Genomic DNA, 72,089 nt, shown 5'->3' on the forward strand with positions numbered 1-72,089 from the left:
TCCAGCGTTAGACTGGGAAGTCCCAGGGAAGACAGCCACGCTAGCCCCAGTCAAACACTAAGGGGACGTTACAAGTGATGGATGGAGTCTTTGACTTCCAGTAGAAGTGGCATGATGGCCTGGCATCTCTCTGAAGTGCTCCGCTCGCATTGTGACCAAATCCTGTTATGTCCCCGTTTCATTGTGCTGACAGCATGAGGAATGCTTGGTTTTGTTCTCCCCACTGTTGCTATCCATCATCTGTGGAGAAAGAGAAAGAGCGCGCTGTGGCACTTTGCTTTCCACCCCCCCTCCACACACACACACACACACACACCTCACACCTTTCCGTGCACACTCCTCTCTCTTATACCCTCTGTTGAGACATCCTTTCTTTCTTTCTTTTTTTTGCACACGTGTGTTGTTAAATTATCCCTCCTGTTTTTCACATACTCCGCAGTCCATTCCAACGCAGCTCTCTTTATGGGGCTTGTGAAAGGACAGGAGAAGAGGTATGTGCCGCAGCTCTATTCAGAAACACTTAGCTCGTAAAGACAGCCTCCCCTCTCCCCCAATCAATCCGCTACTTAAAGGCGGATGTAATTTGAGCTCGGTCAATGTGCTTGGTGTTGAAAGCATCCTGCCTGGTTTTCCTAACCTGGGAGAAAAAAGAAAAACACTGATGTCCAAGCATCTAATTAAAGCTTGAGTCTCACTTGATCACATTCTTTGAGCTGTCAATGGTCGGTGGTGGGGGGGGGGGTGGGGGTGTAATAGTTTAATTATTGCCCTCCTTCCTGATGTGGTTAAAGCTAATATTTAATTAGGAAATAAACAGAAAACGAAGGCCTTTGGTATCCAATCATGATCAATGAAGCAGAGTGAGGACCTATATTGTAATAAGGGGGGAAACTCCCAGCTTATATTGCCACATAAAAGAATCATAATTAGTCAAACGTAATTAGCAGAACATTACAGAATCACCGGGCTGCACAGCAATGCCTTTCATGCTTGTGTGAAGAGAAAGCAAGGAGACGGCTAATCAATGGGCCTATCATTCTTCTGACAGGGATAGTGTTTGTATACGGCCAACGTACCACTTCTTTGACTGTAAAACAATTCGCTGCTCACAATTTACAACGGCACCGTTATATTCCATTTATTTCTTTAAGCAAAAGTTGGCATCGTCTGAGTTACCGCTGTCAATAAGGATAAAAAATGATAAGCTGTATTTATTGATTAACATCCCACCTCAGGCAAAGTACACAGACATGCTGTAATTCTGGAGCCTAATAAGCATCCAGGACCCTGGCACCGCACGCGAGCGTGTGTCACAGAGTGTGTGACGCAAGCTCAAGTGTTGAGATCTTATCTCATAAAGAGGCTTATAAATGTACAACTATCTCATGTCACATAAAGGAGCCGCACTGATTTATTCCTATTGATCAACTGCCGGGGGCTGCGACAGCCCTGTAACGGAAATCAACACTCCCTCGCAGCCAAGGCAGTCTGGCTGCACTGGGACATATGCACACAAGTCGTCTGCCGGACTATACGGATTAAAATGGAAATTATGCATGATTTATCACGCTTCACTTGAAAGTAACTCCGTGAGAAGAAATACATGGCGCGCTGCAGAGAGACTGGCAGACAGGTGGACACGCAGAAACACATGAATATTGCAGGAGGAAGCTGCACGAGCTGCTATGTCACCAACTTTGGCAAGCTTTTTAAAAAACAGGCGCGTGGAGTAAACTGACACCCAAGTTTATGTGACATCACAGCTGACCATTGCTGGACAATGACCCTCAACCTGTCTCTGTATGGTGCCCCAGAGGTGTCATAAAACCTGGGCAGGGAGCTTTGCTGGGGATGACAGAGTGCCAGGCGCTCTCCCACCAGGACCTAATTTCCCCCAGTGAAAATGGATAGCACGTCCATAGCGTAGCTTAGTTTAAAATGCAAAATGTGGACATTATCTGGCATGGAGATTCAGCAGCATCCATCACACTATGCTAATGCAGCCCAGTGGTTAAGATATTCTAATGTAAGCCACCCTGGAGATGTAGAGGAATTAACACAAACAGAGCAGGGCGGCGGGAACACAGAGGGGTCAGGAGATAGGACAGGGGAGCTACTCCTGAGACAGGCGCTGCAGCCACACTCACACACACACATACACACATGCACACACAGACACAGATGCAAAAGGCAAACTAAAATCAAGCACATGCAGTCACCTGCACTCACACGCTCCATGTGCATTTGCAGACTTTTAACCACATGATCAACAATTCAATTTAAGCTACGTATCAAACTTTGCTGTCACATGACAAGGTGACATCATCTTGGCTAGACGTCAACTGTGAAACTGGCAGTAGAAATATTAAAATATGACGTGACGATCTGCGGTAGGGCATCACGGTGATGCAGTGATTAGCATTAGAAGGATTAATGTTTGAATCCCTTGCATGTTCCTGTGTCAGCATGGATTTCTCCAGGTTCTTTATATTTATCCAAATACATGCAGTTTCGGAGAGTCTGAGCAGTTTGTACTTGTGAATGGTTCTTTGACTATGTCGGCTCTGACCTGTCGCCCAATGTCAGCTGGGACTGGCTCCCCAAAAGCATAAGCACTATAGCTAATGGATGGATCATCTGTGAATCCGTTTTTTAACCCACCACAGACACTAATTGTCTGATGGCATCACCTCATGTTCCAAAATCTTACCTTTGTCCATCAAGACACATTGTCCGTCCATGGCTGGACTAATGTTTCCATTGACAGCTGCAGGGGCAGTAGCTTGTTTTCTAATCTGCAGGCTGTTTGGTGGACCTGTGTGGAGTCCCAGCAGAGTCCCTCTCCTCAGCTTAGTCCCAGTCCCCTGCTCTGCCTGCCAGAGCTGTACGGGAAAGCATTATTATCATTATATTAATGTGACATTAATTGCTTTTACTTTTTCACTCCATTAAGTGTGCTCTATCTCTTTGGGAGCCCGGCCAGATGGTTTATCACTTCCCATGCTGTTGGTAGCACCATTAATGGGCTAAGACACTGGGCTATAAAATAATTGCGCCACAGTGTTGGAAATGTTCATCGTACTAATTGAAAAGTAATTGCAGAGGTATAGTGCAACTGTCACACCATAAAAGCCTGTCATAGGAGAGGAGGAAGGCTTTATAGCAAAGGGCTATTGTTTGCAGTCGTACAGTAGAGCAAGTGGTCAAAGCAAAGGGGCGACAGCCTTAATACTAAATGTTAGCATTGAAAACACAACTCTTTTATTCTCTGCAACCATACGTATTAATGTAATAAATATATAACAGCAATTCTTCCTTTATACTGTAGTGAGTTACACGATCGCAGTGTTTTGTTATGTCTATAAACCATGTCAACATATTGTTAAATTAACCCTATGAGCAGGAGTAAATGAGTCAATTACAGGAGTGAAACGACAATGCAGCTCTTGTTGTAATGTTGGAGTTGATGTTTAGTACATTTACTTGGTAAAAGTGCCAGTAAGTGGAGCGATGTGATTAAACTACAAACCTGTAAACAACTGGTGAAAATCAGACAGAGTGTTGAGAAGTGGACTGTTTGAGTTTGATGTACAGCGATGCCTGCATAAACTGAGCAAGCACCGAGACTGAATCAATGACTTCTGAGACCAAAACATATATATCCCACTTTGCTTTGCCCTGTGCTTTCTCATGTGTAATCTAACATTTACCAGTTGTCTTTCCACATATCTTTGCCGAGATATAAATCTGTATTATAATTTCAAGAACCACAGGACCATCCGTAATGAGACAAGATTTACTTTTAATGAACTTTGGACATTACAATGCAGAACAAAGAGCATTAAATCATTAAAGTGTTAATGTAACATTATAAAATGCCATTAAGCCGGCAATTAATCAGCTTGCAAAATAAAAGGGAGGATTTTACTGCTCAAAAACCTATAGATTTATAATTTTTTGTCACGAAAATGAATAAAGCATAAATATTCCCAGCAGATTTAAAGCAATTAATTGAAGCACAGATTCTATGAAGTTGTTTACGCTACAATAAATGTTTCATAGCATCAAATACACACCTGAAATAAACACTTTTCAAGATGTAGATTTCCTCCAGTTGAGCCCCGTGGGTTTTGCATGTAGGGTGATTGTCGTCAATCTGCGTCTGTCCCTTTACTGTCCCCTTATTGATGGAGGCTTGTTGTTTGAGGTGACGCCGCGGGTTAACGGAAGGGCCGATGGGCGTTTGTTTAAGCCGTCATTACTGAAACAAAGCAGCCCCTCGCTGCTTATCAGCCCCTCATCGACTCCCCTTCTAGCCCTTGTCGCCCGGCCAATCCAGCGTATCGACACCCCATTGACTGGGACTTGAGGAAGAACAGGATGGTGAACTTGTCCAGCACAGATCAGGGTCAGGCCAGAGGACAGGGGCGGAGGGGATGTTTGTGTGCGAGACCACCACATTCTCCCACGTGGATCCGATAGTGCTGCGTGCGCTCTGAATCAATGACATGGGGGGAAAATGAGGCCTGAAATTGGAGTGATTGATTCAGGCAGTTATGATGCTGCGCTCATTGACGCCTTTTGATTTTAACCACTCTCCTCCTCCTTACCTCCGGAGCAGCCGCGCACAGAGTACAGCATGTAAACTTCATACGTGGGCCGCTTTGAGGAAGGAATAAATTGTCTGTAGGTCACGCAAACCGGCGTGAACTGTGAGCCACCTCCACCCTTCACCCAACTTCCTCTCCCTCCATCGTTCTCTCCTCCTTCCCAAGGTCAATATCCTCAACAATTAGTCAGAGGAGGAGGAGGATTTGAAGCATGGTCGCACCCTCTCCAAATGCCCTCTCAAGGGCTTCGGGGGGCAGCAACGGTATGTCAGGCTAAAGTGAAAAGTGTACCCATTCCCTCTTTATGTCTCCATTTGCCACCCTCATTAGGGCCGTTCATGAGCACTTAGAGGCCCCCTGCAAATCGACACATCACCCCGGTCAGTTCTGCCCTCTCCTCCACGCACCAAATCAAATAACTATCATGAAAAGTCCATGTGTGTGTGTTTGTATGAGTCACAGAGCGACAGACAGAAAGCTAGAGCGCCAGTCACCAAGTATCTATATGGTACGATCATACTAATGTAATATTGATTGGTCCCAGTCACCATGGCACCAGGACAATAGCCCAGTCCTGCTGGCCACTGGTCAGTCTCCGAGTCGCTCACCTCCCCCACATGGCGGGCTGGATGATCCATACTGCAGCTGATTAAAAGACATGGCCCTCTGCGTCTTCAGGACAGCAGCGTCAGAGGACAAAATCTAAACATATTCATGAACTTCATCCTCAAAGTGGAGGATCCATTCACTCGTAAATCTCGAGTGCTTCCTCTTCGGCTCCCTTTTTTCCCCCCTCTGCCAACGCCCGCCGGCCTGTCGAGCCTCAGAGGAAGAGAAAACAAGAGCGGGGCCGTCGTCAGCGAGGAAGGGGAGTGTGAAAATATAGTGAGGTGAAGCAAGTACAAATGTTGAGCACGGAGAAACCAGTCCCCTGTGAGTCCACGCACAGTGTTGAGACAGGATCATTACATACAGCTCAGGATTTCCTGTTTGTGCTCGCAGTAGGCCGACTGAGAAACTCCTGAATATGTGGAACAAAACGCAGCGGTGCGTTGACGTCATTTAGAATTCCAAAAACCTGAGGTTTCTGTTGTTTTGGCCGGACAGCTTTTCCTCCCCCTCCGCCGGACCACACACCCTCTCTCAAAAACGTGGGGATTTGCTGTAGCAAAAAAGCAGCAGAAGAGAAACAGAGGTGACGACCATGAAGTCATCAAGCAGGCGGCTGGTTTTCTTGACGCCTCAGCTGCCTGAAAACAAAGAGCACAGGACTCCCTTTTTGATTCAAGTGAGTGATTTGCATAAAAAAGTTCATAAGCACGGGACATAAGGATATGGTCATAAAAGAGGGCAATAAAAAATTTAACTATGACAGAATATTAAAAGTGGCAGTAAATTGAAGGCAGGCTGCAGAATGACCCTTGCAGAGTGACTTCCTCGGTTGGGACTGCTAATCTCAGCGTGTGAGAGGGGCACTCACTGTACACAGAGAATAAAACATCTCCTGCCGACCCCTGACAGATATGGTTGTCTCTCACACTTTCATCCTGCTGGATAGTTAAGATTTAAGATAATGACACAACGACTTTCACGTTGATGCCGACATTGAATCTTTTTAAGAGGCCTCCTGCTGCCGAGCCGGGACGGCCTGTCAGCCACTGGCAGTGAAAGAGTTGAATGTCTTGCGCATACTCGTTTCCCGATGTCAGGAAGAAATTGTTCGTAACATCGGCCTCTCACACTTGTCTCAACTCATTTATTTCAGCCAAGGTCTGCGGATATAAATAAAAGGAAATGTTACTGGAGCATTTAAACTCAGCGGCAGCCTTGAGACCAGTAATGTAACCACATATCATCAAAAGTGCTGAATCTCCCTTTGTCACCACACATGACATGCAATTCCTCCAAACATATTCACGTTTGTTGCCATTCATACAAATAAATAATCACAGAACGCCCGGACAGCGTCTTTAAAGATGACCTCTACAGAGTCACTGAGTGTCCGTCAGATTTATCCTGCGGCCGCTAAAAATAGAGCCCTGAGGTTATTTACCACCCACGAGCATTTTCTTTTTTTAAACACTCTGGAGCTTCTTCCTTTCTGCTGGATTTGAGGGATTTCTTCATGAATGCAGTTCAACAGGTGGTCCATAGATGGAGCTCTTCTCATTAGAATATACATGACATTACATTACAGAGCTGTCCTCGGATAACTGCGAGCTGTCCTTCATTCTCCAGCCGCAGCCGAGGAGCTGAGCTGCAGCATGGGCTCCACCTTTACCTGCCCTCTGTGTGAGCGGAGAGAACAAAAAGGCTGCCGAGAAAACAAACACGCTGCCGCCTCATTAAGGGAGAAGTGTTCAAATGTCCAAGTTTTTCTTCCACAGAAAAATGCACCATTCTAATAGTTGTGTTCCTCTGCTTTACTTAACACACTGGACCCCCTGTGAGTGAGTGTCAATCCACAAACCACCAGGTCCCTGGAGCAGTATGACTTAATTGAGCTATCCTGGGAAATCTAATTACAATAATGCACAGAGGATTGTGTAATATTCCCTCTGCTTCTGCTCCAACAAATTTCCCTCACACCCACCCACCCACACACACACACATGCACTTTAATGCACATGCTCACACACACACTGATGGAATGGAAAGGCGGGTGAGAGGCGACATGGATGTGCTCGGTGTTTGTGGGTAGGCACAAACCGAAACAACCGTAAAACATTTCACGGGAGATGTTTTAATCACGATTCATGGGCAAGTAAACCCTTTAAACCGCAGTCAGTCAGATCCGCTGGGCGCTGAGGACAAAACAATGACAATGTAATATGATGAAGCACTGAGGCACTTACACACGGATGAAATATAATGTCTTTGTTTTATATCAAATCATTGGTATTATTTTTTTATATAAGCGGCAAGTTCAGGAGGAGGATGATATGAAAGGGGGAAAACTGTTTAGTTGAAGGTGGGCAGGTGACACTACCGGAACGATATTACAACAAAAGCACACTTCATTTGCTCGTTTGATTTGCATGGTGCAGCTGGGCAATGATCATAGCAATATCACTGCAGAGAGTTATTAAGCAAATCACAGCAATTCATGTGGGGCCATATGTAGTGTATGTCAGTGCTGCTGGGGCCAAGAAAAACACACACAAACACACACACACAAACACACGTGTTTGTACAGCTATCTTAGTGAGGACACTGATTGGAATAATGCATTCCCTAGCCCCTTACCCTCCCAAACGAAATGCCTAACCCTAACTTAGCCTATACCTAAGTTTAACCCTAATACAGTCCATTAAAGGTAAGTTACAAAGTGAGGACCGGTCAAAAGGTCCTCACTTTCCCAAAGTGGTCCTCACAAAGAAGCTGTACAAGAGCACACACACACACACGCTTTCTCATTGAAAGTGTTAATTCCATTGAAAAGTGTCGCTTATATGTTTTGTTCACTGCAGACAAGACAAAAGGAAGAGTCCTGCAGCTGTTCACTGAGAGTATTGATGCCTGTCAGACATCGACAGAGGAAAGAAATGAAAAAAAGAGTGAATGACCTCTGATTTAGAAATATTTTTGGGTTTTCATGCGCGTGATATTAAAAGAAACACACACATGCAAGAGCCGGAAAACAGACATGATTTGTGCATCGTTTGTTTTAATAAAGTCAATATGCGTGTGTCTGTGTGTGTACGAGGTCTGTTTGTGATTGAGTGCAAGGTCAAAGGGACACAGGGGAGAGACGCAAGGGAGCGGCGGTGCACTAAGAAGGGGGTTGCTACGGTGCCCAAGGCCATACCCACACAGACGGACACCATATTGAAATTAGCAAATGGACTGCATAGTGTCGCTTGCTGCCCCATTTGTGGCCCCCTCTCCTCTGGGTGATATACAGATGCACCCAGCGAAGGGGGACGTCACCGTCCCATAGGGGCAGCAGGGTGGAGTATATAGGTGGGGAGGGGGGCGGCTAACCTCCCCCTCTCTCCTAAAATGAAATGGGTTTACTCTTATTTATTTACAGCATGTTTTGTACTCATCCCATAACACTGTAAACTACCTGCGCGCCGCCTGGTCAAGGCTCCTCTCCCAGGCAAGGAGGGCAAGGAGGGCAGGGAAGAATAGGATATAAAACATGTGATCTATATGATATTTAATTCAGGAATGACATATGATCTGTCAATTTCCATATATCAAGCTTTATGAGTCATATTTTAAATACAAAATCACGTTTATGAATATAAACGTGTGAATTATGAGCGGCCATATGTGTTATATGATGTACAAAATGTCTAGAGGCCTCAGACTTGCCAATATTTATGAGATTTCTATAGTATATCTCATAAGAGGATAAGGGATGGGTGACTTCCTTCCTGGGGTCTTAGGTGGTTGATCATGGATCCGTGTCTCTCCGTCTCTCACATGGGGAGCAGTTCCATCATCTCCGTCTGAAAGACATGAAAAAGGAAACAAGGATTGGCGAACATGATGTAGCTCATTTTAGAAACTTAAATGTTTCATTCAATTAACATGTTGAGTTTGGCTAGTTTCGATACAAGAAAGCTTGACACTTAAACTTAATTAGCCGACTGCTATAGAGACAGTAGACTCTCTCTCTATCTCTGTGTATGTGTGTGTGTGTGCGTGTGTGTGCGGACAGAATTCCATCATGGGGAACTCTCTGGGGACCAGACCTGGTCTCTAGCTGGAAAAAAAGGACAGGGGCTTTCTCCATTATGGCAAACAAGTGCATTTGCTTTAAGGCCAGTGGAGATTTCTAACCTTTGCTTGACATGCCGAAAAGGTCAGGCCCATCTGTGGCTTCCCACTGGAGTTGAGCCTGACCATTCCCTCCCTGCTCCTGTGCACCCAAGGAAATCCTGGGATCCACAGTATCAACAAGCACATGCTAGCGACAGTCAGGAAACGACATATGACAAAATTTGTTTTTCCATCTTAAATCTTTGGTGAACAATTGTGAGGGCTTGGTTGCAATATTTAACAAATGCTTAGTTAATAAGGTAGGTAAAACCAAAATTTATTTAGCAGAAGAAAATAAGGGAAATTAATAAAAGCCTCAAATAAATTACATATGTAAAATATATTTCGTTTTTAAAAAGCGAAATCTTTTTTTCTATGCCCAGAAAATATATATAAAAAAATCACACCTATATGTATTCAGATAATAAAGTGTCCACAGGTCCGATCCACAGTAATTCACGGGTAATTGTGCTAAACGCCTGTGAAGTAAGCACACAAACCATTCAGTGCGAGTTTTTCTCCGTTTGATGGACGTCTCCATGCTTATCAATTTTCCTTATCTCCCTTCATTATTTCCAAACCAGTGGTTAAATTGGAAAAGCCCATAAGAACATGTGAATACATGGCAGAGGCAATAAAACAGTAGGGAGGAGAGACACCCCCCAACCACACACACACACACACACACACACACACACACACACACACACACACACACACACACACATCCCACAACAGTGTTTTCTTGGCTGGAGGGAGATACATTTGGCAGATAGTTGGAAATATTTCTGCTCCCCCACAGCTTCATATCAGTGAGCACCACAGATAAAGATACAGTTGGGGAAATAAATCTCAAATGAAGGAACAAAACCCTTCACATGCAGTTATCACATGCAACGTGTGTGTGTGTGTGTTTATTACCTACCCGCTCCCTCACAGTGCTTGTGTTCCTACAATGTCCAAGTGTTACAGAACACAACACGGATTTTAAGCTAAAAGCAGTATTTTCTCTGAGGAGCTGGAGAGTCAGTGTGGTTTCTTCCTCACATGGCGTCCTGTGTGGTACAGGCTACTTGTTCTCAAAGGATTTCACATGACTGCTTAATTTCTTATGTGTTTATCAGCTGAAATATTGAAGCTGGTTGATGCAGCCAAGTTTGGCCCAAAAACTAAGATACTAGTGATAATACTTGATACAATATTTTAGGCCGACAACTACGTCTGATTGATATCAGATCAAATTGGGTATTTAAGTGTAAGCAAAAAGTCTCGCCTTTCACTGTATGAAGGCATCATGGTCTGTCTGGAAAAAAAAACACATAACCACAGTAATTTGACTAACTGGGACAAAGGTCCGCTGATGGCCATTAGGTTTTTTAGGACAGCAGCTCAGCCATGCATTAAGTGATGAAGAGAGCGGGCGTGTAACCTGATAAATGCACTTAAAACAGTGAAGATGGACAATGAGGGGGCGAAATCTCAGATGGCCCAGTTGCTGTGCCTGCGAGGCACTTTGACAGCCTATTGATCAGCCACAGAGAGTCTTGGGCAGGGTCAGAGGTGTGGGGATGCTTGGCTCGGATGCTGCCAGTGCGACAGGTACCGGACAGTATGCGGAAACTGGGACCCATCAGGACATATACCTACTCTTGAGTCAATCACATCGTCTCTTTGTCGATTTGTGAAGATGTATTGTGGGGGGATTTACTTCTGCTTTACACAACAACCATACAGCAATCAGTCCGTTTCTGTCTGGGACTACGACATGGCGTGGTCGTGAAAATGCCTAGCCCTCGTTATTGAATAGTAATAGGCTTGCCGGCCGGTGCCTCCAATTTCACAAATGGAGCAATAAATACACTTAACAGAATCAGTGGAACAATAAGACTGGCCATAAAGGATGGTTGTACCTCAAAAACAAGGAGGCGAGTGTGGGGAGGGTAACTGGCGAGAGGGAGGGGGGGTCAAAAGAAAATCTGACAAAGGAAAGCGATGAAAAGTGTGAGTGTGTGTGTGTGAGGGATAAAGAGAGAGTGAGAGAGTGAGATGGTGGCCCACTCTTCATTTCTGTGCCACAAGCTCTCCTGGGCATTTGCGTGCTCCGTTTTCAACCTAAGTGTAATTTGAGCCCTGGGTTGATACAAAGTGTATTCAGCAGCTCTGTTCAAACCCAATCACTCACCCTGACGTGTAATCCTTTCCCTCCCCATCATGAACGCTGCTCTGGGAATAATGAAACACACTTAAGCAATACACAGCAGTCGTACAGCTGCAAGTGGGGCCGCATCTTGATGAGATGCCTCATAACTCTAATGAAAGGTGTTTTGACCTGTCAATGGAGGTAAATGATTGCCCTGCTACTGTATCTGTGGGAAACTTATCGATGGCAATATCTGGTCCAACTCGGTGATTTGCATGAGAAATGAGGAGCACATTGCTTTTAAAAATACAGCACCTGGCAAGAGCGCTGTACATTTTATTCGTGCGGGCCACCACGTCTACTTCTTCTTCTTCTTCTTCTCATCCTCCAGTCATCCCTCCTCTTTTGCCTTGTGATGCCATTGTTTCCACGCAGAGGATTATTACAATTAATTGGTTGCCAAGACATTATTTCAAAAAGGGAAATTGGCTCTTATAATTATATAGAGAGGGGAATACTCTAACTCCCAAGAATATCAGCTTCCTGAAATAATGGAACCACAGCCCCTCACTTCCCCCCCATCCTCCATCAGCCTTAGCGTGTCTGCGTGCCTGTTTCCTGTGACGGATCCATTTTCAACGGCTTCTGGCCCTGCGGTGACGGCGGCTGACGGCTGGAGGGTCTGGGGTGGCCTGCGAGCATCTCTGGCTCGCCTCAGTCACTGCCTTCATCTCTGGTCTGTTGGGAGCTCTGACCTGCTCTTTGTTCTGTCCCATCGCTGAACTCCCAGTCTGCGTATATGTGACTGGTCACAGTGGAGTGGGTAAATACAGAGAGCAGTGGGAAGGGTTAGGGTAAGAGTCACTCTACTGGGTGAATGAATAGGTAGACACATGATGGTAAACACAGTGACGAACAAGTGTCTTCGGTATAGTCATTACATTTAGCTGAGGGCTACTCACTTGTACAGTTATAAGGCTTTGCTATTAGCAATGTTATCGACGTGGCTCTGTGGATGGCACCGGTTTGTTAGTCCACCACTTCAGTCCAATCCAGAGCATTAGACCCCTGGTGGCTGACTGCAGTATAAATCATTAACCCGTGTCATCCGTGTTAGCAAATGGGACATGGACAAGTAAACAAAGAGAAATTTAAATAAATAAATGCAAATCTTTAGTGTAAAATAGTATAGCTGCGCCTTGAAAAACTATGTAAAATAGAACCTGCATTATTTATAGTAAGCAGTGTCAATCATTAATTCTGCCTCAGCATCATGCTTCTGGGCCGGTTTAGGCCACAGGACTTCATCTACATCACAGGCAATCCGCCCCCCTGCTAAGAAACTGGAGAATCCTTGCGTTTAGGAAGGGAGAGTGTGATGGAAGGCAAACATTGAGAAAACGATGGTTATTGATAAACCATCCACGTATTCTGTGACCACAGTGAAAGATCGCATTGTCACAATGGACAACTTAATCAGGAAGCTCTGCCTGTTCATGACCTCTCTGCTCAGTTCTGAGCAAAGCATCCGGTGTGCCATCCAGAAGTATTGATAACGGTATTGTCCTAAAATAACCTCAGTGGTTGTGTGTTAACGATGACAACAGTTAGATGTGTTTAGTTCATGAGAATGTGTTTAGAGTTTTGTAAAACGGGTGAATCAGATTTGCAAAGTGTGTCTAACCAGATGAACAGTGTTAAAAGTTTTGCCAACTGTGTGATTGTTTCAATAAAGTTATATCAGTTGACAGTTTTATATAGAAAATGGCGTTCAGTGCTTTCGCAACTCAGGAAAACTTACTGGTGTGTACTGGCTGTAAAGAAAAATGTTCATCAAGTCTTACTACACATTTGAGTCATTACACAGACAAGTCAGAGTTCAGGGAGTATTTAATTTGTTGATCCTTTACCTTTTTGAAAATCAAAACATAAAAGTTACACAGATATTGGTGATTCAACCATCAGAGATATCAATGTACACCATTGCCAAATGATATATTTCACACCATAAATACTCAGAGCAGAGAAGCAGGTAATCAGTCACCTGCCCCTGTCTGCAATTTATCATCAAGGGACCAATTCTGACACACTGATGCTCATAAAAACACATACCCGCTTAGTAACCAAAATGGGGGTCACACCCACCAATGGCCAAGTCACGTGGTCGACGTGAAGCATGCTTTACCTTTACAAACAGGTCTATGAAGGACAAACAGGAAGATCAGAAACTACGATTACAAACATTTTGGCAGGAGCACTGAGGAGGGGGGGGAGGGGTTGTCTGATAAAAACATGGATGGCTCAGGTACTGAATGTCACAGACATGTGAAGTTGATAACGAGCAGAAAGTGTTGAATCAGAGAAATATTGACAATATGATAATGAGGTAGTAGTCAGCAGGGTGCTGCATACTTTATTTTCAATGGTATTTCGGCAACCTACTGTATTGACGCTGATACATTTATACACTTCGACACAGATTGTAATGTAAGACATGTTATCTTTTACTTAACACAGTGCCACCTTGCTATGTAAAAAGAAACAGGAGGATGAGATGATGCCCGTTATTATGATTCTTATGGATGATCATTTGGGACACTATAAAATACTAGTTGTAAAGATTTTCTGCAAAAGTTTTAATTTATACTGCACTTTTATTGAAACAAGCACAAAAGAGTTTTTGTCAGCTAAGCAAATCAAATATAGTTCCTCTTCTGTTATACGGGATATATGTTTGAAATCAGAGGGCTTTAGAATGCTGTGTTAGTAAGTAGCGTACAAATTCTCCCAAATCTAAGTAAAAGCATGCTTTCCAGCATGGTTTCAGTCAGAATTGGTCCCTGTTGTATTGCACAACAGTAAAATAACTCAAGTTATATTGTCACCGTCTACAGCGGAGCTTGTCAGCTGGACAGCCGTTCAAGTAAAGATGATTGGGTGCTGGAGTGGGTAAACATCCTCCATTGCTTGGCCAGTCAGGCTGCTGTAAAAAAAAAGCATGCCGTCGCTGGATCAGTGCTAGCCACTGATATCTGGAGAATGGCGGCAATCCTACCCTACTGCAATGTTAGGGATTCTTTTGATCACAGTATCATATTGTTGCAACAGTGCCACAATTTATCACATCACATAAAATCTTTCAGTAGTATAAGTATTTACCTCCGACACATCCTCCCTCACATGGAGATGAGCGGCAGCTCTGCTGGACTGGATTAACGTATTACTCACACCCAGCGTCATGGACACGCAGCTAAACACAGGGAGAAGGGAGCGCAGCATCTTGTTCTCCCACCAGAGATCACACCTTGTACTGACACGCTGTCGGGTTGCTGTTACCCTACGAAGCATGCATGCTGACACTTTGTTTCTTGCATAGCTATTCACATGTGCATTCTTGGGCATTCCGAGCTCTCCTCACAAATGCCTGCCCGCCTCCAGACCGGAGGGAAAGGTGTTACTCTGCTCCGGCCACTGTGTCAACATGAGGTCAAGAAGAAGTGTTCCACGTGTCTACTGTACTCCTGGGAAGCTGCGCAGTGAACCACCTCTTGCCGGGTTAAAAATAAACCCAGTGTGAAGTGCCACCACTCCGGCCCTGCACCTGCTATTTACCTCCGTTTGGTTGAAGCTCTATAAATGCAGGCACGGCTATTAAAAGATGGGAGGTGTCTAAAATGGTGAGAGCAGATGCTGGGCACCTTGCTCCCTGTGTGCAGGATGACTCTGCCACAGGCTTAAAAGAGCCCAAAATAGAGCGGCTGACATATGGACCTCTGATTGTTTGAACATGGAATCTCCTGGACTCCTGCCACTCGGCATAAATCCTTTGATACTGCCACACCAAACCCGCTGATCATCTTTCACCTAACCCAAATCAGGTCATCTGTTCGCATGCCAAGATGCAATGACCAAATTTGGGGTTCAATGGGTTGCATAAACAGCACTGACACAAACCACTACAGGAGGGGAGAGGGGAGGAGAAACACTGGTGTGCATCAGTGGTACAGTGGTGTGTCCCACTGGTGGGACTGAGATATACAGGCATGGTCTTTTAGCAACAGCAGCATTGAAAAGCACATGAGAGATAGGAGGTCAAGCTCAGCTTCCCCAGACAGCCCTGTTATTGCTGAGTTACTACAGAATAATTCGACTGAATATTGTACCTGCCTATACTAGTTCAGCTAAACATGGGACCAGCAAGTCTTCCAGACTGAGAAGGATCCACAAAGACCACCCTGCTCACTGCTCTGGAGAGGTATATCCAAGGACATTTAAACTGATAAGAGTTCACATTTAAGTAACAATTTTAGTTCATCTTTTTTTTTTTTTATCCAGTAGGAGAACAAGAGAAAATGGCCACCAAGTTCCCCGGACTTTGACCTGTACACTCAGTCTTCCATTAATAAATATATACATGGTCCTGGCTGGGTCCAGGCGAAAACACAACTAGGAGACAACTGAGTCTGTTTATGGTTGTTGACAACTTTGCTGCCTGAACAAATTTTAACAACTTTTGTTTTCTGAAAACAAAAAGAAAACTTGTCTCTATCAAGAACTGGCAACTACTTATTCTGAAGACGCTGAGGGGCAGAGGGGTCCTTCTTCATATACAGCATGACCACTAACGATTAACAAAAACCCCAAAAATTATTACTGTACATAGTATTTCTTATATATTTTAAATTAATCTGCATCCTTTTTATATTTATACTAATAACCACGTTTTGCATTTCTTCTTTTTTATTTAGGGCCCCGGGGTTCCAGGAGGGGGAGCGAGAGAGGACAGTCTTAGTCAGTGGGGGTCCCCCTCTCCTGAGGACCCTCCGCCTCGGTTCAGGTCCCTCTCTGTCTCGCCAAACGCAGCCCTCCTCTGTTGCCATGGCCAATCAGCCACCCTCCGATCAGACCTTGGCCTCCAGCATCTCCAGGAAGAGTTTGTGCATTGGAACCTTGCCTTGCACTTTGATGCTGTAAAAGTGCTGCACAGCCTTGGTGGCCGTCTGCCGCAGCAGGGGCAGGGTCATGAGCAGCTTGCCGGCCCTCCGCGGGTCCTCCTGGTGCTGGCTGCTCTCGTAGTCCTGCAGGGCCTCGTGGAGGGCGTCCTGGAGCTTCTGGACCGCCTCCATGTCCTCTATGTGCATAGAGTCTGGACGAGAGAGCAGAAGAAAAGGATTGTGAGGATTGATGGGTTTTCAAATTTGAAAAAAAAAGGGCGGAAAAAGTAACTTGTGAGAAATATAGTTTGCACTTTGAGACACTGGTAATATAACAGGAGTGATGGGAAATGGATTTTTCTAAAACAAAATTAAATCTCATGATTGATCTTTACTGCTCCGTCAGTAGCAGCAAGGTATGGGAGACATTATAAACATAACTCACAGCCTGACAAGATAAAGAATAGATCATAAAAAGAGAACATCTGCTTTACTTTATTTATTTATATATTTGTTCTTTGGTGGACTGGGCAGGATATTCATATGGCCCTTGACCAGCGAGACTGAAAATCAATGTTATCCTCCAGTAACAATGGCATGAATAGCACCCAATCTCTGCTGAGTAAGTGCACATTAAACACCTCTCCGTTCCAAAGGACACATTGCTTTAGAACAAAAAAACAAAGAGGAGAAAAAAAGAGGGGGCTCCATTAGAGAATTGGATGCTGTAAAGATGAATTCAACACTTCCTTTCAATTAAATCCTTTGCTTCACCCTCAAAAGAATTTCTGACCATCACAGACAAGGAGACGAGAAATTTAAATTTATTCAACAACAAATCCAGGAAATGTAAATAAAGGGATGAGAAGAGGCAAATTAAAATGTTCCTGCTGCATGACCCAAAGAGGAAACCAATACATTTTGGTGTGGATCCAGATCGAGGGACTAATCACAATTTATTTCTTTACTTACTTTAACATTGGCGCTATTCACATCGGCTCTAAAAAACTTAAAAAACGTGATTAGTGAGTGATTTCAGACACAGCCTATGACTCTCTCAGCTCTAGTCTACCTAGATCTATTCCACCTCTCCGTTTTTGGAGCGGTCTTTAGTTTCAGTCTGGCTTCTATATCATTTCTCTACAGGGCCATTGTTTTGTTCCGTTCCTTCTGTACATCATGTTACAGCCTCCACTCTCATTCTCGCTTTTCTCTGCCTCTGTTTTCTCTGCTGCTTTGCTCCTGCTCTCTCTCTCTCCCTCTCTCTGTCTCTCTCTCTCTCTCTCTCGCTCGGTCCAGGGGTGTTGCGCTTTCTCACACTGGTTAACCGGTGTCTGGCACTCCAGAGGCAGCATGTCATTGGCTGCCTGACTCGTCTCACCTTGGCGGTGCATATTTTACCACGCGGGACAATAAAAAGGCAAAACAGATTTCAGACTTCGCCCCAAATTCATTGACTGGAACAACTGTATTCCCAAGACCTTGAGACATTTCTCACCCTGACGGTTTTCAAATCCACAGTGGTAAAATGAAGTAGGTCGTTTTGTAAAGTGAACGCGGGAGGGAGGGAGGGATGGAGGGGAGAGGGGGAGGATGGAAAGAACAAAAGGCAAAAAAATAGAGACAAAAAACTCAGTTGAGGATGTGGTGTGACATAATTATCTCTTGTTCTTTTCATGGAGGCTGAATTCACAACCGAGCAAGCGGGCATTCTTTTTCTTTTTTTTTTACAAATCAAACTAATATTTTATTGTGTTTATCACTTTCGCAAACACGCACACAGTTTAGCAATAAACCGTGATTGGAACTGTGCTGTGATGAAATGTTTTGCAGTGACAGGGGAGGGGGGGGAGAAAGAGGAGAAAATAAAAAGGAAGATAAAGACATCTCAACAGATGGGAGGGAAAGGAGGGCAGGAGCCAGCGAGCGCTCCGCTGGTAGCCCTTGGAGGAGGGGTAGACTTAAAAAAAACAACTCTGAAGAAACAATTTCCTCGCAATCCATCAGTGAGCCCACGTCGATCCGATTGATAAACTGCTAATTACAAAATCAATCGCTATGAATTTTCACAGCTGTCAGACAGAGGGGCTCCCAGGAGAGCGATCTCCCAGAGACCTTGTTCTAACGTTCCGGACACCCTCCTCCTCCTGCTCCACCTCCTCCTCCTGCTCCACCTCCTCCTCCCTCGACCCCCATCTCTCCCCTCTCCTGCAGCCCCACCTCCCCGACCAGAGCTCTGTTTTCTGACAGCAAAGCCCCACCATCAGCGTTTTCATTTTTCAGCCCCGGACAAAACAAGGGAGAGAGCGGCCCGGTGACCCAGGCGTGCATTGATCAGGGCGGGACAGGTTGTGCCTCCTCAAAAGCAGCCTGTCAATAGCGGCGTGGCGTCTCCGCATCGGAACAAACGAGGCCTATCACTCCCTGATGCTCTTTCCATTCGACTTAACACATTTTATTGACAGCCCCTGTGCTCCTAATGAAATGCTAAATTTATCTCCCGTGGCTGCTGTGCCCTCCAGCTACTGTTATGGAGATAGAGAAAGAGAGGGGGAGAGGGAGCGCCGGAGAAATACCCAAACACGGAAGGTGTTCAATTAAAAAAAGCTCAATCCTCCATCCCTCTGTCTCCGGCACTGCCCTTATCTCCGCTCCATCTCTCCATCTCGAGCGCCACACTAAAGGTTACACCGAGAACCTCCTGAAAAACGGAGAAATGTCATTTCTGAAAACTCTGTTAGACAGAACCCTGCTGCGTCTGGATATAACACTGTGCAGCGTGCATTAGTCAGAGGGCCAGTCAGGACATAGTGAAATATTCTGAGTTACTAATAAACCTGAAGAACATCTCAGTAAAACTGATGTCCATGCAATGTATAATAGAAAATTCTTATTATGCTACAAAATGCTTAATTCTTTTTTTCTTTACTTTCTTTTTACTGGTAGATTTTTGGCCAAAAGTGCATTTTATTTTGGGGTTGAATTAATCCTGAAAATTTAAAAAAAAGATATGACAACTTATGCAATAAAAAATGATATGTATATGTTATACTAAGCTAAAACAATATGTAGTTTGTTACTATTAGCTCTGGTAATATATTATGTAATAAAATACAGTGGAATTATTAAGTTTTTTTGAAAAATCTTTAACAAAGTAACTCAAATTAGCTTCAAGATAATACAGCAACAACAAATATTATGTCTAATATTCCAAACAAATAAGAGGTTTGTGCCTCTAATAGTGACTAAGTTTAGAGTCAAATATATCTTTAATAAATGTCTTATGAGGGCTTTTGCTAAATCTTACTAAAGATATATTATAATTTTTTGGGACAAATCATGCAATGCTTAAATAATAAAATATAACAGTGTTTAATTTCTCTTAATAAATTTAAATATTTATCCAAACCTTCAAACCTAAAATCATTTGGGTTTTTCTGTTTCTTTTGTAAAATTATGTCTTTGTCAAAATGCACACGATATTTACTTCAATCCAATATCACGGCACTTGACATTTCTGATGCGTCAGTGAGCGCAAGAAATCCCACCTGAGTTGGCGAGAGCGATGGCCTTGAGGGTGACAAACTCCTCCTTCTCCACCTTGAGCTTCTTGTATTTGCGGACCAGCTGCAGGATGGACACGTAGAGGTCGAGCAGGCCCGTCAGCCGCGAGTGCTCCTCGTCCATGATGTAGTCCTCGGCGTACACCAGCTCGTCCTCGTAGGGCAGCGAGCGGAACACGATGCTGAGGATGAGGATCTCCATCCAGGCGCTCTGCAGTAGGCTCATCTGGTCTCCCAGCGACAGAGCAGAGAAGCCTGGAGGGACAGAGGAGGAAAGTGTGAGAAGACGGGACGCAAACCTTTGAATTCTCGAAGAAGAGAAAAAAGTGTAATAGTGAGGCTTCAATGGTCCAGTCACAAGTCTTCCTTTGTTGTAAAGTTTTAAAAAATGTTGATATGTGAACCCCCGGAAAAGGTCCTGCGGCGCGGCAGCCGGGAGTACACGGTGAGGCCCATGTCAGCGAGAGGTGTTTAATTTGAAATGCACAGTGGAAGGTCCTCTTTGAAGCCAGTGTCAGAGCACTTGAGTGGGCTTTACTGTAAGTGAGGACAGTAAATCGGTGCAAAGGTCCGGGATACACAAAGCCATGTGGTTACCCCCTTGTATCCTGTCACACTTCTATTGGTGTGAGGGGGATTAGCACCGAGACACATTCTCATTGGAGGGGTTGAGGACATGACATGCACTGTGTAGCGGGAGGAGGTGACAAGGGGACGCACACACACACACACACGAAGACGCACACATTCATGGACGTGCTCGGATACACAAACGTGTCGACCAGGAAAACAAACAAGACGCACATGTGGATCGTGACACATATATGTATGCACATAAATCCATACACATAAAAGTACACACAAGCACCCGCTCGCTCACACACACATAAGAGTTGCTGGGTTCATGTGGTTCAAGCCCAGCCCGAAGACCTGCTTAAACCCTGGGTCTCATTCTCCAACAACAGCAGCTGGATGAGCTGAAATTGGCTCGGTGGCATCGAACCGCTGTCATTTCCCCTTCAACACCTCTACATGTGCTCAGAATAGAACATCAAATAGAACAAGCCGCTAGATCCCCCAAAGATGAGCTGAGAAACTCAAACAAATTAGAGCCGGTAAAGGCAGAGTGTGAGGCGCAGATAGCCAGATAGCCAAGTCTCATACCAGTTTTTCCCCTCGTGCTATCCTTCAGCTGTCAAGAAATTGCATGACCCCCCCCCACACACACATATACATGGACATACTCAGCTTCCACTTTTCCCCCCTTCATATCCCACATCCCCCCCCCGCGCTGCACTGGGTGCCTGCAGGCGGCCCATTCTCTGACAGCGTATTAGGCTCTTCTGTTACGCCACTGATTAATATGATTGGTTTCACAAGTTTTGGTGTTGCCACGCAACCTGCCATTGCGTGATTAAGAGGCGATAGATTACAGTATTGACCAGGGCTGTTCACCACACAAACAAACACACACACACACACACACTCACAAGCACGCACATGCCCCACGTTTCCGCTTAAATATAAATGATCTCACTGGGCTGCAGCCACCAGCCTGATGTTTATCTTCTCCTTGAGAACACACACACACACACACACACACACACACACACACACACACACACACACACACACACACACACACACGCACACGCACACGTACACGTACACGTACTTTCAGGGTGAGGAGAATAAAAGACATGATGAGGAAGCGTGAGAGAAAGTTAAAAAAGAAGCAGGACAGAGAGAGAGAGAGAGAGAGAGAGAGAGAGAGAGAGAGAGAGAGAGAGAGAGAAAAGAAGAGCCAGCGAGAGTGGTACCAGAGTGTTCAATTACCCTTATCGTGGTGATGACCACTGCAGGGGAAGAGCTGGAGGATACATTAATTAACAGATTGTGATCAGAATGTGAGGGCCTTCACGTTTTGAAGGGGAATCAATAGTCAGTAGAATAGAGTGAGAACAGAGAGGTGCCGGTGCCCGACTGGACCGGTCAGAGGTCTGAAGAGCCCAAATTAGACCGCGCGCAGCAAACTGCCGAAAGCACTCACAACACTTAACTATTATCAGCGGAGGCAATAAGCCATATTTTGCGGCGGCCCGCACCATTACCCGTGTCCGGGTGGCGCTTTAAAATTCTGTTGTGTTATTTCCTTGTCTGCATACGTGGCCATTAAGTTGGACAGCATGTGGACTGGCCGGAGGGGAAATTGTCATGCAAGCGCGGACGCGGCCTTGATTGCCGCATCACGTTGGCATCGCAATCACAGGCGCGGCTTCGTCGAGCCTTTTAATGCCAAGGAGGAGTGAAGCGGAACTAAAGCGCTGCTCCCAATGTGACAGCCCGTGTGAAGGCCTTGTTCAGGGCTCGTTGTGGAGGCTTTAGAGTTGTTCTGATACGGCAGACACCTCTCAGCCATATGCACACATGCAGCCCAGCAGCCTACAATTACCTTTGACGCTAAAAGTCCTTGAATTTAATCCAGTGTTGTGAGATGGAGAGGTGGTGTTTTCCCCCCCGCTCCATCCCCTCTCTTCAGGGCCTAAATTATCGCTCCAAATGGGATCTCGTGTCGTTGCCTCGCCTTTTTCCACTCAATTTAATCGAGTAATGAAGTGACTTCCCGACTCCGCAGGTCACGCGGCGCTCCGGCCGCCACACTCTGAAGGTGGCCCGGTTAAGTGCCGTCGGAGTGGGTGATTTCCTCTAATGAAATATCAATATTTACATCTTCATTTCCAGCCCACTGCCTTGGCGGGGTTTGACCAAACATGACACAATATTGACCAAATCAGACAGGCCTGTCTGCGCACTTGAAGGGCCTTTTCCACTCCACTGCTGAGTGCACCCGCAGATATCTGTCTAAAAGTCTTTGTGGCGGGGATACAGAGATAATAACCATGCAGAGTTTTTCTTTGTTCACTTTGGTGTAAGCATCCCACTTATATCAAAAACATCATGCATGTGTTTCTTAAAAGGATTTTCAAATTCCAAGGTGTTTCGTCCTGCATGCAAACGACCGAAATCCGGTTCAATCAAGACAGAGGGAGAAAAAGATTTATGGACGACCGAGAGCCCAGCTGACCACGAACTGCATCAACACCATCATTCATAGCTCAGAGGGTGAAAACAAGTCCGACTGAAGACCAGCGACAGAAGCCAAAACTATCATCTCTTCCTTTATCGGCCCAAAAGCCCTCGGCTGTTGGCAGGAGGGGGCAGGCCGAACCCACAGACGGCTGCTCCCAACCCCTCGTAGAGATTAATCAGCACGCCGTTTCATCTGCCAGATCATGGGACGGTCCAAAATGAAATGCTGGAGATTTCTGTTGAGCTGGAGTTCATATTCTATTAATTTATTATTGTTTCCCTCTCCCCGAGGGCCATTAGCACGGGTAATAAAAAGAGATGTAATTACGAGGCACGGTGGCCCCCTCCAGCTGCAGCCCCCTCGTAACTCAGCCTCAATCAGACAACGGAGCAGACAGAGGGAGGGAGGGAGGGAGGGAGGGAGGGAGAGAGAGAGGAGGGGAAAAAAGATGGCAAGAGGGAGAGAGAGAGAGAGAGAAATAGGGGATAAAAGAGAAGAGAAGATATGGGCCAGAGAGGCACGAGATAAGAGAAAGAGGGAGAAAAGGGGGGCCGCAGAATGAGCGGAATAGGAAGAGAGAGAGAGAGATAGAAAGAGGAAAGAGAGTAATTCTGCCTGGACGCGGGCTGATCTATCATGGCCAGCTATCAGAAGGACAAGCAGGCCCTGAAGACTCCTGCCCAGAGGCAATCTCAGCTCAGCCAAGTCAAGTGCTCTCCGGGCTCCAGTTGGAGTAAAACTGCCCCTAACAGGACCCCGGAGGTTCAGCACGTCTCTTTCCCCCCCCCCTCTTCTAACCTCAAACTGAACCGAATGATCACGAGATTATTCTGTATCAAAGCTTTTAATATTAGACGGAAAGAAGGTGTGCACTTTTCATTGTATAGATTCCTGTGATCTGACAGAGCGGGCACGCTACAGTGTAAGATCTATAACCAGTACGGCAATGAATGGCAATTTAGAGCAGCTTTATAATGGCGAGTGTGCGCACAGGCTTGTTTGTGTGCTTCTTTGTGTGTGTGTGTGTGTGTTATTGTGTGCTTCTGTGTGTGTGGCTTGCAGCTGCCGACCATGATTCTTCTTGAATTTACATGACAACATCAGGAGGACCCAATCAATAGCTGCTGGGTAATAAATTGCTGTGCTTGACATAAATAATGTGACCTGGAGTCGTCCAGCCACATGTACAACACAAACAGCTCCAGCTTCCCCTGGATGATGATATTAATGACAGATCGGGAGTTTTTACAGCAAACAAAATCGTGTCAATACAGAATAAACGATTCCACACACGGGAAAAAAAAGAGGTTGAAGACTGAAAATTTATCTCGGTTTAATTTGTTCAGCTCCGGCGCTCCCTCTCAGAGAGAGACAGCTATCTGCCGACTCTGGACGTGATAACCAGCCCATTATCCCTTTGTAAGTAGCTGGGGAATGGGCGATTTGACCAGTAGCCTGTGAACGTTATTAGGTGGAATAACGTCAAATACAGTAATCCCCTTGTTTTAATCTGGACCCAGTGACCTTGTGACCCTGGGGAAGTCTTTAGCCCTCCCCAGGGTCCCACCGCCCGACACTGACTGTTACATATCTCTTGTTTAGCCGCAAAGGCCAGCGCGAATCAGGCTTTAATCATTGCCGTAATTACACATAATTTATCTCTGCTGCCATCAAGCAACATTGCTTAATGAGGGATGGTGCACTGCCGACGATCACTTAAAGGCACATCAGCATTCAAGATTTCCTGCAGAGCAATTTAAGTCAAATATTGTGGAAAGTTCCACACGTGAGGATGTGTTTTTAGTATTTGTATGAATTTTTCTACCGATTCACAATATGAGCAGTGTACACATATGTAATGGTGATGCTTCATGTACCTGCTCATGCGTCACAGTGACTAAACAAAGCCCTCCCCCCACCCTGCCTGGCAAATGACCCCTTCCCGGCCGTGCACTCTCCTGACTGCCTGTCTGTCGCCGATACGCCCTCATCTCAATCTCCCCGCAGCCGCTCCGCCGTCTTCCTGCTCTCCTGCCCGGGTCCGGGGCCTCAGCATCCACCTGATTGTTCAATCTATCTTTATCTCCCGTGTTGAAGCCTACGTCAGAGGGTAAATTGAATATACTAAGAGCTGTCTGTTGGTGTCTATATTTAATATAGTGCACTGATGAGGTGCTGATTTATTGCTGGGCAGTATTCACACTCTATTACAAGGAGATTACGCAGCTTGAGTGGGATCAGGCTGGCAACACAGTAAGTAGATTTCACAATTTAATGGCAAAGAGAAAACAGGAGCCCGGAGGGGGCTGGAGGAGGGGGGGCTGATGGGCAGGCGGGTGGGTGATTACGGCGGAGGGTTGAGCTGACACAAACACGACAACGTACACGAGGTGCGATCTCTTTTTAACGTCGCTGCCTCCGATGCTAGCAGCTAACGCGGCAGGCGGCTGTCTGTCAACCGCGGGGGCTGATGAGCTGGAATCCAATAACGCACAGATGATGAATATTCCCAAAACACCAGTAATGAAGAGAACAATGCAAACCAATCCTGTTTCATTAGATTAATCTGGTCGGCATCTAATTCCCAAAAATGTAGCGACACAAGAAAAGGATGTGGGAAATTAATTTCTCAACACTATAAACAAAAATTGGGTGCTTGACATGGTATAAATTATAATGTTGTTTAAATATTTTACATTCTAGTGGTGACATGCCAGAGCAAAAATATGTTTTATTGTGTAGGAGCGGCGGCAGCAGCAGCAGAGTGTCAATGTTTGTTTGGCCCCTCACCCTTCAGAGAATTCCCAGATGAGAACACTCGGGCCTGGGAAGCTGCGGCGGAAGCTGGCAAACACCAAACGACAAGCGCCTCTTGAATAAGCAGCATGCGCCGCAGTTTTTACATATGAACACGTATGACATTCCCACTGCGGGTGGGCAGGGACGCGGGGTGGCTTCAGGGCTTCAGGGGTCACGCCGACGTTCTGTCACTCCTGAGGAAGGCGACAGTGTCAAGGTGGTAAACAGGGTCGGGTGTACCGAGGCTGTCAGAACACTCAGTTCCTCCCTAAACCCCTCGGACAGAGTGAAATGCAGCTTTATGGGATGGAAGGGGGCCAGAGGGGGTGGACAGTGCACTGCTATGTGTGTCAAAGGTTGTTAGCACCTTAGGAGCAACAAGCCATCTGTCAGCATCCCCCTACCACCGCTCCTAATGACCCTGCCCCCCAGGCAACAGCCGCGTTAGACTGCTTCATGGTGCTATTTGGAGCGGTCACACTCGTGTCCGAAAGCTCCGCAGCGATTATCAATTAATCAAACGCAGACTCAGAGCGAGGGCGAGGCCACAGCCTGGCGATGGCCAACCTGTGAAAAGGCTCTTGATAAGTGACAGCAGCCTTCGATGTCTAACTCATTAAACTAACAAATGCACCTGATCTGATTAACTGTGTTTTCAGTTCATTTCAAATCATTTCTTAAAATCCCATTCAACAGATAAAGACCTTCACGTATGCAAGCCGACCTTTCATGGTATGCTAAAGAGGGCCGGGATGACAAAGATGACATTGGAGCCGGTGCGGCAAAGACACCATCTACGCTAATGACAGAGCTTTGATGTCCTCCTACTGCCCTCCAATTAAAACTCAATAGGGCCACTCCACTCCATATTATGCCACTTTGAAACACATTTTCAAATGTTAGCTTAGAATAGGGGAAATTTAAAAATCAATTGGGAGAAGGTAAGTGCCAATTTTCGTGACATTTAAATTGTTACGTTTGGACTTCAGTTATTGGCCCATCTGTCAATGGCCCTAATCAATGTGGTCTAGTTCATAATGAACTGTTAATCTTTTTAATTCCTTTGCCTAAGGCTGCAAAAATCTATCAGAATGCAATCAGCAGTTTTATACCTCCATTCCTTTCTTGTCCCGGAGCGGATGCAGGGAGAAATATGGTAGGAGCGGAGCATGGTAGGCCGCCCTGGGGTACCGTTGGTGCATGGAGTGTTAGTGCACGGAGTCTCGCTCAACCAGTGAACCGTCTCTGATCAGGTTCAGCCATGTACAACTCAATTATGCAGCCATTTCATGGCCAGAGGACACCCACTGTCCTAATACAGACACCACCAGAGGGACCGGCACAAACCAGGCACTCTCGCTGGAGTGGAAGTCTTTATTCTGTCACTGTCTTTCTGATCTAAGAGGTATACGTGTGATTCTTGTATAAAAGTTAAAATGTGACCAAACATAAAACAACAGCACAAGCGTCTGACTGTCTGTGTTTGTACAGACCAGAATAATCCACTTAAACTGCTTCGACTTGCAGGTGCAGAGCAACTGTTGGGTACAAGGCACTCGCTCCCCGTTGGAGCAGGCTTACTGCCCCCACATTTTGGGTTATATGATCATTATCGACACATTCGGACTGACAAGTTCTCTGCCGCAGTCTGATGGGGCAAATCCCATTAACATTATGGATCAGTCCACTGTACAATACGTGTTAGGGTAATCTGATTAGCGGAGCTTCAGCGCGATGACACATAAAATCCGAGTTAGAGTGTACACATCTTAAAATGATGACGCACTCCAGGATACAAGCTGAAAACTTTCAACCCAGTGTATATAAACAGTGTGTCAAGAGTTTATTAATGAAGACAAATTTAAAAATGTCATAAATTTCTAATGTTGTTTACCATTTTCACATTCAGGCGATTACGCGTCCTCCTGTTTTTGTCCACAATAAAATAAAAATTATAAGACTTTCTTTCTCCTGTGTGTGTATGTACGTGTGTGTTTGTGTGTGTGTGTGTGTGTGTCGTCCTGAGTTATACCACCATGCCTGCATACAATCTACCCTCAGGAGCCAGCATGGGAATGTGGCAGTGTTTGTGTTTCACGTGCCGCTCTAATTTTTGGGTCACAACGATGAGAGTGTGTTATCGGGTCAGTTGTGATCCAGTCCTGAGTAAGCTCCTTGGTTAAACTCTCAGGGTGCTGACCACGCAGGGTCTGCGAGGAGTGATCCAAACAGTTTAGACGCGTAAGGGGCCACGGCTGAAGCCAGGGCCTGCGAGCATATCCATCTCTAATCTCCTTACTATCAGATCTGTACCCGATTAATACCCCTCCTTCTGAGAAGTGCCTCTAATACCTTTTCAGAACAAAATGCACCTGTCTGAGGTCAGCTGGAGTCCTCCTCCTTTTAATGGAAAATAAACGAACAGGTGAATCTGTGGCTTTATCTCCTAAATGAACTGATATGATGCTCCAGTATGCACACGCCACCGAGCCAGTTTATGTGTGTGCCTCGGTGCTGCAGCGATGTCGCACATCCCATGCACGCTGACAGCTGTCTGCCTGTCCCAAGTTATGCTGATGAGAAGATGAGGTTATGGAGGTGCCGCTGAGGGACACATTCATTTAGTTTGTTTCCCGCTCCGCGCCTGCGGCACTGTAATGTTATAGAGTTATGGGGGTCAAGCCCGAGATCAAGGAGAATCTGCCTTGGTTGCAGAAAAACAAATAAAGGAGCGGCTAAACAACGTGTTCTCCGTCAAAATCAGAGCGAAACTCTCGAAGGAAGCAAAATCTGTGCCGACGTGAGGCAGTGCATCCTAACTTCAACGGCCTCTCATAACCTAACACCTCGTTTATCAGAATGTCTATGGTGCAAGGAAGAAACACGATTATGCCCATCAATAATTCAACGTGTGTGTGTGTGTGTGTGTGTGTGTGTGCTCGTGTGTGTCCATATGTGTGTGTGTGTGTGTGTGATATGATGTCTTGTTTGACTGGGCAGGTCCCCAACTTTGCTCTAAATCTCCCTGGTGATTACAGCATACATTGGCACCGGGTGTGTTCCCCCCCTCTCCGTTCAATGCAGGGATTTTTTAGATGCCCTCTATTGATTTGTTCCTTTCGCAGCTACGTCCATTTTGCACCACCTCCAACCTCCACACACCCCGAGGCTGTATGAGCTGCTGTCATTAATTATCTGTGTGTGTGTGTGAGACAGGAGGTAGAGAAATATAGAAAAAAAAAATTAAAAAAGGGATGAAAGTGCCTCAAAATAAAGCTGAAAAATGAAGAGAATGGAGGAAAAATAATTGCGTTATACCTGGGATGTGTTTAGCCCAGCCGATGATGACCACCAGCTCGCGGTCAGCCAGGTCGCACAGCGTGGTCAGAGCCTTGATGTCGCTCTCGGGCATGGTGGGGTCGGGCATGGCATAGATCTTCTCCGGCTCCGCCACCAACAGGTGAGACACGATCTTTGTGACTGAGGAGAGAGGAGGAGGAAGGAGGGGGGAGATGTCAAAGCAAAGCAGGGGTCAGGGGTCAGAGGTCGAATCACAGCAGAACTCAGCGGAGCACAAAGATGCATCGCACTGATAAGAAAGAATTGTACATCGGTGAAATATCCTGTTCATTGTTGGTGGCCTCGATTTTACTATTTCTTTCTATTTCTCATTATGCAAACTAATGAATGGAACCAAGTGAAAGCTCCTCTCCCTACTGAATGCATGCCAGTACAAGGCATATTTTTTAAAACACTAGTATTCATCATCGTTTAATATCATTGTCCACACATGGAAGAGACAGGGAAACATGAGTCCGGCCTCGGATTAAGTCTCGGTTGTCTCAGTTTGAACTGGCCTGACAGAGGGAGAAGGAGGAGGGAGACAATGGGCAAGTGGCAGAGCAGTACTCACGAGGCTTTTTGGTGGGAGGGGGGAGCGTCAAACCCAGGTACGGGTTGTTTTCTGTGTCCAGCCTCCGCTTGTACTTCTGTCTGCCTCCTCGCACGCGGTCCAGACGAACCCCTGCGGAGCCACATGACAAGAGGACGCTCAATGAGGAGTTGGGCATTCTTTAATAAAATACATGAAAATGAAAAGTTGTGAATTATTCAAGATTTTTTACAGCGGTAAAAAACACAAATCTATGCAAAATAAATCCTCCATATGTAAATACACCCCAAAATACTATTAGATGATGTTTAAAAGCTGTGGTGGGATTGACCACGCTCGTCTCTAGCTTGTATGTAAGCATTGTAAAAGGACTGCATAGGTGCATCAGAGTGTGTGTGTGTGTGTGTGTGTGTGTGTGTGTGTGTGTGTGTGTGTGTGTGTGTGTGTGTGTGTGTGTGTGTGTGTGTGTGTGTGTGCCTGAATCTGTCAGAGGCGCGGCTGCCTTCCCATATGTGGTCCATGCCTGGCTGGTCTACTGTGACACAGCTGAGCCCGGAGCAGGTCTAAACATATGAATATTTAACGCAGGGTCAATGATCTCACAGACTGGCCTTCTAATTATTTAGGTTTTTGGTCGAGGCAGACTGCATACTAATTAGCTGCCAGCTACATGCTTCCTTGCGCGCGTGTGTGTGTGTGTGTGTGTGTGTGTAAGAGAGAGAGAGACAGCGGTCTCAGGTGTGTGCTTGTCGGGATCCAGAAAAAATAAACTTTACCAGCCTACAAGCAAAGACACAGTCCCCACACACAGTGTACACAACACCCACTGTCATACAGCAGATAGATAACTAGGTATTGCTTTCCCATAAAAGACCCTTATTTCACCCCTCTTTCACTGGAGGAGCACCGGGGCCTTATCACCCCCGGCCACACCTAGGGGCCCAGGTTCCACACTGATACTGTAAATGTCAAACCGGCCTCATCATAACATAAGTTATTTATTATCTCATTATTTGATAAGGATGTTTCCATTTGGATGTCTTTTCTATTCTATTAATTTCCAGCATAGTTAAAATATTTCATCGACACTTCATTCTATTTATTTGATACCACCGGGCAGGTATTTGGTTATTTAATGTAATTGTATGCAAACATTTATATCCTGCACCGTTGAGTGTCACTGTGACCGTGCAGCCTAAATATCCCTGATATCTTAATCCTGTCAAGAGGGAGAATCCCTTCAATTTACCTTGTATGCATAATGCAACCCCCCCCCTCCCGCCACCCACCACCCACAGACACAAAACAAATTTAATACTAAAGGTTGGAGGAGGAAAGGTTCAATGAAACGCTCGCGGTGGTGGTGGTGGAGTTAATTTGTCAGCCCCCTGCGCGTCCTCTGAGCGAACAACACCCAGCAGCCAGAGCACTTCCTTGATGATTTCATCACTTTATAACAGGGAGGACGGTGTCAAACCCGGGCATTGTATAGCCACCGCAAATGAGCCTAATACAATTTGTCCGTCAGCGAGTGCTCTTGGAGAGGATGAGTTTGGATGTGTCCCATGCATGGCGATTGGAGGTCGCCCGGTGCGGAAAAGGGAAATCAGATGATGTCTGTTAGACACGCTGGCCTTTATTCAACAAACAGGGGATTTATGCAAAAATTACTTTTATCTCTCATGGCTCCTTTTACCAAAACTGAGAGCAGGGTGGGGAGGGGGGGTGTCGAGCAAACTGCATTATTATCGTGCAACTGCAGAATAGAGATTTTGTCTACTTATATAAATTATTTGATTCCCTGGAAACACAAATCTGATTAGGATTGTCTTTCAATTTCCTGACACTGACAACCCACTAACCTAATTACCCCCGATTCCCAACAGAGCCCCAACCTTCCCAGCAGGCACTGGGGGGGGAATCATCTGATAGCAACAACCTGTGCTTTACACACACACCCACGCACAATCCCACACGATGACAATTGAAACTTTACGTGTATCATATCGAGAAATCCTTTTTCCACTGTGAAGGCATCTCGAGAAAAGTCACCCTCCCTGCATTCGCTGCTCGGGTTTAAGTGCTTAAGAACTTTGCAGTTCAGCGCACATGTTGCCGTTACGACTGCTGGCGCGGACAAAAAAAATCCTCTCGCTGTCAAACCTGATGTCACCACTTTCTAAACTTTCTCCCCGACACTCTGCCGATGAGCCCGGCCGCTGCCAGGTGGCCGCGCTTCTGCTCCCCGCGACCCTCTCGGCTGCCTGAGTCATGTGGCTGTGTCAGCCGGTGTAAAGCCAGCGATCAAGGTAGATGGGTGCCTCTTTTAATTAGAGCAGTCCCGGCCATAATTAACAGATGCTGACAGGAATTAAAGCTTGGCACTAACCTGTCTCATTTTACTGACCGACCGGGCCAGACACAGGCAGAGAGGGGAAGAGAGTGATTAAGAGCAGCTAGAGGGATTCATTCACTCGCCCTGTCAGGCACTAAGTCCAGGACTTTATAGGAGCCTTTGTGAGGTTCAAATGTCCCTTTGGTGACACCCGAAGCTTTAAGTGACCGGTGTGTTGTGCTTCTTCCAGAGTAAACAGTAGATGTGTTCCGAAAGTGTGAAAAGGGTTGAGGACCATTTCGTCCAAAGTGGTCTCACTGCTTTATGGCCTACTACACCGTGTAGCAAGGGTAGCGGCGGGTGAGCTCGGGTATCATCTCTTCAAAGCGGTGTGCTGGGGGAGAGGGCTTTTGGCCAAGGCGGCTGGCATTTGTGCACGGATTAGCCAAGGCCTCAGGGTGGGGGCTGGGGCCAGCTGACCTGGGGCTCTTCTTTCTCTGCAAAAACAATAATAATCCCCTTCCGAGCACACTCCTACAGAAGAGCCTGTCTTCACTCACTTTGTGCGGTCGGCCGTGCTAGGGGCCCTTATTTTGAGGCGCTCACCTGTTCTGGGTGTCTCTCCCTGGGGGAAAGTGTCAGGATGTCTGGGATGGTTGGCAATGCCAAGGGGGGCTTAGGCGGACCCTTTTTTAGCTGGGAAAATCAGAAGGCCACATGGCAAGGCATGGTGAACCTTGCCTTTCAAGGAAGCCGCCCTGTTAAACCGCCATCAGCACTATTTCAAAGAGCCCCCCCCCGTTGCCAGCTTTGCATGCTTGTAAAGTGTGTTGCAGCATTTTTTATCACGAGTGGTGATGAGCGAGGGTAGCGGAAAAACTGTCAGGCCTCTGCGCCCCCCCCCCCCAATCTGCTGACCCTCAGGGGCTGCCATAGTGACACCCTCGTCACATGCTCCATTTACAGGTTAGCTGCATCATCCCTTATTGAGCTGACATCCCTGCTCATACTGCTAATTGTTTTAGATTTAAGTAATGAAAAGAGTTCAACATTTCAAATTGAGACTTTATCCGCAGAAGCTTCTTTATTTCTATCTTACATTGTCATTACATCCTGGAGGCTCTTTTAACAGACGGCCAGTGACACACGGGCGCATTTACATGTCTAGTATTTCAGGGGCCATACATGTGAGCGTGGTGTGGTTTGCATGCATGTTCTGTATGTTGTGTATGCGACTGTAATGGGGCTATTGTGGGACGTGGTTGTTCTCTTCATGCCATGTCTGCTGGACAATGAGAGGTGTATTGTATATCAGCCCCAACACACTTTGCTTCTTCGTTGAGTAAATGTACACGACTGTCGCCATGTTCTCGTAACGCAAGATCTCTTCTACCTTGCTACACTGTGAGGACACAATACATTGTCTGTAGTCAAGGCACCAGACATGTACGGAACTAGACGAGGTCAAAGACTTATATATGACCAAACCATGTGAGGTGTGCATGTGAGAAGTTGTGGTGGAAGGGTATGGTTAAGGTGGATATATCTGGATCCAGGAACATTGCCAAATATTTCTACTTTTTCCCCCATTTTCCCAGGGAATAATTCATGTATTTGGATAAAAAAAAAAAGAATTAGGCATCATATAGGGAACTGATATCTAAGAGTGTGTGTAATTTGGTGCAGCTTAATTGAATTTAAGGTGGCTGTTGAGCCCTGACGGCTGTGTACGCGCTCTACTGAGCGTAATGATGTCTTTCAAAAACTGTCTTAGTCCAAAAATATGGTTAATTGGTCACTAAGAGCTTTTTTTTTTAAATAAAAGAGAAAGAGGTGTGAGAACACGGCAAATGTAGCGACAACGATTTATTTTTCAGGGAGAGTGCATATTAATATCAAAACTGTCAATATGCCAAGAGGTTAAGTTTCATCGTGGTCATTGGCAGTCTGAAATCTAATAAGATGTTAATTTGAAAAGAAAAAAAGGATCATCCAACTGAGAAACTTCCAACTATCAGTGGAACTTCAGTCAATCATGTGGCAGTCGGCTTTCCAACCTCAACATGGACTCAACTCTTATGAGTCAGGCTGCGATGCAAAACTGGACCATGGTCAGTCTAGCTAAATATATTTTTAAAATATTTTTTCTAGGTGTATTTGTGTACATGGAGGCTCCTGTGTGTGGCTGAGCGGGGGGGAAAGGAAGTCGGTGCAGGGAGTAACTGCCACTGAATGATGTCAATGTAATCTCTCAATAGTATCTTGTCGTCTCTCTCGCTCTAAGCTCTGATCCGTTTCCATTGATCAGAGGAAAAACCTGTTGGCCCCCCCCCCCCCCCCCCCCGACATTTGATTCCTCTATTGATCACTTCCTCCTTTATACAGTCGAGGGAAAGTACAGCGACTCAACACAGGGTTTAGGAAGCTCTCCTGTAATTAGACCGCTGATCTTCTGGGAGCATTTTCCCTACACCTGCTTATATGAACTCGTTGTTTGAAGTGTAAAATTAGAAATATCCACCCCTTCCTCTAAATTTGCACAATATTGTTGGGATATAGTGATGGATTGAAACTTCTGTTTCATTGGGGGGCAGCACTGTACTTTGTTGGAGCTGAGGAGTTATAATTAGGCGACTTTCCATTCAGATACAATGTGACCTTTCTGCGGTAATGAAAGTAAGTTGCAACCTCAGTCACATGAGCGGTGACCATCTCCACACCGGCGTGTCTCTCTCTTTCCATTCTACCCCGGTGACACTGCCTCGTGGCTGAGCTGACGCAAAACTGCACCTCGCATTCCCCCCCCCCCGTTCGATCGGGACGAGCGCGTTTAATCGTTTGTGAGAGGAATCAGGATCTCCGGCAGCAGCGGCACAAGGCTTCAATCACTCTGTGACAATAGTTGCAGAGGTTGGTGATGGCGGTCGCTATGTAAAAGAGGAGGGTCATTCTTATTCTGGCAATGTGCTGAACACACAGAAGTGTGCATTAGAACCTCAGGCTTAGCCGAAGTCTGCATATTTGAGTTTTACACTCTTTTAACTCTGACCTGACACTGGTCATTCATTTATAGCACCGGCCACATATTTTTGTAGTCTCTTATTCACCAAGATGATATATTGGCATAAATTTTTCATCAGATAGTAATGCGATTACTCTGTCTTTCTGGCACTGAGGCTTTATCTGGCTGCATGCAGTCCCGGGGATTCTGTTACTGTGAGGAGATCCATACGGGCTATGACTCCGGCTTCGGGTGGCAAAAGGATATATATGCATCTATAAATCCCGCTCTCCGATGAATAATAGGAAGGATAATGGTGGAATATATATATATATATATATATATATATATATATATACTCTAAAGAGACTGACAGGGAATTGAAAAAGTGTATGGTTTTTGCAGAATTTCATTCATGGTTACATCTTCCATCTGCTCGTATTTATATAACTATGAGGGACGATCACACTTTGCAGACGCCCCACCTGACCCACACTCATCAGCACTTGAGGAAAGGAAGAAAATGAATAACATCTTTCCTTACAGAATCCCTAAGCTGCTCCCAGAGGAGGCTTGAATAAATACAACACTGTCACTTCACCCCCCGAGCCACATATCTTTCATTATTCATTTGTCTGGCGCTTCTTGGAGCCACCAACAAGTGAGGAAGAGCTACAGAGAGGCAGGTGAGAGCACAGTCACTAATACAATGGGATAAGAGGGAACGGATAGGTGCCCCCCCCCCTCAGACGAGCTGCCGAGCCTCTGGGTCTCAGGGAGCTCCGTCTAAGACTGCGATATAGGGAGGGTTGGCGGTGGGGGGGGAGTGAGCCCCAGCCAGACAAATCCATCGGAAGCATGTTTAATTGTCGCTGAATTCCCTGCTGGTGTGACTTAAAAGAGGGGGGGGGGAGCATCCACAGGAAGAGAGCTGAGATGTTCGGAAAACATTTAGTGGATCAATATGCCGGGGAGAGCTGAGACCGTGTGTGCTCAGGGACCCGGCCTGAGCCCTTCCAGGCGGAATACTGTTACATTTCTATTACTCAGACCGCGGGATCAACCTATTCAGCATATTTCTGTCCCCGGCTCAACTGCAAATTATTTACTGCTGTGTAGGTAGGAGGGGGAGGAGGGAGGGGCCGAGAACCGGTGTCTGCGTGTAGATCTCTCGCTCAGAAATAAAAGCATCATGAGCGCGTGATGTCGTAGTATTCCACTATTCCCCTTATTACATGAATGGAGGTTTTGTTTTTGCATAAATGTGTTTTTATACCCAAAAAAATATATATGTATAATACATACAGTGCTGTTATGTGTATCTTGTGGATGCAGGAATAATAAAAAATGTTCTTACTCTTCTTACCTTCTTTGAGCATCCCCACTTTGAGGCATTTCATGAAGCGACAGGCCTGACATGATTTGCGTCTTCGTTTCGTGATCTCGCACTCGTTTGTGGCAGGACAGCTGTATTCTATGTTACCTGGGAACCAGAAGAAGAAGAGGAAAACCAGGTTAGCACCAGCAAAATCCGATGAGGGCCAAGAGCAGTTAATTTCAAAGCAAAATGTTGTGATCATTTTTTTGTATTGGGTGTGTGGAGACCTTTTTTCTGGCACTAAAGGGAACCCAGTGCTAAATTGGGCCCTGCTGGTGGTTTAACAAACACCAGTGTGTACTTTCTGTGCCATGCTCTATGATAAATCATCTTTTGCTAACCAAGCACGGCCACTTGTTAATCATCTGGATTCCTAAAGCATTCATTTCTGCAGTGTGAAGGTGGCTCGGGCGTCCTCCAGCGAGTACAGGACCTTCCTGGGGGCTACAGCAGTAGGAGGAGCTGGGGTAAAAGGTAAAGTTGGGTGGGGGGGATGGCTGGAGGCAAAGCTCCTATAGTCCTCCAGGACCCATAAGTAGACACCATCCTGGTCCAGCACTAAATTGGCCTCATTAATTCTGCGCGTGTCCCCTCCGGGCCCCGGGGCGCAGGACGTGTCCCCCTGCGCTCAGAGGGGCCTGCCGCGGACTCAATAGCGGGCTGGAGAGCCACGCGCTCGCTGCCCCCCGACCACTTTACATAATACTGCAGCGGACCCAAACCTGTTGTTACCACTGTTGCCCATTGTTGACTATTTACATAGTGTACAGGCAAGAGGCCTAATGCATTATTCAAGTGCAGCGTCTGATTCCAGGACGGAGCAATGAAAGAGTTTCATTGCTGCACAATAAAAGAGTGGGTTCTGCTCTACTCTAGCATTAGCTATAGAGGGACAGGATGTGTGAGGCACCGCCTCCGCTTCTGTGCGACTCCCCTGCATTTTACTGTATTCGGGGGGTTTTCAATAAAGGGTTTCAGTGTAATGGTTCCTTCAGCCTCCTCCTCCTGACAGGGCTTTCAGCTTTAAAGCATTTGACATTGGTGTTTTTCGAAACTTTTCTTTTAACCCTGGATTTATGCCTTTGCCAGTATATGACAGAAAACGGTTATTGAGCCATGTAAAAATGTAATTTAATCATCATAATTCCCAAAATACAGCTTTTCTCCTTCCACTTAAATACATGCAGGTAAAACAATATATTTGCAAAACGCACACATGCTACATCTCCGTTTGTATTTTTTTTTCATTTTTCAGTCTGACAGACACAAATCCACACAGCACACCAACATCCTGCAGCTGCTCCACTTCTCTGACCCTCACTCCATCTTCCTGTACAGAGGAAACACAGGGCTGCGTAGTATTCCACCGGCGTCCCTCCACTAGCCCTCCAACACCCTTTGACAACTTATGCAATTATGTTAACATTATTGGACAGATCAAGCGGAGGCTCCCAAGATGTTATAAATAATTAGAAATTCCTCCTTATATCTGGGTTAGAAATCATTATGCTAATTCTCCTCATCTCGTCGGGATTGGGGTAAATAAAGGTGTGAGGGAGTCGGCTGATGAGCCCTGATTGTCTTTCCTCTGTCTGCTCTCTCTGTTGTCGTAGCAGAAGCAGACCATAATAATCCTAACCCATTTCCCATATGCTGGCGGGAGGGATAATCAGCGGCGGCCCCTGCGATGGAATCAATTCATGGAGGCCTTTTTGGTTAGTGTTCACATTATTCACGAACCAATCAGCAGGATGTAAAGGACTAAATACATTTTTAAAACATGGGAGTTTGATTTTGTATCTAAGAAATGTTTTGTTTTAACTTGAATCCTTACGGTATATAATTTAAAAAAAAACAGCAAATTGCCTCTGCACGTGCGTGTTATGTTGTGGTTTTGACCGCAGTTGACCCTGTGCGTCCCTGAGGATGCTTTGTTTATGGGCGGTGGGGGGGGGGGGGGTCTCTACACCACACCTGGTCGCTAACTGAGACAGGAGTCAGCCCATTGACACACACAACAAACTCACACACCGCTGTGCTACTGTGTCCACCTGTCATGTCAAGCCTCCTGTGCGTCTGGTGTTCTGTCAGAGGGGGGGGTTCTCATAGCTCAATGCAGAGTGAGGGGAGGGCTACCTCATTTGTCAACACTACATATATCTATATATATATATATATATATATATAGATAGATATATCTATATATATATAAATAAGAGAGAGGTTTAGTGTTCAGGAAGTCCCACTTCATAGCCTAATGCCTCTTGGATTAGAATTTGCTTTGATCTGATTGACACCACAGAGGAGCTAAATTTACTTTAGTTTATTATCTGATCCTGTTAAATGTTTGTTTGCATCAGTAACGTTTGGATTAACAAGCCTATAATTTCATTTATGGTCGGTCGTCAATATGTCAACGTTTTCATTTCATTTATGCTACATGCTAAATACGCCTGCAGTTTATTTGGGTAATTACCGATTAGCCCTTTAATGTTCTTGTTAAATAAAAGTGTAATTAAAGTTATTTAAAGTTACGTATTAAATGATTGGTTTTCTTCCTGGAATGAATTAAGCTGAGAGAACTGAACTAAACTGAACCGTGTGCTTGTGTCTCTGAACAGGAGAAGAGACGATCTATCTAATGTGAGTCTCAATACAGAGGGACATGTACGCAGTGATTTAAAAAAGGGGTTTCTGGTTACAATAGACTGAAACGTTTCATTTTACCGTTCAGAAATGATGTCTGGACTCGTAGCTCAGAGAGTAATAGCATTGTGTGTGTTTCACTTTCAGAAATGAAGCATTCTGGCATGAACCCCTTTAACCCGAGGGCCATTCTCGGGTTGATCCGTCTTTAGAGAGGTTACGGTATGGTTACCAATAACATTACGGAGTGAAGGCAGAAGAAAAAGATTTCCCTCCTTCTTCTCTTGATAAGTATCTGTCTCAATCTATTTTATGGCTTTTCAGGACCCATGCCAGGGCACAGAGGGGGGAAGTCAGGTCTTGTAAGTAAATTACAGTAAAATGGCAGGTATTTCTCATCAAAATCTAAACTGACTTTTACAGGCTTACTGTCAAGGTCTATTACTTCATATAAAAAGAGGGCCACCGAGTTCAGTTGGTTTTTCGGGCAATTTTACACTCGGGTTCAAAACGAGAAGAAAACACGGTTCAATAAGAGATTTATGATTTTGATTGGTGGGCCACGTGAGGAGTGGGGCCACAGTGATGGGGAGGGGGGGGGGGGGGGGGGTGATTAGGGAGCACTGCAGAAAAAGGGTGGGGGTGCTTCTGGGACAGATGGAGATCCAGGTAGACATTAATTTGGACCCGGCCTTGACTAATGTAACCGTGTCCACCGAAGAGTTCAGGGGGCTTTTCAATGGCTGAGCAGGTGACACAAGATGGATTCTATGGAAAAATGTGGAGGGATTGTCTGAGGACGTGTGGCCAGAGAGGGAATCGGAGCGGCTGCAAAGACAACCACGATTACGCTCCACTCTTTTACACAGAGGGTTATTTAAGCACGGGTAAAACTGCTAAAAAAGACAAATGACTCCATTCCAGTTGCCGGTAGAGGAGTTTGCCTTTCAGTTTTTTCCCCCAGTGAAACATCTTCAGCGTCATGAATGCACCGTAAACTCTCTGGCCTCGCTGTCTCGCCAAATTAGCGCATTAACCTGGGTGTCACATTTCCATCACTGCCAATCGGAGCCTTTTAAATCCTGTGTCTACTGCAGAGTCATCTGACCCTGGCGTGCAGGCAAAGCTCCATGTGGGGTTTTCCCCACTGGAAACAGGGCTTCAGTTAATAAAGGCCTAAATTGTAAAATATATTGTAGACACAAAAAAACAAACAAATTATATCTTTTAAAAACTAATACAAATGTTCCTATTGAGAATTTGCTGCTACAAGAGGAAAAGCCACAGTTACTCAAGGTGATAACAAATGTGTCATGTCCATGGTTAACATTAACTGGGCTTAGTTCGCTCTAAGTGCTATGGAACGATGTGATAAAGGGCTGCAAAAGACAGCTCCTTTGTTTTCTCCTCATTAGAGAGGGTCGTCTCACACTCCACCCTTGACTGCCTCGTTATTCCTTTAATTGATCAGTTCTCATCAACGGCACCCTCTCGTTCTTTTCAAGGGCTCTACATCCCCGCTATTTACCTCCCCCATTTTCCTCCAGCGATCCAGCGTGCGTTTCTTTTTATCATTTCGGAAGGCTTCCACTCCCCACTCCCCCCCCTCCCAAAAAGTCCCTGTTTCTCCTGCCTCCTCCTGCCTCCTCTGCCTGGGACCCCTGTCTGATTATTATGCCATTAAGCCTCTCCTCCTCTCCTCTGAAAGAGCAGCAGGGTCCCTCTCCAATCTAAAGAAGTCCTGTTTTTTTCTCCTTCCCTCCTTTCCCTGAAATTACCCGGCGACGCGTGCCTGAGTTTCTAATTGGCATGCCTGTCCCTGGAGACGGCCCCCTCCCTTCTTCCTAATGAAAAGCCTCGGCCTTAATTACACTTTCCAAACGCTGATTGTTATTGACAAAACTCCTGTGGCTCGGACAAACGACGGCAGATTAGCTCCATTACAGGCAGCCCTCCAAGAAGAGAAAGAGAGGGATTTCAAATCGACAATGCAAAGTGAGGGGGGAGAAGAGCGGAGCTTTCATTTTTCCCCCTCCATGTTCCTTCCTCTTAATTGTTTGGGCCATTGCTCCACTTAAGACGCCTCTTTCTTCCCCCGATGCCTCTTTTCTGCTCCATTATGTTGCCGTCAGTGTACTTTTAGTCAGCGGACAAAAGCTCAGTTATGTTACTTGAGAGAAAATGTTCATCTTTTGTCAATAGACAGGATTGCTGATGGCAGCATGGGTAAACAGGAGGATTTGGCCTAATGCTTTTGTTTGCCTGCAAAAAGGTACATAGACTGTCTAAAGCTGATATGGCTGCAACGTCCAAAATCAACACCTCACATCTAGACGGACACTCTGCTCTCCATAAAATGATGTGTTGATTTAAATACACCGAAAGCAGTGGATACTCACTCGGTTACAATATCAAGTTCCTATTTTTCTTCCACTCTTACTCATCTCATTTAACCGTAACCTGACCCTCTGGCTCATCTTACCTATTTTATCAAGTTTTTTTTTGCATGTGTTCCACCAGCGGGGCTTGGACCTGAGCAGCTGTGACTGTTGTGAGGATTATTTTTTTTCTAGGCTCTGGAATATCTCCGTCTTCCTGATTAATCTGGAGCGGAGCGCACAGTTTCACAGCGGGGGGCCTTTCATTGCCTCTCTAATGAGAAGCTGTGATACATCATGACTCGCAGATAGCCAATCGCACCCTATAGTCCCCAGGCGTGCACACACATACACACACACACACACACACACACACACACACACATAGACAGGACACAGATAATAAAGCAAATTCTCTAAGCCCCCCCCAACAGTCCCTATACTCCACAAAATCTGACCTCTGAGTGATGATGTCATGTCTATCAGACACCGCCAACCACGACAGATGATGTCATCATAACTCACAAGTCGTCTGTCCCATGTCAAATTATTCCTTGTTTTCGGTTTTCGTTTAAGTCAGCGTGAACAGATCTTTTAAAAATGCATTTATTTTGAAAATAGTTTACATGTTTTTAATGTTCCTTTCATATTAGATATTATCTATTGTACGGAAATACAAATACAAGATTATTTTATGGATGTTTCTGGTCTCAGGAGGCAGAGGAAACATCTTGCACACTCCAATGATTTTTTTACATAGAGAATATGTCCCAGTGTTGTGGGGCCAAAGGTGGCTTGTACGGAGGCTGTTTTTGTGTCTGGTGATGCGGCGACATGGGATTTGAATAACTGGTATTGAGTGTTTGTTGGGAGGTGGTGAGAGGAGGGGAAAATACCTTGTATTGTCCTTTTAAAAAAGGCTTTGCAGGCCTCGCAGGAGGCCACCCCATAGTGATACCCCGAGGCTATATCTCCACAGACCAGGCACAGCCTCTTGGGGAGGGAGTTCAACATGTATTCGCACTTTATGGACGAGTCCTCCATGATGGTGCTGGAGCAGTCGTCATAGCGCTTGCGGCAGGTGCCAGCCCCGAGTCCGCTGGGGGTGAACATAGGTGGAGAGTCCAGGCCGTTGGAGTGGTTGTTCATAGTGCTGACATAGCCGCCGCTGGCATCTGAGTTGCCGCTGGGGCTGTGGTGGCTGACCGTGTCGATGACCGAGGAGGGACTGGACGGCTCCGTCTTGATGTAAGACCCACAGCTTGAGGGTAGGTGCCGGTCATCAGCGGCCATTCTATTCAGCAACCTGGGTGAGGTAAGGGGTGAGACACAGAGGGGAGAGGGGAGAGGGAGGAGGAGAAGAGGAGGATGAGGATTAGCAAAGGTCTTCAAATCGTACAAATGAATCTCATCAATCAGGTGAGTGACAGAAAAACGTTTTTACGTGGCAGCCAACAACAGTTACAACACACATGCTCCTTTCCTTTAACTAGACATTATGTTAAATGTTCTACGTTTTAAAATAAGATGTATTTGAACCTACTTATACTTTATATTCAACTACACAGTTCAACTGTTCTTCTAGAGTAGATCTCAAACACTTTGATTTCATGCTTAAATCTTTTTCAAATACAATCACATAAAGTGTGTTTCTGAATATAACTTCTACTGTAGAAAAGATGGCAGAGTTTAGACGGGTTTCGTTTGGCCAAGCAGTACTAATTTATTAATAATCAGATTTAAACGTATTTCACATCTACTATTGTCCTGTATCTATTTTTAAGTCTTTCCAATTTTCTGTTCCTAACCTTCCTCATAAACAAGTGAACCAGGGGGAGGGTCCTACTGTAAGTGCCTCATTAGCCACACACCATGGCAGCTGCAAACGTGCTTCAGTGTACAAATACACACATCCACACACACACACATCCACACACTCACACAGTCACACACATGTGAGTGCGGGAAGGATAGAGAGAAGAAGAAAAGAGAGAGCACTCAAATATAAACACACACACACACACAAACACACACACACACACACACACACACACACACAGAGGTGCAGACACAAAGAGAGCATCACCACGGGGGCATCTCCATAGTTTAGAGAGCAAGGTGGACCTTGGCTTGTCTCCTTGAGTCAGCAGTCAACCAAAAGGAATCAGGATGGCAAGATATTGACTTTTTCACTGTCTGCCTAATAACTGTATTTTGGAGTACATGCAATCCGATGCTGTAACGCGTGCAGACTAAAGTGCAGCCGTTTGGCTTTGGCCACAAAATGCACTCTGAAGCCTTCCATATAAATCTATTCCATTCTTGCTCTGTAACCTTTAACTTGAAATTGCGACGAGGGGCAGAAAAGTTAGCCTGGACACGTTCGGCTCCTTTTCCTGTCTGTAAATAAAGTGAAGCGAACGGGTGGACAGAGGTGATGGATAACTCGATGTATTGGGGATGCCGTGTGGACACGGTGACCTCCTTGGGTCAAGGCGAGGTCACACACTTACATACACACACACCCCTTTGCATTGGGTACCAGGGAAGGGGTGAAAGGTCACCTGCACTTGCCTGCATTAACAAAATTGAGCCTTGCCTGGCTTATGCAAATGCAGACAGGCGGGCTCCCAGTGAGTGGCAGCTAGACAGCCCAAGTTATGCCTTAGCACATTAGTACCATTAGCATATTGCCAACTAATGGTAATGTTTACATATTTGACATGTCAGTTTACCGTCAGCGCTGAGAGAGGGGGGATGTCCCCTCACTGGATCTATCGGGCCGGGCGATAGCCGCCTGTCTCAGAGTGCTTCAGAGGAAACAGGGACCGAGAGGCCTCTGCTCTGTCCCCTATTGGTCTGCCGCACTACCTCTTGCTCTCTGAGGCTGATTTAATTGTGAGGGTGGGTGACGGAGGGGTTCAGGCCCAGGGGTCAGTGGGTCAACCTTATTTTCTCACCCTGGCTTCCAGGCCCGTGGAGATGGGGGTCAGCGTGTCAAATTAAATCTCATTCCCACGTTTCCTTCCCTGCTGTCATGTATATTCATCGGAGCTCCAGGTGCCTACCACTTCTGGAAATTCACAAAAAGGTTAACTGCTAAAATAAATAATAAAAAATGCCCCCTGTTAAAACCGTTGACCTTGTGGAATAAGCCCTTTGCCTGAGTACTCCTGGAATTCTTCTTACGATATAACGCCTCCGCTGTATAAAGCTGATACACAGCTACCACTCCACGGGACAAAAATCGCCGTCCGACACACTTTTCCTTCAGCTCCTCTCAATTCAAACAAAACATAAAATATGTGACTATTAGCGATGACATTGTGGGACTTTAGTCAGATTTGCTGTTTTAAAAAATGACCCACTTGTACTCTTAAATGTCCTTGCAGACAGAAAATTGAAAAAGTGAATCAATTTCATGCCTCTCTGAAATAGAACTTGCCGCTCTTGATAATGAATGCAGATTGCATCCCCATAAATTAAACGCGCGGCTCTGTGTTCATCTGCTTTATGTTCTCCGTTTCAGATGGATATGTGCACCTGTGTGATAGGGGCACCTGCACTTGGCTTATTAAAGGCTATATATTAAAACGCAGGAGCACAAGATGGCTCCATTTAGCTTTTATTTCACAAATTCAGAGTAAGCTTAACCCCGGTTCAAAGGCCATCCTCAGGGTGACACTTAGCATAATTGCATAAGTGTCTTAACTGTTTCTCCTCCAGCTCAATGTGGTCATTTATAATACATGTGCTGGCTAGAATCCCCCTTAACTCATTCTGCTATGACACATCATACCACTGCTATGCTTATGTTTTTAACAAGGCTGCATATATTGATTAATGATACTGAGGGAATACTAACCACTTGAACCTGCCGTATTAATCAAAACTATTTCTATAAATATTCCTAATCTCTAATGGGACAGGTCCAATTTAAATCTATAAATACAATTGTATAAGAAAATGAATTACGAACATTAAATAGTTTGACAGCAGCAATGGTCCTGATAAATAATTCACTATGTGGGGCAGGTGCTAATTAGCTTGTGTGCTACCCAGACAGAGCCGGCCGGAAAGGGTCTGCTGAACTAACGGAGACTTGACGCTGTAAAATCTATATTTCTCTCTGTCACACTTCCTTCCTCAAGGTAAGAGCCTTTCAAATTCTGCTGCCTGGCCGACCAAAGGAGCGGCGCTCGTCTAAGATACAGTATCCCTCCCCTCGCTCCCTCCTTTACTCCCCCTCTCTGTTCCTCCTCCTTTTGTTCCCTTTGTACCGATCAAAATTCATGCTGAGTAGTGGGTTATGGGCCCACAAAGGCACACCGCACAGTTTGGTTTTTAATCTGATTCCGACCAGCCCTCCTAACAGCATTTCAGATCCCTAATATCATTCCTCCGGTGCTGCTGTGACCAGGATTAGCTGGACTAATGATCTGGCAGCTCATCTCACACTTGCTGTTCCTCGACTTTGAGGGGAGAACCGAGGAGGACAGCGCCTTTCCTTGCGTCTCGAGACTTCCCTCGCCTGCCAGCAAGACTCTGATCGTCATGTGACTCTGTCGTATATGAATGCGGAACATTCAGGATCTAATTGAGCCAATTTGTACGTTGTCCTGCTGAGAGGTTCCTGCTTGAGGCGGAGCCTTAGCTGTTCTCGACAGTGCGCTCCCGTTTTTATATGTATTTCACAAACCTACATAGCTGCTGAGCTCAAACACTGAGTAAATTCCTGATGTCCTTTTACCTCTCAAGGCCACCAGATGCCAAAAAACATCATTTTCTAACATTTGCTAACCTCATCCCAGAGTGTCACATCCCTGCTACCTGATCAGACTGGGTAAGTGGAAGGGAACAAGGGGCGGTGGGAGTTGGGATTGACATCTGCAGGCAGGGTGATGGTGATATCAGATGCCCCAGTAGGGGCAGATCTGTCTGGAGGGCCCCAGGCGATGTGGCCTGATAAGCCACTGGCCCCAGAGTCAGCGCTGGTAGGACGAACTCAATTAGCTCCTGACAGACCTCCTCTCACCCGGCTCAGCCTCGCCGCCACAGCCACAGACCAGTGGCAGCTGCCACGCTGACCTCTCCTCCAGGGGCCACTGCCACCTCTCACCGCTCCGACACGCAGCCAGGGACTCATATTTGGGAGAGCGGAGGAGACGCTTGCTGAAAATGTGCACAGCCCCTAACTAAGTAATACACCGACGCTCGTACACCACCAAGGGTGCTCGCTGTGTGTTCTCACAGGGGATAATGTAAATGAAAAGGCACTGGGGGCTCTGGGAGGGGAGTTGGGGTGGCCCTTGGGAGAAAGTAGGGGAATGGAGATTCCAAAACACACTTGAAATCTGGAGGACTCCTCTGAGTCCAACGGTTTCCAGGTTAATGACCATCAGGGGACTCTGGGGCCAAAAGACTCTAGGGGCAAAACGTGTGTGTGTGTGTGTCTGTACGGACGCTGCCAGGACTTATGTGCTCATAGGTCTGAGTTTGTGTTGCAGACAGAATATGAAAATATGTTGTATGTGGGTCTGTGTAGGGGGGGGGGGGGGGGGCTGGTTGACGGCTGTGGTTTGGTTGGAGGCAAGCCCGGCCCTCCATGGGGACCCATTCTAATCTACAAGGGAGAGGCCCCTAATTTAGGAGTTTCTCATTCATTAGTCCTGCTCTGGCAGCGGGAGGACGGAGCAGAGGGGGTGGACCTGAAGGCAGGCGAGGCGCCTCTTTATTAACGGATATGCGAGACACTCTGCGAGAAGCTGACAGAGATTTATGACTTGCGGATCTATGGAGGCAAACAAAAGGGGAAGTTGAGGAGACAGAAAAACAGGAAAAGAGAAAGTAAGCGATACATGCGGGGCGGAGAGAGGGGAGACAGACAGAGCGTGTTTATTGTACCGATGGAGAGCGAGAGCCCCGGATCAATAGTCCATAGGCTAGGGGCTCGTGCAGGGTTACCACTGGTGTGGTGTGGGGGGGGGGGGTGGACCGCGCTGCTCTGCGGCTCGAGCAATTACGTTTTTCAGGCTCCAGAAGAGGATTATATTTAGCCGCACCACAGCGATGTCACCGAAGTCTTTATAAAGCCATGAGCTCACTCCACTACAACAACATGAGCCCGTGCTCCAGCGGCACCACAAGATAGCGCTGGCCAAGAAGCAGATCACATCTATTGATCTCGCCCCTCCCGCTCCTTCCTGTGCTGGAGATGCTGCTGGGAGGAAAGGCGAGGGCCTCTTGTGATACAGGCGCTGCTGTTTGTCTGACGTAAACTGTCTGGGCCGCACTGGGCAGATCCAGTTCTTATAAAGGGGCTGAGTTCAGGATGTTGGGAGAGACAAATGGCTCATGATAGAGCTACCGTCAGTGGGGGATGTGAGAAGCTGCTCCCAGACCTGCAGTGAACTCTGGATAATCTTCGGATATTCTCCGGAGGGGCTGTATGTGAGAACGCAAATGTGAGTGAGCGGCTGCAGGACTTTCTCCGGAGTTTCCCCCGACAGAAAGCTTTTTGTGATAAGGGCCGACGCTAGTGGTGAAGGACTGTAAACTGCGCGTCTGTGGTGTTGTGAACGCGTCTGTGCTGAGAATCTCCTGCTGCGTTATTCAGGTGTGAAGGACAAACTCCAGAGAATGTCCAGATCCGGAATTCGTTTCTGAAAAGGTCTTAAATTGCAGACTGCAGAGCGTAAAGAGTTAACAATCCTCCACAGACCCGGTGGGGAAACTCCCTGCAGAACTAGACAGCTCATCACACTGTACATGTAAAAAAAAAAAAAGCTCCAGTGATAAGTCCAGCCTGTCGAGCAGCACATTTGGGATCAAATTTCTAATTCGGCCTTTTCATTAGAAAAGATTAGTTTCCATTACATCCATTATGAGGTAAGACCATGGTATAATTTAACAACACGGATTTACAATGGCTCGTGATAAGTAGAAAAAGTAATTATAGTCCAGTGCAGGGAGCAAAAAAGACTGTTTCTGATTATAGACATTTTAGTGTCTTCAAAATTCTCCTGCAGAGCTTGTGACATTAAGACGACTAGTGTGTGTAAGGACATCAGACACAACCTGGTGTTGTGTGATACATTAGTGATACTGGGGCCGATATCACAATACATTCTCCTGAAACCCAAGGCACAGGTGGAGGATGCTTTTAGTTCACAATGTTCTAATTTCTTGTTGTTTCTTGGAAAATGTTGTCGTATCGTCATCTGCACTAAGACCAACGGAATGGAGACGAATGTGTGGCAACACAAGGACCTCTAGGATTTCAAGAGACAATCATGAACGCACAGGACTCACAGGTCTCGATGACGCAATGTAACCTAGCTTCACCTCTTCTCCTATTAGGCATTTTATTAACCCCTTACGGCCCTGTCTGTTTACCCTGTGTCTGATCTTTCTCTGTCGACAAATGCCAGAAATAAAGCTTTCAAAAAATTTTGTTTAACTTTTTACTGTAAACATTACTTACAATATTGGAATGATTAAAAAAAGTTAGTTTTTAACTGCAAGAATAATTCATAAAGGTTTTGTGTTTTAAGGTTTTTCAGATTGAGCTTTGAGATATTAACACCTCTTACATATGTTTCTTGTGTAAAATAAACAGGGAGAGATTATAAAACAGGAAAACAGGTTCACTAGAAATGTTCAGGATCTGTCAAAGATCCAAGAGACTGGTCAGAGGAAGGATATTCCTGATTGTGTTTTTTTGCAGTGTGTGCGTATCACAACAAAGAGAGACATATTATTATAAAGGGTTAAGGCTATTTAACGCAGTCCAGTGTAAATCACAGGTTTAGACACAGTGACTGTGCGTACAGGGGGACGGAGACATAGAGCCATGCATGAAATTACTTCATTAATCTTCTTCTGATAGGCTGGTCTTGTTTGGGGGGGGTGGGGGGGGACTCTACCTGCTTAAAACAAAGAGCTCCATAAATTATCCTCTTCATCATGAGGAAGAGCCAAATATAAACAGACAAACACTAACACACACACACACAAATATATATATATATATATATATATTTATAAAAGTCTGAATTAACAGGCCAAAATTAGCAGGTTTATCAGGTGTCCGGGATAATTCAAACACAATCACGTGTGTAAATATTGGTGCAGGCTCACACTCGGTGTTTGATCAGGGCACAGCGCTGAGTTTAAAATAACATGCAGGATACAGCATGATCGGCAAGTTCAAATTCTGACTTCATTTTCGCACATTTAAAATGTTGTTTTAGACACATTACTCAAACGGCAGCAAAATGATTTGACGTCGGAAAACACTATTGCTCCGACGCCGCCTAACACAGTCACAGCCGTAGCCTCCAGCTTTTTACAGGCTCATCTCTTCCAGCATTTGCCATAAATAGTGCTGGTAATAAAAAGGCGGGTGGGCCTAACTGATTTATACGCTGGTATCCACCACCACACCATTCAGGAATAATTAAACTTTGGGAGTATTTCCTGAATTAATGCATCTCCTTTCAGGGAGGCGGGGGGGGGGGGGGCATCTAAACATACATGTTCACATGACATCTGGTGTCGGCGGACGCACTGGGAGGAAGCGGGGGAGGCTCCAAGTGGCAGGTTCAACAAGCCGCCACTCGATGTGACCATTCCATCTCACTTAGGGCTTTAGGGGGGGGTGCACTCATAAGGAGGCGTTTTAAATGTGACCAACAAACACACACCTAAGCAATAAGTTGTATAGTTTAAAGGCAGGGAAGCAGGAAGGCATGCGCTGACACACACACACACACTTTGAACTAACAAAATCGGATGAGGCTACTATAGTAGTTAAGTAAAACATCCCCGATAGAAGAAATGAGACAAGCGCAGTTAGTGTCTAATGAGCATTTTCTCTAATCGTTTTCTGTAATGGAGAGTCAGAGACAAGCTATTACTCCTATTTATGTCTTTAAATATATTGTATTTAACTGTCGTAGTCGAATTGCTGAAGGATTTGGAACCAAGCACGTTAAAATGTTGATCCTGAATTAAACAGACTCAAAACCTTATCTTGTATTGTGGGTAAAGCCAGAATTAAGTGAAGTCTTGAAATGCAACTTCCATGCGAGTTATTATTCACGTTATGATTCATAGAAAAAATATATTCCAAAGCAAAAGATTTAGTGTTTGTGTCACTTAAAATGGACTATTTGGTTATTTCTGTAATAGGAGCGGGGCATATTAGACATGGATCAAGAGAAACGTCAATAGAGATGGCTGTTCGGCAAAGAGAAACTAGGCCTGTGATGGCTGGCTCTGTGCACACGCCTATGTTAATGGCTGTTATTGGTCACATCTACTTCCCTTGGGCAAATCAGGGGAGAGCAATCGTAGTACTATCTCTCTTCCTTTCGCCTGTTCTCTCTCTCGCTCTCTTTTTGTATAAACTACAGATTGTGTGTTTAAACATATACGCCTGAAACACTAGATCGCAGCTTCCCACAAGGAGTGATGATTTATTTGGTTTTAAACAGAGCTTGGTGTGAGAGCCGTAATGAGTGTGAGGCCGAGCGGTGCCACGCAGACGAGACTTGGTGAAGCTGTCAGTGGGAATCAGAGCTGCCACGGTGACGGAGGGTTTCAATATTGATTTCATAAATAAACAAAGCTAGCCATCGATCCTAATGTTATTTTGCATTTCAATTACTGCTCCGAAACATAACCTTCAAACAACTGGCCGCTCAATACCAATAGCCTTCACTGATAAACACCCATATCGTTACCCACCTACATCCCATTTTCTCACCGAGTGTGAACTAATGGACCTGAAATTTACTCCGAAGAGATTTTATGAGTCAGAATAGACGTCACCAAAATAATAATGGTTACGAAACACGAACGATTCAGCAAACACATCCAACTTTACTTTTCGAGTTCTCAGTTTGATGACTTCTTGAAACTCATTTACTTCTCCACTACGGTCTACAGCTTTTTGTCAAGTGCATTATCATGATAACAGCTCTTTTCTTGACTCAGTTATTTTTCTCAACTTCTATGTTCTATGGTGTGCGTGTGTGTGTATGCATGTGTGTGTGCTCGTGTAAATGAAGAGGAGCCCTTCAGTGTGGAGCAACAGGAAGAAGTGCTGACGCACCGTGTCAGTGATAGCACTCTGCTGCCACAAGGGCATGAGAGCCCACGTAGGCTAGCATTATCCTTCTTGACTAATGGACCTGGTTATTTTTAAACAGATTCTCACACTGCGGTGGAGGTGTCCAAGGTTAACCATGGACAAGGAACCGGGAGGGACGCGTGTGCGGTGACAGTCGCTGGTTGTTCGGTGCAGGTGGAAGCCGGGAAATAGGTGCGGCAGCTGAGGCCTAACATCAGATGGCGTCTCAGGACAGAATGTTAAAATCTTCGAAAGTGTTCTGCTATGATACTTGTGCCATGTTGGAGGTTAGGAACAGAAACATACTTGCAATGTGACTATTTCAACACAGATTTTATACACAGAATTTCAGATGAATTGATGATATAATTAATATTGCATGCTTTTCTTTTTCTCCCCCCCCCCCCAATTATTGACCTGGGTGATAAATCAGCCGGGGGTGGGATCTGATTTGGCAGCTCAGCCTCAGTGCTAACAAAAAGCATGAGCCCTGAAAGCTCTGCAGCCACAGAATAGTGAACATCCAGAGTGTGTCAATATACTCTGCATCCCCCATTTGGCCTGGAGAGGGACAACATGCTCCCCCCTCCCCCCCACCCGCTCAGCCTGAGCTGAGTGACATATTTACAGTGAAAGTAATGATACTAGATACCAGAAATGAGAGGGCTCCAGCGTGGCCAGTGGACTCAGGAATCTCTCTAATGAATTGGACAACAAAGCCCTGTTGGTATAAGGAAGAGGGATTTAGAATTGGATGACAGATATAATAGAATTTCAAAACATTTGGTTTTCTCCAGTAAAGTGCCACACATCCCTACACCTCCTGAAAGCTCATGGGAGATGTGTGTGCGGGAGTGGGACAGGTGGTTTGGCCGGTCACTGCAGCCACAGAGGCCACCGGCTCCTGGCTCGTGGCGGGGGGTGGCCGCTCTCGGCCAGGAGCCTCTTCTGGTAATGTATTCTGAAACCAAATTACCGTAAGCTGATCCCATCTGGATAGTGTCTGTGCGCGGCCGCTTTGGTTACCCACCACTGCCCCTAGCCTGCGATAGCATCTCCATGAAGACAGCAAAAATCTGATTAACCCAATAACAATGAAACACTTGGTCAAAGAGCAAAGAGCTTTTAACTTAAGATACACTAATGCAATTCCCTCGCCTTGTTTTCCGAAACCTAATAAGAATCAGGCGGACGGACTGCCGGATGGGGTGTTTTCAGGCCTCTAATGCAGCAAGCTGGGAATGAAGTCAAATAAATTGAAATCTAATTCATCATTGTGCGATAACTTCTTTCTCCTTCTCTGAAAAAATACATTAAAGCTCTTATTTCACGAAAGGGGAAACGGGGCGGGGTGGTGAGTTTACAGCAGCGGCTCTGCCCGGGGCTCTAAGGTTGTTGATGGAACATTTAGGAGAAGAAACAAGTCACATCTCAATTCGCTGCCGCTCAGAGCGCACGCGTGAGTGTGTGTGTGTGTGTGTGTGTGTGTGTGTGTGTGTGTGTGTGTGTGTGTGTGTGTTCTCAAGCGAGCACGGAGGAATCTGAACTGACAGTCCTCAGCAGTGGCTCACTTCTGAGTGGCACAAACAGCTACTGCAACACAAGGTGAACAATAAGCTTGTCAAACTCGTACAGTGAGCGACTCGTCTGGCTGCATGAGCCGAGGAGTAAATAAAAGGCTGGGTTGCAACGGGGCGCATAGAAATGGTAATGTACGAAATTTGAGCAAATACAGTGTCTCTTTGGTAATCACTTCCATGCACACGCATTTCTAAATACTGTCCGTTTGCAAAGAGACAAGGCGAGTGTGTCTCTCTATTCTGTGTCAGTCTGAGTCCCAGACTGTAGCGATGCCCTCAGGTCAGTCTGTGGAGTTTACATAGTGACGATTCCACAACAGCGCTGTGCTAATTACATGGAGCACGTACAGTCCTCATAATCCTCTCACCCGAGCATCACGGCCACCTCCAGCCCTGATATGGCTGCAAACACTGCTGCCCAATCAGCAGAGGAGAGCCACTGCTGAGGCAAAGTGAGCAGCACACCCGGGCCAATGCTGGAGGAATCCAACAAACGACTGGTTGTTACAGAGTAAACAGGAAACACTAATTCACTGTGATCATTTCTACATGAGCTGTTATGAGAGATTTTTAGTTTAAGGAGGTGAGAAAATTACTCCCCCAGATCCACATTTTAGCAGAAATAAACCCAATTAATTCTAAGTTACACATTGAACACATAGCTCAGAGCTCTTTTCACTGTTATTTTACATTTAGCTTGTTTCCACTGCAATAGAAATGTTAGGGCGATTCGAAATTATAATACAATTATAATATTAGAACTGTATTATTTGGGTAAAAACTTACTAAATATTATAACAGCATTAATTGAAATATATTACTGAAGAAATTAATATGTAGAAATGTCAACGTCAACTCAAACTGAAACATGTTTTTACAACACAGAGAATGTGTCAGTGTTTAAATACCTGTCTCCTCATTTTAATTCATATGATTCTGTATTTGATGGAAACTGCATTTGAAGGGAAAATAACTTGAAAATTAAATAGCTTAATTTACCCTAAAACCAAATGATTATTATGTTAATTTTACATAAATGCTGGGGTGGTGCAAATAACTGCTTATAGCTAAGAATTAAATATAAATATTAAGTTTGTCTTTAAATTTAAAGATATGTTACACTGAAAAATATAAACACATTTGAACGTATGCACCTGACGTGTTGCAGGAATCTCCACTATGTTTCGGCTGATTTTATACATTTATATTAAGGAGGAACTGAGAGAAAAGTAAAACAGATTTTTGGGGAATTTGCAGTGATTCAAGCTCAATGTAAAGTTCTGTGAACAAGGTGGTGCAGTAAAACAATACACACACACACACACCGAGTTCAGCTCAACAACTTTACACTGAATTATTTTCACTGGGTGTATTTCTTTAAAATTGCTTAATTATGACGGAATTGGATAATATTGAGAACATGAAAAGACTAGTTGAAAGAAGGTAATTTGTCATTTATGTAAAAAAGTATTAAGTGTGTAATATGGAACCAATTTCTAGACATTTATAAGCAAACCCTTCAGTGGATGAAAATATTTAATTATCTAAATACATCTGACTGGTTTTCTGAATTTCTGCACTCACAACACTTTATCTTTAATATCTTTATAAAATATCAAAGACCGATTTAATAAAATACCCTTGTATTGCAACACAATCCTAGTGTTAAAGTCTTGGCTATTCATCCATTAATAAGTGTATGAAAATACCCACATTACAGGCGTTGAATTAAATACATATAAGCAGCTTCCAATATGAATATAAATTTGATTTCTCACAACGTTGATATAATTTCCTTTAAAACAAATATAAGTTATTGATGGATTTATCACATTGTAATGTGGCGTAAGCCCAGACTGTCCCAGCAGCCTCGCGCGCCGCTGTCTGCATGGGACAGACATGCTGAGGCGACACGCTCCTTTTATTTGTCTTTCCCTGGCTGCACATATCACAGTGTGTAATTCATCCTCTCCAATTCCACGGACTCCCGTTAATCTCATCTCCTTAAAATATGATTCCCCCTCTCCCCGGGCGGCCACCTCTATAGGAACAAAGCCATCAGCAAACAAGCCCCTAACACAACCAGACACATACCCCAAAAATTCTTTAGGAAAAAAGAAAATTACACACTAAATCAATCTGCCATGCTGTGAATGAGATTTGTAAAGACTGACGTACATGATGGATTCAGAAAATAAACCCCCACACACACACACAGTAGCACCTGCCCTGTTGCTCTTTACATGATGCAAAACCCCTTGAAACAATGATAAGGAGAAAGTTTAAGAAAGTGAGAGGGTGAATGAAAGAGTAAGACAGAAAAAGAGAAGTACACACTGCTAAGACGGGAAAAAGTTAAGTGACTAGACTGGTAGGGTTCAAGGAACATAAAACAAAAATAAGAGGAGCAGGTAAGGATTAAGAAAAAAAGATTAAGAAGAGGAAAGACAGGGAAGAAGAAGAAGAAGGAACAAAAGTACATTGCAACAGAGCGGTTAAAAGGAGAAGTGAAGGAAGGAAAAGAAAGATAAGGAGGTGCACCTACTGGTTATGATAGCTGAGAGGGTCTGGAAGACAAAGTTCTGAAATGTCCATCAGTCCAGTTTTAGCATTCCAGGAATGAGAGGAAGAGGAAAGAGAAAACAATTGAGACCGGCTTCTTCCCCCGAATGACAGCAGAGCGACCTCAGAGACGAGCACGCTGCCCAACAGCCCCTCCGGCACCGCACCCCCCCAGCCTGCACAGGTATGCTGGACTCTGATGGATTGAGTGGGTGCGCGTGTGCGTAAGCATGTGTGTGAGCGTGTGTGTGTGTTTATGTATATATGCGCGGGTAAGAGAGGAAAAAAGTGTGTGTCTGAGTGTATGTAAGTGAATGCGTGTGTATGACGGAGGGAGAGAGGGAGAGAGTGGAGAGGGGGGAGGGACAGATAGACAGAGAGGTAAAGGGGGGTGAGAGGGAGAGAGAGAGAGAAAGAGAGAGAGAGAGAGAGCAGCGCAGGCAGGCAGGCAGCGGGATGAGCGCTAAGATGGAGAGAGCATGAGAGTGCGAGCGAGAAGAATGACTCTTTCCATGGTCGGGATGGGGCTCTTTAAGACTCAAGGGCTTGATGAATATGGAACAGCTGCTGTTGGCTGGCTCCGAGGGGCAGGACTTAAAGAGACAGAGGGGCCGGCGGAGCACCAGGGAGGAGGGATCCCAACATGCAACGCACAAAAACACACACACACACACACACACACACACACACACACACACAGACAAAACAACCTATCACATGAACAACATGCAGCGATGCAGCTGGGAGAAGAGTGAGCACACAAAGTTTCACATCTCAATTAAATAAAAATCAAATGTACAATTGTGGATGCATAAACATTTAAATTCTAATTTAAACACAGATTATTACTGGGAATCTGTCAATGCCAGCTTTTGTATAATAATAAGAAAAGTTAAATAACAATTTTCTCTGTATCTACTTGTAGAAGAGGGACATTGTATTTTTTTTATTTTAGAAAGAAATGCACTCAGTCACATCTTTCTTTGTTAGCTTGCATTAATAGGCTGTTTTTATATTAAAGCCTGAAGAAATCCAAAGCAATTTTACTTTTACACAAATAACAGCAGAGAACTTCACCAAGCAGCTGACATCCCACAAGTTGACAATAAAGATTTTAAAAAAGAGGGGAGAAAAAAACTCCACAATATGCATTTAAAGATATCAAAATGTTTCCTGTGCTGTTATGAAACACGTCATAAAGTAAAATCCGACCCCAGCCTCGGCCACACCACAGAATCTCCAGCAAGCACTCTGCAGCACTTCACTTTCAGAAAAAAAAAACCAATAGCTTTCAGAGCATCGAGGACAGTAAATGTATTTATTGAGCTGTGTCACTAGCTCCATTTGCGCGTGCTACATGTGAGGGACCATTGTGAACCTTTCAGCACCTGTGAGAAATGATCTCAGGCCATAACTCAGATTCTGGAAGCCCATCATGCCTCCAAAGCAGCGGAAAATCCAGCCCTGTCTTCCTTTAACCCCGGCTTTAGAAGCGCCCGTGTTCCACTGTTGATCAAGCCCAGTAAGAATGCCGAGAATGCAGATACCATTTCACAGTCAGTGAGGGTCTCCGTGTTACTGTATCCCCACATTATAAGAGCGGAGCTTACCATGGCATCTTACTGGAGAAACCAGCGGTCCGACAATGGCCGACACTTGGCCGAGGCGAGCGGCGGGGGGAACAGCGGCTTGCCCACTTCTCAGAAACTCACGAGGTGCCTGACAACCGTCCTCATCAGCCACTTGACTAAAAAACATGAGTGAGTGAGGAGGAGTTGAGGTCTACCAGCAGAGTGATGCAAGGAGAAGAAAAAAAAAACACCCCGGTGTGTTATATATGTCGCTGTGCTGCTCTCCACTTTTCTCTGCTGAACAGGAACTGTATAACCCCCTAAGAGGAATCCGGTTCCATTCATGGGCTCACGTTTCTATAATCAATGCAAAAACATCACGCAATCCCTATTGATCATCACAGGCCTATTGATGTGCAGCAATAGTGCCTCCACTGTGGCACAGATCACACAGCAGCTGCTCCCTTTTCTCAGGCAAAAACAAACGACTAAATAAATGAGAATCTGACTCAAACACCTGTCAGGTTAATTCCTTAAAGAGGAGTTAAATCAACGATCAAGCCCGGCTCTCAGACTTCAAATCAACACTGCGCAGAAGGTGGAACAAATGGGAAGAAGAAAAAAATATATATATAAACGCCATACTTTATATTGTTATTGATTACAAATACGAGTAAACTTCAGTATTTAAATCCAAATTCAAATCTATTTATTTGAGTTATAAAAACCCAAACTTTTTTAAATATTTCAATACTTCAATTAAATAATCCCTCATTCACTGTGAATCGTGTCATCTAGTCATATTAACAGCTGATCCAACAATGCAGCAACACACCTAAACCACACAGAGGTGATACTCTCTCATGACACCTGCAGTATCTCTCCTCCACACGTCCCTCCCTGTTGACGTGACTGCTCGCACTTGATAAATCACATTTCTGCATATTTTTTCCTTCGGCCTGCCCCGTGCAGGATTTCCTCTGACATGCACCATGTAGATGTTTGTGAGCTATGAAAGACCACACTGCTGCTGCTGTTATCGCTGCTCCTTATCAGCTCAGTTATGAAGAAGAAAAAAAAAAATCACGGCGTGTGACAGTTGATTTGACAGGATGTGATCTGATACAAATAAAGAATAGGGCTGCGCTGGGCCAACACTCGATCACACGTGGCGTGACAAAGTTAGAGAAACATGACGACCTGAAGAAAAAGTCTGTGTTGATCAAGCTTTGCTGTCACATGATAATTATCACTTTTAGGTTGTTTGAATGATTTGACTTTTTATGGTTTTAAATGTATCTGCATTTTATTCACTCTGCACGTGCAGAGACTTAAATGTCCTGTGGTGCAATAAGAAAACTTTAAATGGTGAATTGACATTTCAAATAGAAGGAAATTGTCACTTTAAAAGTAGAGTAGCTACAAGCGAATATCCCCCTGCAGAGATTTGACCATTGTTTATATGTGAGACTGGTGAAACTGATCAGGATTAAAGACACACAACAGCAACCAGGATTTACATGAAGATGGAGTTTAACTAGTTCTGAGGCAGCTGAGCGACAGGAAACCTCAGATTACTGATGTTTTAATGAAGATAATAGTGTTTTGATTGATTTGATCCTGAATGAAACTGAGGTCTGAGGATGTCAACATGTTTGGCCTGAGAGAGAGAGCGAGCTCCTCACACAGCAGCTTCACATTTACACTTTTAATATTTACTTCAACCTGAGAATTTCTCTGAAAATAAACAGACGCGGGCCTTAAAGCTCCGTGGGCCACATTTAACCTTTTCATGCAAACAGTAATGGTCAGATCGATCACGTAATTCAGTCACTATTCCCACAGGAAGATGTACAGGGTTGCACGTCCGCGTGCACAATCGCACATGCCTCGGTTGGAGATGAACCGCGTGCACATGTACGCAATATTAAAGTACAGCTACAGGTGCGTAAAAGCTTCGTTTAAAAACAGCGACAACATGTAAAATGTGTGTGGAGTGCGTGAGGAGGGGATGATGGATGGGCGGTGTACTCACTCGGACAAGTCATGTCACATCCCCGGCTGAGCACAGCGGTGTGAGGCGGTGGTGTCTCCAGGTTGTGGCTGCTGCTGCTGCTGCTGGTGGAGGTGGTGGTGGTGCGGTCGGTGGTGTCAGTGGTGTTCCTGGTGCGTCTCTGTGCGTATGAGCGCGCCGCTCCACTGTCACCCACCCGCAGCCACACTGTCAACTCCTCCTCCGGCGCGCGCCCTGTGCGTAAAGCAAACACCTCCACCGGCTGCAGGACCCGGGTGAGCGGGGTCAAGAGTGATTCGAAGGGGGGAGTGAATATAAGCCTGATACAAAAAACAACTCTGGCTTATTATGACTTTAACTTCCAATCATTTATAAAATAACATCGAATTTCTTGCGTAATTAAAAAAAAAAAAATATTATTCGAATTTTATTATTTTCTGTCAGGCTAATAAAGGAACTCCAAAGAGGAAACTCTCGATATCAGTTCAAGCTGCCTGTCCTTTATTTCCTTCACAGGTCTTTTGAGCTCTATTCGAGGCTCTGGATGTGGTTTACTTTGCCTCTGGACGCGTCCGTCAGCTGGGAACGTGTTCCTGTGTGAGAGGTGAGAGTTGGAGACGAGCTAAAGGACTGAACTCCTGCAGCAGTCGCCTGGTTTCCACTGTTGATGAATAAATAACAGGACAATAGGCAGCGTCGCGTCTGCAGCACAGATCACTGTATCACGTAACACGGGAGTTCACAAACTTCACTAACTCCGCAGGATCTGCTTTTCCGCTCATGTGGAAATTCTCTTGTGGATGCAGTCACCGTGTTAGAGTGAAGCATGATCAATGCCTGTTGTACATGCTAATCACACTTGTTGGTGGACCCCTCCTCATGCATGACCCCTGGGGAAATCCTGGCCCTATTTTCTGTCATGGGCCAAACACTCACATATCCATATCCACAATTCACATTTAAATTCACATTTTCCCCAGCAGTAGCAGGTTGAAAACCATTAAATCGTTGATATAAATGTATATTTAGTTCTGCTCTGTCTCAAAAGAGTTTCTCTTCCACACATTCAATGTTCCATCCCTGCCTGCCTCAGCTGAGAGGCCGACAGCAGCAACCAGCTCATCTCCACTAGAGGGAGGGCTCTCTCACAACAAGGCCACCAAGGAGCTGCAGCACAGGCACCTTTTATTTATTTATTTCCCCGGGTGATAGTGTAATTCATAAACTGAATGAATGACAGTCAGGACAGTGCCAGCAGCAGTCGGCCGCACAATGGAGACTCGGCTGCATTTACTTGTGAGCACAAAAAAAAAAAAACTATCCATTACAAACGTGTAATTATTGTCCTTAATAGATTAATTCATGCTGAAAGATAGAAATGGGTTCCAGGCTATTGATGTAATCATTTCACTGAGGAAATTAAGTGACATTAAAAGAATGATATTGTCACCGTGAAAGTATCATTGATTCTTTGCGAATGCAATTAACTGTATTTGAGAACGGGACCTGCACTTTGAGCTGCGCGAGGAGCACCGAGGATCACTTCATTTGTGAGAGATATAAAGACCAAATTATCCCATCAGAGGGAAAATCTATAAATGTAATGGCACAGTGCTTCTGCACGGAGGAATGACAACAGCGGTGCTGTTCAGTTCCCTCTGTTAGGTGTATTAACTACCAGCGAGCGGCTCCCAGCAGCCCACAGGAAGATTATCCAGACTGTGACGTGGAGGAGAATATCGCCCGGTTTAAGAATTCACCTGTGAATTTTTATTGGCTAACATAAACAATCCTCTCGTAAACGTGGGAGCCATGAGATGGAAGGCTCTAATGTGTAATGTCACTGAGATATAGCCTGGAACTATGATTGCTAATAAGCAGGAGAGTGGATTTATGGAGACGTTAGAACTGTGTTTCCGATTCTACACTTAAGGTTTTTACTTTATGCACTTCTGATTACGGAAAAGTGGAAAATATTCCCGAGTTGTTGCTTCTCAAATATAATGGTTGTTTTTGGGGGGGAGGGGTATGTTATACCCTCGTAAACCAATTATCTGGCGGTTGATAAGACAAAACAAGCAATTTGAAGATTCTGGTTTGGAAAGTGTAAGACAGTTTTCACTATCAAAACACGATGAGTCATCTAATTCAGAAAATAGCTGGCAGAAACACTGACAACTAAAATGGTTGGTTGGTCGCAACTCTAGTTCAAACCGATATGAAACTATAAAGGGCACTGGGTAGAGCCCCCCCCCCCTCCGCCAAGGCCCCACAGTCCCCTTAAAGTCAATCAAGCTGCACCAAATTTCACACACTCATAGATATCGTTCTCTAAATATACTTGATTTTTATTTCTTTTTTTTATTTCAAATACAGTCAATGGAAATGTTGAAAAAAAGCATGGTTCAAGAAAGTGGAACAGAAACTCTGGATTCACCTGTGATCCTGATCCACATCAACATTTAATGGGTTCTTCCCTGACCCATAACACATCCTTCCACCAAGTAGTGATCCGTCCAGTAGTTTTTATGTAATCTGCTCAGTAACAGGCAAACATAACGTCCTTGGTGGAGGTAATTCACTGTCAGTGCATGTATGAGTCACAAAATTACCTCCATACATTTGAATATTGAAATCCCTCTCAGATGTCTTATGGTTTTCTGAATGTCACCATCATATAAATTATGATAATGGCCGACATCGCTGTGGCTCATAGGAGCAGATTTCTTTTGCCTTACTACTTTGATGGTGGAATGACCTGTGCACCGGACTGGAACCATCAAGCTCAAGCACTTTTATATCAGAAATAATGAAACCTCAATCTCTGATTCAGATGTATGTGTTTTTAACCTAAGAATAAATTACATACGGGTAAACATGAAGTTCAGCGTGTGTTGTTTTCATGACTTTCCACAGTTTGTGCAGGGAGTTTTGATGGGTTCCCCACAAAAGCATGTCTGCGCAGCGGTTGCTGGTCCCTAACCCAATTACAATGCTGGTAATCCAGTGAAAAGAAATTTAGTGAAGAGGCAGAGAGAGAGTGGAGTGGGCGAGTAAAAAACATGAAACATATCAAACACAACCACTGATATATGACGTCCCAGCATCAGAGGAATCAGGCATCAATCTCCAGTCCTGCTCACAAATGCTGCATAATTCAAACCCAAACATTTTTCTTTGCACGATTCAAACCCGATCAGAGGGTCTGAGGCCCCTCTCCCTCCACCTGCTGTCAACCGCCCTCCATCCCACCCTCACCGAAATTTCATTTAGGAGACATCTTTCTCCCTTTCCCCCTCTCCGTCTCTCTCATGCTCTCTACTTTGCTGTCTCTCCTCTCTCTTTGAATTCAGTGCACCGTGGCCCTTAGATTTACTTGCTTAACAAATATGGACAGGGGGCCTAAGTGGTTTTTGAAATCTTCGAATGGACTTTGGAGTGCCTGTGCTATGCAGGGTGACAACAGTCCCTCTGTCTCTCTCTCTCTCTCTCTCTCTCTCGGTATACATCTATGTGTGTGTGTAACTGTGAGTGCTTGTCTTGTTGTCTGTCTGTTTATGTTTGTGTGTGTGTGTGTGTCTGTCTGTTTATGTTTGTGTGTGTGTGTTTGTGTGTGTGTGTGTGTGTGTGTGTGTGTGTGTGTGTGTGTGTGTGTGTGTGTGTATACACACGTCCATTGCTTCCACACGCTCTCACAGACTCCCTGGCTGGGAGATGGCAGCGCTGGGTGGAGCGGCAGTCTGGAAATGAGATAAGGATGTCTGATTCATAGGATCTGACAGGAAATCTATACTCTGCAATGTTTATAATCCAGCCATTACTACACAGCCAAATGAAAGAACAATAATCCAATCATTTACTCCATATTTACCTGAGGCAGATTCTCGGCTTTAAAGGCAAAGTGCATTGCACGGTGACGGAGGCTGCAAAGCGGTGGATGGCGTCGGGCGAGGGTGAGCGTGTGGCGCGGGGGGGGGGGGGGTTCTTAGTCGGGAGAGAGGCAGACGTTGAGCACGGAGAGGATGGAGCGTCCTCTTGGGAGAGGTGTCAACAAAAGAGGGGATGTATCACCTGTGTGGGGTCAAGGGTCACTCATTACTCATCATTAAAACCCTGCTTATTTATGGGTTACTAACCAGAACAAGGAGTAACTACAGTTTATGAAACAGAAGGTTAAAGGTTACACGGACAAGCGCAAAAATTTCTGCAATAAGTGTTGAATAAATATCAGGTCGGATTGGCTGTATTAACAAAAATCTTCTACTCAAGCGCAGATCAAGGGGCGGGGCCAGGGGGGAATTGGCCCCAGCTGAAATCTGATTGGCCCCTGAAGTGACCCCGTCCTGTAAATCCTCTTTTAAAAAAATAAACGAATCACTTACCAACAATACTAATAATAAATATGACAATGTCTTTAAAGCTTTTTACCCTCTAAGCTTTTTTGAAGGAAGGACTTAAATGTCCACCTCACTGAATCAGGAATTATGTATGAATGTTTGACATATAATTGGACCCTCTGTGTAAATTGTGGCCCCTTTATGGCCCCTGATTCAGATTCCTAGATCCACCACTGCTTCTACTATTACAGAGCTTATACAGTTTAAAGGGGGGGTCCCATTTGTCCCCCTCGCTCTGATCCTGTGTCAACAGAGAGGTCCATAGAGCTAACGTCTCTCCATAAGCATGGAGGAATTCTCTGACGGGGGTTTACTTATCATAGAGTCTTTCATGGACAGTATGAGCTGCTCTTCATTGTGTATGAGGGGGGAGGTTTATCTTATTTGGAAAAGTGAAGGGGGCCTGCCCTTATCTGTCAATAAACAGTAATTAGATTTTGTGGCCGATAGCGTCGATTGGTTTCTAATCTAGCTGTCGCCCTAGACGTGTGTAATTAAAATCCTGATTGATAAAGGGGCAGAAGCCCGCCCACGCCACCACTTTTACCAGACCCAACCCCCGACCCCTTCAAAACACAAACAAGAGAGAGATATGAAAGAAGGCCTAGGGAGAAAACTGCACTTCTTATTGATCAGCTCTATCTGCTTTCCTATCAATGCCCTTTTTTCCCCACAATGGACTGCCTGGTATAAAGGTTTTCCCACGCTAAACTTCATAGCTAATCTTCAACCGGCAGATTTTATCCTCCCTTTAAAAAAATTAAAACAAAGCATTTGACCTAAAATGATTTAAAAAAGGACTGTGGTCATACGACTTGGGCTCACACCAATTCATGCATGTGAATGGTTGAAATTCCCAGGCTAAAATAAGAAATTATCACATGCTTACCACTAATGAGGAAATGCTTACTGTGATTGTAATGCAATCAAGGAAAAAACACCCCGGAGGCGACGCACAGAGGAAAAAGGAACAATGCATTTAATCTATTCCACTAATGGACCTGTGAACACAAAAATAAGGTCCACGCAAACACACACACATAGACACACACAGACAAACACACAGGCAAGCATCCACAGGTGAATGTCAAATGTGCATCACTGCACATTAGACAAATAAGATGGTGCTTTCAAGTCACAGGCATCCCACAGGGAGTGGCCAGCCTGAAAAATGTTCAAAACCATTGCCTCCAGACTTTACTTTCATCTAAGTCCATATAGACTCGTGAGCCAGGGAGAAAATGCTGCAAGTTCTGGAGAAAAAGGGACAGTGAAGACGGTGAAACACAGACAGAGGAGAGCTGGACAGAGAAAACACATCAGGCAAAAAGACACCCAGCTATGTGAGCTGCTCTACCCACAGCAGTTCCATAACGGCATGAGAAGAAGAAAATCTGTCTCTTAGAGTTAAATTTTCACCTGGTTGTCTGCAGGACTCTTTAATCTGTGTAAACTAGGAGAGCCAAGCAGACTGCAGGCTGGTGACCTTTCCTGTCTGACACTGGTCACCTGCTGTCACGTGTCAGGGCTGACCCACAGCAGTGAATGATGGTTGCATGCGCTGCTTACCCCCCCCTCCCTGTGACACACACACACACGCATGCACACACACACACACGCATGCACACACACACACACACACAGTCAGACTACTGTACAAAGTGTAGAGTGGATAAACCACTTCTCACTCAACAGCAGACCAATGTTCCTTCCACATCAGAAACATAATAAATCACAAATTAGACATGTGTGTGTGTGTGTGTGTGTGTGTGTGTGTGTGTGTGCATGTGTGTGTGTTTTGAGGGGGTGGGCATTTTGAAAAGCACTGGTCCAGTGCTTAATTTGATTCTTAATGGAAGGAAAAATTTCCTGAGGAAAACTTTCATTGGGCACAAAATGACTTTCCTCAGTTTTCACTTTCTCCCACTGAGGGAGATTGAGATTGATAAATGGTGGCAGAGCAGTGCCAGCCCATGCATGGTGTACCTCATTTAACCGCTTTCTGTAATTCCCTCACTAAAGAGTGAATAATAAGTGATTACCTAAACAAATGAAGAATAGACCATGGAAGAAAATCTGCTAATAAGGCTTTTCAAGTTGTTAACCACGAGTCGAAGTGCATTACTTCTCTTCTAACCATAAAACAGGCTTTATAGAACAATCATTCACGCTTTGAAGAGCTCTGCAGTATTGTGCTTATTGGGCATTAGTTCTTTAACAAGGATGTTATGTTATTAAAATCACACAATACATACATAATCCAAATGTCATGTCTGCATTATAAGTGGGGTGAGACACGGTTCTTAAAAGGCTTCTGAATCTTTTTTGTCTTTCTGAGTTGACATCTTCGTCTGAATCTTCTGCATGTATGGTTCCTCTTTATCATTTGTATTCTTTAAGTGTTTTTTCCAGTTTTGCGTTAGAAATCCACACGTCAACTGGCTCCCTGTGAATTTTCTGGACAGTTACCGGCTGCGTTCTCTTATGGGATTTGAGGGCTGACAGGAAAAGATCAGAAAGAAGCCTGATTTGGAAAAACTGTTCCAGACTCAACCCCTCCAGAAATGTCCAGGAAAATGTCTGGACTTCAGTGCATCTCTGCAGGCAGCTTTCCAGAAGGACAACCACCACTACAGCACCGATCTGGGCTTCATGGCATAGTGGTCATAGCGATACCTCTCTTCAGTGAAAGACACATGAAAGCACATACAAGCAATTAACTTTGAGAAACAAGATTCTCTGGACTAGTGAAATCAAGGTCTCCATTCTGAGCGGCATGTCTGGAGATACCCTTGATGAAAACCTGGACCGCAGACCCTCAGACTGAGACTGAGTTAAAGGCTCAGTGATGAACAGGACAGTGGCCATAAGCTAACAGCCAAGACAGTGCAGGAGTAGTTTAACTCAGTGTCCTCAAGTGACCCAGCCGGAACACTAACCTGAACTCAATTGGACAGCTCTGGAGGGACCTGAAAATGTCTGTCCAGGGACGGACTCCAACCAACCGAGAGAGTCATGTTATCTGCAGAGAAGACAGAAAATCTACAAAACCAGATGTGCAACGCTTGTCATGATACACTCAAGAAAACACAAGGCTTCAATTGAGAATTTCTAATATTGTGCTTTAGTTTTGCCATTATGGGATATCGAGTATAGAGTGAATAATACATTTAAATGATTTTATTATAAGGCAACCAAATGTGAAAAATGCACTGTTCTTACACAGACATACTTTTATGATCCATTATGATTTTATCAAGGAGTAAAATATGTTTAAGGTTTTCTCATTGTGCTCATTTGCATATCTAATGTCTTTAAATTGAATTTTTACCCTTAACAAACTTAGGAAGAACGCTCCTGGATATGGAGAACCTTGTCGTCTTGCTCGAATAAATGTGATTGGAAATCAGACTCTCCTTTAGATTCCTCTTAATAATGTCTTCTCTCCTGATAATAAGGCCAGCCATACCCCTGTGGTGCCACAACAGTGGAGTGACCTTGTTACCAGGGTGCCATGTGTCACAGTGGGGGGGGGACCTAGAGGGAGAGGGTGGGGTGAATAGATCATCTCCCCGCTTGCCTGGCTCCCGCACCCTACCCTTCCTGCTCCCACCACAGGCCCAGCAGCAGAGAGGCCAGAGCAGGGAGAGGAGCAGCTCCAGGCTCGGGAGAACATGACTCCAATTAAGCTGTGGAAGCTCGGCTCACGCTCCGCTGCCTCAGCCCGGTTGTCCTACACAGGAAGACACACAGTCAACCCATTGAAATGAACTCTGTCAACATGGTCGAGATAGTCCCTGACAGACTTAGATTACGCTTTACAAACAATTTGAGGCAGATAAGGATGCACTGTGATCCATCAAGAGACCTCGAAATGAACCTGGGTATACAATTCTGATCAATGCAGGTTTAATAACTGTTAAATATATTAAAAAAATTAAGCTCAAGCCACAACGAGAGAGCAACGGCGATGATAGCTTGTTTCCTGTTTGGAGAGCCTCGGAGAAAGAAAAAAAAAAAGAGCAGCGTTAAGCACACAGTAATAGATGAGAGCGATTGAGAGGCCTCGTTTTCCCCTGTGATTAAAAATGTATGTTGCCACACGCAGCCTTTGGTGTGGAACTCTCCCGGAAAAGGAGCTGGTTAATATTCAGGCCCATGTCTGGCTAATGTCTTAAAGTGATAAATAGGAGGGGGTTGCTGCCGTTTGATTGTTCTTCACAGGCAGTCTGGGAGCAGCAGCACAGGGGGATTTAAGGTGGAGGAATCCTCTCAAAGCTCCTCATTCATTCACTCTCAGACGCCCCATCATTAATTGGGCCTGTCGACATGACTCCTCTGTACCCAGGGCCACTGGCAGCTACCGTGGTGGATGAGCTTTTTAAGACAGTTCAAAAGAGTCCTTGCCTCTTGAAAGGCATTCAAATTACATGAAATTGCATTCATGTCAATGCTTGCAGGCATATTCATACAGTACACCGGCATAATGTCTTGTTTAATGCCCTGCATATCTGTGTGACTATAAAAGCGTGCTCTCGGGAGCCAGTCACTCTATAAAGAGTATGCTTTGCAAACCATTAATACATAATGTTTCAGTTTCTAAATGACTGTATACACACATGCTGGAAATACCTACTCACCTCACTGCAGGTTAAATACAGCAGAGTTTTCTGAATAAAACTGTAGGCCGAATATGCTCAGGAACTGACATGGAAGACCATATTTTATATAACAACCCAATATCCTTTCTTACTAAACAGCTTGAAAACATAAAAAATCCAAAGGGAGTTAATAGTTTTTTCAGAGCGATATAGCATAACTGTATTGGCCCAGAATTGTCCCAAATACCAACTGGAATGACGGCACTGGTGCGGTCCCTTCCAGTTTGCCAGATCTGGGCCACTATAGCAATACTGCATGTCAATGGTGTTATTTGGGCCATATTCACCATTTACCATATGGGCCATGGTAAGTTCACATCCCAATTCCAGAGCATCGGAAAGGGCTCATATTCACATCCGTATGCTGTCTGGGGATTGACTGAACATCCAACCATTATCTATACCAGTTATCCTTTGAGCTGGCGGATGGAGCCAATCCCATCTGACATTGGGCAAGAGGCGTGGTACACCAGTGCATCAATGGGGGCAAGAGACTTCCCACTCACATCTATAGACACTCACACTCTGATCAACCGAAACCCAATCTGAATGTCTTCGGACGGTGGAAGCCAAGCTGGGATTTCAACCATTAACCTTCTTACTGTGAGGGGCCACTGCTACCCCCCCCCCCCCCTCCGAATATAGTCTACAGATGTACCTTTGTCTGGACCTGTGGCGAAAAACTGAATTCTGATCAAGCCTGAGTCTATAAATGACTCTTGCACACTGACTTTACAACTGAAGTGCACAAAGGAATAAAACTAAATGTGTGGCTGAACTACAACGTGTGCAGCAGTGATCCCTTTGGCACAGTTTCCACTTTGACTGTGCTGCTATATGTGAGTCGAGCTATGCAGGACAAGGTGAGTCCAGCCTTCAAAACTTTGTAATTTCTACTAATGTGGAGTTGGAAGGTGACAGAAGAAGGTGGCCAGATTTGGATCATGATGTCAACCATGTGCTTCTTTAGTATTTATAACCATTAGGGGCTGTATATATGTCATGGTGTACAGTATGGGGGCTTTTTCTTTTTCAGGGTGGCCATTGGCCTACTTCACTTCCATCCTTGACCAACTCTTTCTTTTTGCCTGGACTGACAACCCCTATACTTCACAAGGAGGAGTTTTACTCACAATATTATAAATTGAATGTCAACTATTAAGTTTGAGTTTGTGAGACCTACTGAACGCAGCAGATTAGTTACTGATGAAGGGCGCTGACCCTGTGGCCATATCAACTCTCAGGACCTGACCAAGTACAAGTGTTTAGCAGCTTGTGCAGCACTGGGCAGGGACCGAATGCTCCGAGCTTGTTTCCACTGAGGCCTCACACAGAGCTCACTGCTACTAACTCTGTGTGTCTTCCAGCTCTTGTGTTGTCATTCTATCCGTTTTCCCCACATTTAAACTATTTGCAGTCTCACTTGTTCTCACTTCCTCTCACTCTTTTGCCATATTTCACTATCTTTTGCTATCATATACTCATTTAGTCTCCCCTCCATTACTCCCTCCCCTCCTCCCTGTTGTGGAAGTGGTTTCTGTTATGGCGGTGGGAAGGCTACCCGCAGCGGGAGAGATCCTAATTAACAGCCTATTCATTTGTGTGGAGCGGAGGGCTCCTGCTTTCTGAGCACTTGTTTTATGGTGGCGCTAGGGAGCCCTGTCCAGGGATTTGGAGGGGGATAATTGCCTTTGCCGCAGGCTGCAGTAATCTGGTCGGCTAATTCATTATTTTAATAAGTTAGCTTCTCCTCGGGGGTGTGCTAGCTGCGCTGTGCCTCAAACCTTGGTGGTGCACCTCGTTATTGTGGCGCTCTTTTATACCGCCGCCCGCACGGGGTTAATAACTGTTATTAGCCTCTCTCCTCAGCCTGCAATTTCTCGTTTAACTGGGGCGATTCAAACGAAACCTTTGCGAGCATCTAATAATCAACCTCTCTGGAACCAGGGGTAATCCCTAAGAAGGGGTCCATATAGCAGAGAGGGGTAATGGATGCAATCGCCTGAGTGCCTGTGCCTCCGCTGCTTTCATTAAGGCTCCTGATGTTGCTTTTGTTGTTGATGCTGCTGTTGTTTTTGCTCAGTTCCTGCCAAATCATTTGAGGGAAGAAATATTTGCCTTGAGCGAGGGAAATGGATCAGAATTATACATGAAAATAAGATGATCATTAGGTTTGCGTAACTAATGGCTTCATTTAGGCCATAATCTTCCATCTCCCTAATAGGCTAGTCAGTAGAATGTGTGCATGTGTCTGCAGAGATGCATGCAGGTTTAATGACTCCAGTGCAGTCAAACATTTTGTGCATTGGCTGATTAAAATCCATGCCATTTCAACAGCAAGGGAAATAAAAAAAAAGACAGGGCTTCATGAGTAGAAGTATTTGAAAAATCCAATATTGGAGATGGTGATGGCTGCTTGTTTGAAGGAACCTGCTGTTAAAATCCAATTATGAGTGCAGCACAAAGTGGCTGAAGGGTTTTAAATGCATCTGTTGGATACATTATTTCACTTTGTGACGAAAAGAGATATCCTAATTCACTTTTCAGAGAAAAAACTACGCAGACAAGGGAATCCTATTATGTAGCCCCAGATGTGGCTGCTTTGCATCTGCCCCTGACAAAGTCTATCACTGGGGCTGAAGGGGACAAAGCATTCCAACTGAAGAAAGCAAATCGGCCGGTGGAGGTCATTTGCATTTCGGACCTGCATGCCATTGTTTTTAGCAATTGAATGAATCTTCATTTCAACATGTTTACCAGAGGCAATCACTAATGCATGTATGTTTTCCCCGCTAACTGCATCTTAATAACAATCTGTCCTGAGTGTTTTGCATCCTCTGTGCGCTGCAGGAAAGTGAAGGCCTCGGCCCTCGTGCTCTGTGGGACTTATGTTCCATCCTGTAGGCTGGCTTGTTTAGCTGTCATCATGCTGTGACCTGCCAGCCACTGTGAAATGAGCTCCTGGATATTAAAGAGGCTATCTCTTCATCTATACTTAACCATAGTGGAGAGACACATCACATGGCGCTGGGCCCTGTGAAGGAAAGGGGCAAGAACTTCCAGGACGGAAAATGTTGAAATGAGTGAGGCCTTATTACGGGGCCAGTCATATGACTGAAAGAACAACATGCCCGCTAATGTGCTTTCTCATCAAGCTAACAACAAGCTATTAAATCACCTGAGGTATTGCACAATGTTTATCCAAGAGTGTGACAGTATGCAAATGGCTGTGCGTGACCATTTAGCAGTTTTATCTGCATCTAAAAGTTAAACCTGCGCTCAGCCACAGCCCCCTCTGCACACAGGAGTGGCGGTCGTGCTCCATAAAGTACGCACATGATAGTAAATGACCTGGTTCACTATTAACTATTATCCACTTAATGTCCTTCCTGGCTTGCTTCATGTGGGGCTTTGGCTGAGCGCTGGCCTCTGGGGCTGCCTGGGGCTCGTTCAGGGCCATGGCTTTTCAAAGCCCACTCTGCCATCTGCTAGACCGGCGGGCCCGTCCCTCTTCTCGGGCTGACGTGGCTGCAGCTGGGACAGCAGAGGCCTGGTGACTGTCCCACGCCCAGGTGTTGCCACAGCTTCATGCATATGGATACAGAGATTGCTATAGATCTCTGATAACATAT

The 72,089-nt window shown here is 45.1% G+C and overlaps 1 protein-coding gene across 8 annotated transcripts; it reads right to left on the reverse strand.

The window, feature by feature from the left end:
- Positions 1-16,421: 16,421 nt before the first annotated feature.
- Positions 16,422-55,847, reverse strand: esrrb (estrogen-related receptor beta). 8 transcript variants are annotated; one of them, XM_053434631.1, is made up of 8 exons: positions 55,798-55,847; positions 52,325-52,393; positions 42,434-42,843; positions 36,502-36,618; positions 29,821-29,931; positions 29,226-29,387; positions 20,003-20,272; positions 16,422-16,666 (listed from the first exon to the last, which is right to left on the reverse strand). In XM_053434631.1, the coding sequence occupies exons 1-8, from the start codon at positions 55,845-55,847 to the stop codon at positions 16,422-16,424; spliced, it is 1,434 nt and encodes a 477-aa protein (XP_053290606.1). The 8 variants fall into 8 exon arrangements, with proteins under 8 accessions (XP_053290606.1, XP_053290605.1, XP_053290610.1 ...); XM_053434630.1 differs by having other exon boundaries at positions 36,493-36,618; XM_053434635.1 differs by lacking the exons at positions 52,325-52,393; positions 55,798-55,847 and adding an exon at positions 32,052-32,054 and having other exon boundaries at positions 29,800-29,931; positions 36,493-36,618; positions 42,434-42,851.
- Between the last annotated feature and the right edge of the window lie 16,242 nt (positions 55,848-72,089).

The sequence above is a fragment of the Pleuronectes platessa genome, chromosome 11, assembly GCF_947347685.1.
Source record: "Pleuronectes platessa chromosome 11, fPlePla1.1, whole genome shotgun sequence".
Taxonomy (NCBI): Eukaryota; Metazoa; Chordata; class Actinopteri; order Pleuronectiformes; family Pleuronectidae; genus Pleuronectes; species Pleuronectes platessa.

What these genes read in the sequence shown, in the direction of transcription:
- esrrb (XM_053434630.1), bottom strand. Translation starts at nt 55,847, where the DNA reads ATGGACATTTCAGAACTTTGTCTTCCAGACCCTCTCAGCTATCATAAC. An exon ending in CCCTCCCACCAAAAAGCCTC is followed by an intron (nt 29,388 to 29,820) that starts GTGAGTACTGCT and finishes CTCTCTCCTCAG; the next exon opens with TCACAAAGATCGTGTCTCAC. An exon ending in CTGGGCTAAACACATCCCAG is followed by an intron (nt 20,273 to 29,225) that starts GTATAACGCAAT and finishes CTGTCCCTCCAG; the next exon opens with GCTTCTCTGCTCTGTCGCTG.